This window comes from Ichthyophthirius multifiliis (genome assembly GCF_000220395.1).
Source record: "Ichthyophthirius multifiliis unplaced genomic scaffold scaff_1120509250844, whole genome shotgun sequence".
NCBI lineage: Eukaryota > Ciliophora > Oligohymenophorea > Hymenostomatida > Ichthyophthirius > Ichthyophthirius multifiliis.
Window position 1 is genome coordinate 1 of NW_004086445.1, and position 71,398 is coordinate 71,398.

General features: G+C 15.1%; 8 protein-coding genes across 8 annotated transcripts, besides 111 other annotated features; 3 read left to right on the forward strand and 5 right to left on the reverse strand. All coding sequences in view use genetic code 6, as the record gives it.

Annotated features, from left to right (window-relative positions):
- Nucleotides 1-125: 125 nt before the first annotated feature.
- Nucleotides 126-161: a microsatellite.
- Nucleotides 162-163: 2 nt separating this feature from the next.
- Nucleotides 164-235: a microsatellite.
- Nucleotides 230-267: a microsatellite.
- A 1,481-nt stretch (nucleotides 268-1,748) lies between these two features.
- Nucleotides 1,749-1,822: a microsatellite.
- Nucleotides 1,765-1,839: a microsatellite.
- A 135-nt stretch (nucleotides 1,840-1,974) lies between these two features.
- Nucleotides 1,975-2,038: a microsatellite.
- Nucleotides 1,975-2,063: a microsatellite.
- Nucleotides 2,064-4,104: 2,041 nt separating this feature from the next.
- Nucleotides 4,105-4,144: a microsatellite.
- A 126-nt stretch (nucleotides 4,145-4,270) lies between these two features.
- Nucleotides 4,271-4,371: a microsatellite.
- Nucleotides 4,372-5,122: 751 nt separating this feature from the next.
- Nucleotides 5,123-5,180: a microsatellite.
- Nucleotides 5,181-5,771: 591 nt separating this feature from the next.
- Nucleotides 5,772-5,830: a microsatellite.
- Nucleotides 5,776-5,819: a microsatellite.
- Nucleotides 5,791-5,831: a microsatellite.
- Nucleotides 5,832-7,188: 1,357 nt separating this feature from the next.
- Nucleotides 7,189-7,275: a microsatellite.
- Nucleotides 7,190-7,279: a microsatellite.
- Nucleotides 7,280-7,675: 396 nt separating this feature from the next.
- Nucleotides 7,676-7,715: a microsatellite.
- Nucleotides 7,677-7,716: a microsatellite.
- A 908-nt stretch (nucleotides 7,717-8,624) lies between these two features.
- Nucleotides 8,625-8,686: a microsatellite.
- Nucleotides 8,630-8,686: a microsatellite.
- Nucleotides 8,687-8,701: 15 nt separating this feature from the next.
- Nucleotides 8,702-8,812: a microsatellite.
- A 3,608-nt stretch (nucleotides 8,813-12,420) lies between these two features.
- Nucleotides 12,421-12,506: a microsatellite.
- A 474-nt stretch (nucleotides 12,507-12,980) lies between these two features.
- Nucleotides 12,981-13,033: a microsatellite.
- A 409-nt stretch (nucleotides 13,034-13,442) lies between these two features.
- Nucleotides 13,443-13,482: a microsatellite.
- Nucleotides 13,483-13,499: 17 nt separating this feature from the next.
- Nucleotides 13,500-13,542: a microsatellite.
- A 111-nt stretch (nucleotides 13,543-13,653) lies between these two features.
- IMG5_099900 (zinc finger lsd1 subclass family protein, putative) lies at nucleotides 13,654-15,275 on the forward strand (the record flags this gene model as incomplete). The annotated part of the gene is made up of 1 exon (XM_004035348.1): nucleotides 13,654-15,275. A coding segment is annotated over one exon (1,596 nt), but the record flags the coding sequence as incomplete, so codon positions are not given.
- A 270-nt stretch (nucleotides 15,276-15,545) lies between these two features.
- Nucleotides 15,546-15,594: a microsatellite.
- Nucleotides 15,595-15,763: 169 nt separating this feature from the next.
- Nucleotides 15,764-15,807: a microsatellite.
- Nucleotides 15,808-15,886: 79 nt separating this feature from the next.
- Nucleotides 15,887-15,929: a microsatellite.
- Nucleotides 15,930-16,372: 443 nt separating this feature from the next.
- Nucleotides 16,373-16,423: a microsatellite.
- Nucleotides 16,373-16,434: a microsatellite.
- A 926-nt stretch (nucleotides 16,435-17,360) lies between these two features.
- Nucleotides 17,361-17,395: a microsatellite.
- Nucleotides 17,396-19,072: 1,677 nt separating this feature from the next.
- Nucleotides 19,073-19,099: a microsatellite.
- An 892-nt stretch (nucleotides 19,100-19,991) lies between these two features.
- Nucleotides 19,992-20,080: a microsatellite.
- Nucleotides 20,009-20,094: a microsatellite.
- Nucleotides 20,095-21,596: 1,502 nt separating this feature from the next.
- On the reverse strand, nucleotides 21,597-22,191 carry IMG5_099910 (hypothetical protein; the record flags this gene model as incomplete). Its single annotated transcript, XM_004035349.1, has 2 exons — nucleotides 21,597-21,924; nucleotides 21,998-22,191. 2 exons carry the CDS (start codon nucleotides 22,189-22,191, stop codon nucleotides 21,597-21,599), a joined length of 522 nt encoding a protein of 173 aa, XP_004035397.1.
- Nucleotides 21,947-21,996: a microsatellite.
- A 648-nt stretch (nucleotides 22,192-22,839) lies between the features above and the next one.
- Nucleotides 22,840-22,954: a microsatellite.
- Nucleotides 22,840-22,971: a microsatellite.
- Nucleotides 22,847-22,946: a microsatellite.
- Nucleotides 22,972-25,041: 2,070 nt separating the features above from the next.
- Nucleotides 25,042-25,099: a microsatellite.
- Nucleotides 25,100-25,318: 219 nt separating this feature from the next.
- Nucleotides 25,319-25,406: a microsatellite.
- Nucleotides 25,407-25,918: 512 nt separating this feature from the next.
- Nucleotides 25,919-25,993: a microsatellite.
- Nucleotides 25,994-27,294: 1,301 nt separating this feature from the next.
- Nucleotides 27,295-27,380: a microsatellite.
- Nucleotides 27,295-27,396: a microsatellite.
- Nucleotides 27,297-27,349: a microsatellite.
- Nucleotides 27,297-27,384: a microsatellite.
- Nucleotides 27,397-30,600: 3,204 nt separating the features above from the next.
- Nucleotides 30,601-30,646: a microsatellite.
- A 360-nt stretch (nucleotides 30,647-31,006) lies between these two features.
- Nucleotides 31,007-31,064: a microsatellite.
- A 72-nt stretch (nucleotides 31,065-31,136) lies between these two features.
- Nucleotides 31,137-31,171: a microsatellite.
- A 228-nt stretch (nucleotides 31,172-31,399) lies between these two features.
- Nucleotides 31,400-31,445: a microsatellite.
- Nucleotides 31,446-32,594: 1,149 nt separating this feature from the next.
- Nucleotides 32,595-32,643: a microsatellite.
- Nucleotides 32,644-33,703: 1,060 nt separating this feature from the next.
- Nucleotides 33,704-33,762: a microsatellite.
- Nucleotides 33,705-33,759: a microsatellite.
- Nucleotides 33,763-35,066: 1,304 nt separating the features above from the next.
- Nucleotides 35,067-35,128: a microsatellite.
- Nucleotides 35,129-35,736: 608 nt separating this feature from the next.
- Nucleotides 35,737-35,813: a microsatellite.
- Nucleotides 35,814-36,788: 975 nt separating this feature from the next.
- Nucleotides 36,789-36,830: a microsatellite.
- A 597-nt stretch (nucleotides 36,831-37,427) lies between these two features.
- Nucleotides 37,428-37,475: a microsatellite.
- A 37-nt stretch (nucleotides 37,476-37,512) lies between these two features.
- Nucleotides 37,513-37,577: a microsatellite.
- Nucleotides 37,529-37,579: a microsatellite.
- Nucleotides 37,532-37,571: a microsatellite.
- Nucleotides 37,533-37,577: a microsatellite.
- Nucleotides 37,580-37,795: 216 nt separating the features above from the next.
- Nucleotides 37,796-37,859: a microsatellite.
- Nucleotides 37,797-37,874: a microsatellite.
- Nucleotides 37,803-37,858: a microsatellite.
- A 7-nt stretch (nucleotides 37,875-37,881) lies between the features above and the next one.
- Nucleotides 37,882-37,921: a microsatellite.
- Nucleotides 37,922-39,572: 1,651 nt separating this feature from the next.
- Nucleotides 39,573-39,605: a microsatellite.
- Nucleotides 39,606-39,675: 70 nt separating this feature from the next.
- Nucleotides 39,676-39,713: a microsatellite.
- Nucleotides 39,714-39,923: 210 nt separating this feature from the next.
- Nucleotides 39,924-39,967: a microsatellite.
- Nucleotides 39,968-40,706: 739 nt separating this feature from the next.
- Nucleotides 40,707-40,740: a microsatellite.
- Nucleotides 40,741-40,853: 113 nt separating this feature from the next.
- Nucleotides 40,854-40,885: a microsatellite.
- A 164-nt stretch (nucleotides 40,886-41,049) lies between these two features.
- Nucleotides 41,050-41,092: a microsatellite.
- A 155-nt stretch (nucleotides 41,093-41,247) lies between these two features.
- Nucleotides 41,248-41,309: a microsatellite.
- Nucleotides 41,259-41,309: a microsatellite.
- Nucleotides 41,310-41,413: 104 nt separating this feature from the next.
- Nucleotides 41,414-41,466: a microsatellite.
- Nucleotides 41,467-42,284: 818 nt separating this feature from the next.
- IMG5_099920 (rh-associated glycoprotein, putative) lies at nucleotides 42,285-42,971 on the forward strand (the record flags this gene model as incomplete). Its single annotated transcript, XM_004035350.1, has 1 exon — nucleotides 42,285-42,971. The coding sequence occupies one exon, from the start codon at nucleotides 42,285-42,287 to the stop codon at nucleotides 42,969-42,971; it is 687 nt and encodes a 228-aa protein (XP_004035398.1).
- Nucleotides 42,972-43,008: 37 nt separating this feature from the next.
- Nucleotides 43,009-43,045: a microsatellite.
- Nucleotides 43,046-44,604: 1,559 nt separating this feature from the next.
- Nucleotides 44,605-44,670: a microsatellite.
- Nucleotides 44,671-44,852: 182 nt separating this feature from the next.
- Nucleotides 44,853-44,906: a microsatellite.
- Nucleotides 44,907-45,656: 750 nt separating this feature from the next.
- Nucleotides 45,657-45,700: a microsatellite.
- Nucleotides 45,659-45,701: a microsatellite.
- Nucleotides 45,702-45,730: 29 nt separating this feature from the next.
- Nucleotides 45,731-45,913: a microsatellite.
- Nucleotides 45,744-45,912: a microsatellite.
- Nucleotides 45,747-45,861: a microsatellite.
- Nucleotides 45,754-45,921: a microsatellite.
- Nucleotides 45,776-45,913: a microsatellite.
- Nucleotides 45,784-45,913: a microsatellite.
- Nucleotides 45,877-45,921: a microsatellite.
- Nucleotides 45,922-46,096: 175 nt separating this feature from the next.
- Nucleotides 46,097-47,673, reverse strand: IMG5_099930 (hypothetical protein; the record flags this gene model as incomplete). The annotated part of the gene is made up of 2 exons (XM_004035351.1): nucleotides 46,097-47,045; nucleotides 47,090-47,673. The coding sequence occupies 2 exons, from the start codon at nucleotides 47,671-47,673 to the stop codon at nucleotides 46,097-46,099; spliced, it is 1,533 nt and encodes a 510-aa protein (XP_004035399.1).
- Nucleotides 46,260-46,322: a microsatellite.
- Nucleotides 46,422-46,463: a microsatellite.
- Nucleotides 47,056-47,088: a microsatellite.
- A 62-nt stretch (nucleotides 47,674-47,735) lies between the features above and the next one.
- Nucleotides 47,736-47,773: a microsatellite.
- A 2,615-nt stretch (nucleotides 47,774-50,388) lies between these two features.
- Nucleotides 50,389-52,787, reverse strand: IMG5_099940 (hypothetical protein; the record flags this gene model as incomplete). Its single annotated transcript, XM_004035352.1, has 8 exons — nucleotides 50,389-50,432; nucleotides 50,480-50,552; nucleotides 50,616-50,764; nucleotides 50,820-50,958; nucleotides 51,003-51,401; nucleotides 51,448-51,539; nucleotides 51,600-52,129; nucleotides 52,300-52,787. The coding sequence occupies 8 exons, from the start codon at nucleotides 52,785-52,787 to the stop codon at nucleotides 50,389-50,391; spliced, it is 1,914 nt and encodes a 637-aa protein (XP_004035400.1).
- A 189-nt stretch (nucleotides 52,788-52,976) lies between these two features.
- Nucleotides 52,977-54,206, reverse strand: IMG5_099950 (hypothetical protein; the record flags this gene model as incomplete). The annotated part of the gene is made up of 1 exon (XM_004035353.1): nucleotides 52,977-54,206. One exon carries the CDS (start codon nucleotides 54,204-54,206, stop codon nucleotides 52,977-52,979), a length of 1,230 nt encoding a protein of 409 aa, XP_004035401.1.
- Nucleotides 54,207-54,221: 15 nt separating this feature from the next.
- Nucleotides 54,222-54,255: a microsatellite.
- Nucleotides 54,256-54,419: 164 nt separating this feature from the next.
- Nucleotides 54,420-54,491: a microsatellite.
- Nucleotides 54,420-54,494: a microsatellite.
- Nucleotides 54,422-54,491: a microsatellite.
- Nucleotides 54,454-54,509: a microsatellite.
- Nucleotides 54,474-54,518: a microsatellite.
- Nucleotides 54,519-54,630: 112 nt separating this feature from the next.
- Nucleotides 54,631-54,708: a microsatellite.
- Nucleotides 54,709-55,157: 449 nt separating this feature from the next.
- Nucleotides 55,158-55,190: a microsatellite.
- A 730-nt stretch (nucleotides 55,191-55,920) lies between these two features.
- Nucleotides 55,921-55,971: a microsatellite.
- Nucleotides 55,972-55,986: 15 nt separating this feature from the next.
- Nucleotides 55,987-56,032: a microsatellite.
- A 584-nt stretch (nucleotides 56,033-56,616) lies between these two features.
- Nucleotides 56,617-56,651: a microsatellite.
- Nucleotides 56,652-57,344: 693 nt separating this feature from the next.
- Nucleotides 57,345-59,034, forward strand: IMG5_099960 (ku70 ku80 beta-barrel domain protein; the record flags this gene model as incomplete). The annotated part of the gene is made up of 3 exons (XM_004035354.1): nucleotides 57,345-57,668; nucleotides 57,735-58,255; nucleotides 58,525-59,034. 3 exons carry the CDS (start codon nucleotides 57,345-57,347, stop codon nucleotides 58,586-58,588), a joined length of 909 nt encoding a protein of 302 aa, XP_004035402.1. The 3' UTR covers nucleotides 58,589-59,034.
- Nucleotides 58,940-58,970: a microsatellite.
- A 1,111-nt stretch (nucleotides 59,035-60,145) lies between the features above and the next one.
- Nucleotides 60,146-60,194: a microsatellite.
- Nucleotides 60,177-60,277: a microsatellite.
- Nucleotides 60,232-60,336: a microsatellite.
- Nucleotides 60,326-60,394: a microsatellite.
- Nucleotides 60,326-60,417: a microsatellite.
- Nucleotides 60,355-60,417: a microsatellite.
- Nucleotides 60,356-60,431: a microsatellite.
- A 2,131-nt stretch (nucleotides 60,432-62,562) lies between these two features.
- IMG5_099970 (protein kinase domain protein) lies at nucleotides 62,563-63,855 on the reverse strand (the record flags this gene model as incomplete). The annotated part of the gene is made up of 3 exons (XM_004035355.1): nucleotides 62,563-63,066; nucleotides 63,203-63,298; nucleotides 63,362-63,855. Coding segments are annotated over 3 exons (1,092 nt in total), but the record flags the coding sequence as incomplete, so codon positions are not given.
- Nucleotides 63,089-63,171: a microsatellite.
- A 1,669-nt stretch (nucleotides 63,856-65,524) lies between the features above and the next one.
- Nucleotides 65,525-65,591: a microsatellite.
- A 3,152-nt stretch (nucleotides 65,592-68,743) lies between these two features.
- Nucleotides 68,744-68,778: a microsatellite.
- A 1,994-nt stretch (nucleotides 68,779-70,772) lies between these two features.
- Nucleotides 70,773-70,806: a microsatellite.
- The last annotated feature ends 592 nt before the right edge of the window (nucleotides 70,807-71,398 follow it).

The window sequence follows — 71,398 nt, forward strand, 5'->3', positions numbered from 1 at the left end:
GAATATTTTTTTTTTTATTTAATTTTAAAAACATTAAGTAATTTAAATTGTTTACTTAAATTTTTATACATTAATATGATATTTTAGAAAATAATGTTTTAAGAATAAAACAAATATATTATAATTAAATATAAATATAAATATATATATATATATAAATAAATAATTATTTAATAAAAAAATATAATTATATTAATTTTTAATAAAAAAAATATCAATTATACTAAATTTTAATTTAATTTAATTTATTTAATTTTTTAATTATTTTTAATAAAATTCAAAGTAATTAATTAAATGAATATTAAAAAAAGTTATTAGATTTAAAATTTAATTTAACCACCTAAAAATTTAACATACTATTCTGTGAATAAAGATTAGATTTTTTAATAAAACTAAATTTAATAAATTTTCCTTAAAAAAAATTGCATTTAAATAAAAAAATATCCAATAAAAGTTTATATTCGAGTTCGTCCTCTTACAATAAAATAATAAAATGAAAAGTAAAAAATGTTAATAAATACAATAGAGAATACTTTATAAATTTATCATTATAATTTAATAAGAGTTATAAATTTAATGGTGTTTTTTCCCATGAAGATTCCACTTAAACAATATATAACTAAGTTTTAAAATTAAGCATTTAAACAAATTTATTTAATAGATATAATTGCACATGTTTTGTATATGGAATGACTGGTTCAGGTAAAACTTATACCATGTTTGGAAATATGTAATAAAATATGGAAGGAGGTTTAATATTTTATTCATTATAGGAAATAATGAATCACAAGGCTTAAAAATTTAATTTAAAATTCAGATATGTTGAAATATATAACGAATAAATTATAGATTTATTATTTAAAAATCAATATGAACCTTCTTTAAATATTCTTTTAATCGAAGACTTTCAAAAAGAAGGCGTAGAAATACTTGATTTAATTGAAAAAGAAGTTTAATCAAAGTAAGAGGTCTTGGAATTAATAAAATAAGCAAATTAAAAAAGACAAACAGCTTAAACAATCTAAATATATAATCATCCCGATCTCACGTTATGATAACATTCACTTTATAGCAAAAGATTTCATAATAAATTATAATTTAGAGTAAGCTTTCTTTGATTGATTTAACAGGTTCAGAAAGATTCACCGAAAATAAATAAAATTTAAGGATTTAAGAAGGTTATAATATTAATAAATCATTACTTGCCTTAGGTAATTGCATAAATATTCTTTCAAATAAATAAAAAAAAGCATTTGCTCCATATCGTTATTCAAAATTAACACCCATTCTTAAAGATTCCCTTGGAGGAAATATATTTGCACGCATTATCTCATGTATAAGTCATGACTTTTACTGTATAGAAAAAAGCTTAAATACTTTGAAATACTCTTAAAGAGCTATGTAAATAGAAAAGGTATTTTTAAATAATTAGAAATAAAATTAATAATAAGAAATCTTATAATAATAATAATTAATAAATTTTTTTTTTAAAAAAAATAAAATAATTAACCTTTATCAGAAAAAAATGAATTAACATAAAAAAATAAAGAATTTTAAATTTTTTCTTTTATTGAAAATTAGAGTTTTTAAGTATTAAAATATTAGAACTTTTTTACATTTTAGTAGTTTTTTTATAAAAATAAATTAATATAATATAAAAATTTAGAGGAAAGAATAATTAATAATGATATTAAAAAGTATAAATTTAAAAAAAAAAAAAATATATATAAAATATAAATTTATAGGATAAATAACTAGTAAATTAAAAAATAAAAAAATAATATAATATAAAAAAATTAAAAAAAAAATGTAATATTAAAAATAATAGAAAAAAATATAGGTTAAAAATAATTTAAACTAATAATAAATAAAATAAAATTTATATAAAAGTAAAGAATAAAAATTTTATTAAAAAAAAAAAAATATAAAAATATTTTTTTTTAAAAAAATAAGATATAATTTATATAAAAAATTATAATAAAAATAATAAATAATAATAATAATAATAATAATAATAATAATAATAAAAATAATAAAATTATAATAATAAAAATTATAATAATTACATTAATATTATCCTAATTATATTTTAAAATAGATATATTGTTAAAATATTATTTCTAGACTTTAAAGTTTAAATTAAGTTAGAATAATAAGATGATAAATAAACAAAGAAAGTTTTAAAATTAATCATTATCACCAATATCAAAATTAAATAATTTATCTGAGTTTTTATTAAATAAAAATTTTTATAACAATCTGTTTTCTGAAAAAAAGAAACCTTTTAATTAAAATAAGATATCTCCATTAAGAAGACCATTTATTTAAAATTATTTTAATTTATAAAAAATTTATAAAATTAATTTTGAATTTAAAGATAAAAAAAATCAATATTAATTTTTAAATAATTTATTATTAAAAATTATCAAATTTCTTAATAATTGTGTAATTATAATAAATTTTAACTTATATAATGTAAATTACTTATTATATTTAAAATTATAATAAAGAAAATATTTTTAATTAAATGAATTTTAAATATATTTTTGAAAATGTAAAATAATAGAATAAATTATTTTTTTATAAATACTTTTAATAAAATTAAATATAACAAGAGTAAATAATAATTAATATAGTAAAAAAATTATTTATTTTAGATATATTGAAGATTTATATTTTAAATAAATATATTCTTTATCTAATTGATTAATATTCATCTTTATTTTTATACTTTTATATCTTTTTTTATTTAAAAAAAAATCGCTATTTAAATGCCTATATTTAACTTCTCAATGACCTTAATTAATTTTTTTTGTACTGGTTTTAGTTATTTTAGAATAATAGTTATTTTTTGTAATTTTATAATTTTTTTAATTTTTGAAATAAATATTCTATAATTCGATATTTTAGTTATTATTTTTTCTATTAGCCATATTTTATATTTTAACCTTAATTTTTTTTTTTAATATAATTAAAAATATATATAAAAAAGTAGAGCTTTATATTTTTAGATATTATAGAAATATTATATTAGTTTTTTTAGTATAAAATAAAAATTTATACAAAGCCAATTGAAAATTCAACCATTAATTTTTTTTGTAAGGATGAAATATTTTTCAAACTTAAGATAAAGTGGAGATATTTTTTTTATATTTAATCTTAGATTTTTTTTTTTAATTTTAAAAGGATATTTAATCCATCCATAACTTTTTTTAAAACATTAAAATGATTTTATCTCATTCTGTATATTCGAATTCAAACTTGAGACAAAAATTCTTGTAGTCTTTATTATTTTGCGTTTATTATATTTTTATCTATTTCAATACAAAACTTTAATTAAAAAAACGAAAAATGTTTTAAAAAATTTGCGATAAAAATAAATACATATTTTGTATTGATAAGTATTTTTTAATTATAATTTTTTTTTTTCATAGAAAATCTTATTCACTAAAATTTTATCTATCATAATGCAATTTAGTAAATAAAATTTAAATGCTTAAAAATTTTCAACAACATATTATGAATTAATTTATTAAATCCTTTATAATTCTCCATGATATAACTATTTCTTCTTTGATATTTTATATATATATATTTTAATATAAACTAAATATTTTCAATCCTATTTAACTACTTGAGATTATTCTTTTAAAAATGCATAGTATTTAACTAAAAATTATATCCTTAAATAATGGCTAGAATATTAAGTAACTTGATCATAATTAATTATTTGTTTTTTTTGCCAGTTAAAACTTTAAATAATTTTATTAAAAAATTAGTTATTAATTTATCTATAGATTTGTATTAATATACCTAATCTTTAAAAAAAATATTTAATTTTACCATCTAGAAATAAATGATTTGTCTAATTAAAATTACATAAATTTAAATACAGAAATTTATTAAATAGGAAAATTTACAATATAATAATTGCGCACAAATATAAAAAATGTAAAAATAAATAATTTATTTTGTTTTTAAATTAAAAAAAATATAATGCTCCTAGAATAGAAGGGATTATTTATTATGTGAATTTTTAAATTTTCTAAAATAAAGTTAATAATCATTTTTTCATAAATACTTGACTTAAAGATAAATTCAAAGTAATAATAAATAATAAATAAAAATTATTAATAAAAATTATGGTTTTCATTCACATATTATACCTATAATTAATTAATCATTATAGAAAAAAAACGATTAAAATAAACCTTTTACTTTAATAATATAAGAAAATTTAGTGACATAATATTAAACTAATATCAGAAAAAAATATAAATATAAATATAAATATAAATATAAATATAAATATAAATATAAATATATATATATATATATATATATATATATATAGATACAAATATATATATATATTTTTTATTATTATATATTTGCTTTTTTTTAATCTAGTATATTTGCTGAATTCTATAAATATTCTTTTTCTGTTTTAAATAATAAATATTATTATTATAATCTATAGTATTTTTTTATAATAATATTTTTTCTTTTTTTTAAGATCTATTGACAATAAATATATTAAATATTTCTAATATTTTAATAGTATAATATTTTACTTTATAGTAAAATTTTTTTATTTTTATTTATAAATATTATTTAAATATTGTTTTTTATTTAATATTATATGATTTTATATTATTTTTTTTTAAAAAAAAATATTAAATACATTTTATATATAACTATTTAAATTTAAATAAATTATCTGTTTTTACTTATTTCATTTTTTTTTTTTATAAATTTAAAAATAAGATAAACAATATATTAAATTTTAAATTTATATATATAACTTTTTTCACAAACATTAAATACATTAAATAATAAATCAAATCATCCGTATAACAAAAAATAAATATATTTTCTAATAAATTATATCATTTATATAATATTAATTATTTTTAAATTTGAATTGATGTATTAATTCTTTAAATTCATTTAATATAAGTGATATAAATATTATTTAATTTATTTAAAATGTTGTAAATTTTAATTTATATTAGATATTATTAAAATAAATTTTTAATATACCATGATTATATATAATATTGTATTTTTTAATTAAAAAAAGTATATCTTAAAAAATACACAAGAAATTAAAAAAAAAATGATTATAAAATTAATTTATTTTATTATTAATTAAAAAAATAATTTAATTTTCATATTAAAATAGTTTTGATTCGTAAAAAGTAGTCTATATTGCGTAATGCTGCTATAAAATTTAAAAATAGATTTTAGTTAAGCATTTAATATTTATATAAAACCAAAAATTAACTAATTTCTTTAAATTTATATAAAAAAATGATTAAATTCCAACCAAATTACTATTTAATAACTTTGATTATAGTTATAATTTATTTTTTAATAATAAATTAAATATTAAAAATATAATGATATTTATTTTTAAAATAATGTTTGAAAATTTTATAATAGATAATTACTCAATTTTTAATTCTTAAAATTTATAATATTTATTTGATATAATTTTGTTTTAAAAATATTTAATTTAATATAAAAATTACATAAAAATATATATTCTTAATTCTTAGCCTTACTTCAAAAATTAAAAAAATTCAACATTTGAATTTACCTTCGTTTTTTTTTTATTAAACAAATCCAAAAAATCTTATAGAAAAATTAAAATTTTAACTAGTTAACAAATTTTTTTTTTTTTTCAAGTAAGTTTTTAAAATATTCTACCTTTTAAAAAAAACTAAATTTTTAGAATTTTTGTTTGTTTTCACAACTTTTACAATATTTTTTTTTAAATTTAATTGTTATTTAAATTTTATTAATATTTAAATTTTTACTTATATTTATAAAATATGCATAATCTAAAATTATAGTTGCAATTATTTGTTTGTTTTATATAATGATTAAAACTGTTTAGAAAATTATTAATATCATAAATCGTATATATTCGATGTATAAAACATTATATTTTTATTATGCGAATATTTTTTAATTTTAACTATATTTTTTTTATAATTATCTTAAAATACTTATTAATTTTTAGATTATGCCTTAATTAATTAAGTTCTGAAATTTTTTAATATAATTTTTTTTTGAACTTAAAAAAAATATTACTAATTTCAGATAATAATAAAATTTTGATAATATTTTTACAAAATTAAAATATAAATAAACTTATTTTGAAATATTATGTATTTTAAATTAAGATATTGGCAACAATTAAAATTAAAAATAATTTGAAATGTTTAAAAACAACTAATTTAATATTTGCATATTAGAATTAAAAAATCTACGATATTGTATATTTTATTATATTATAAAATAAATAATATTAATAATGTTTATTATAAAATAATTAAACGACAATTTACAAAAAAAAAATATTAAATAAATAAATGAAAAAATCTCATTAAAAAAATCAAAATATATAAACAACAATTAGTTCAAACCTTTTATATTAGAAATTTAAACCTCAAGATGAGACAATTATGGAAATTTCAAAGGATGACTTTTCTCAATATTATGAAAATTTTTATTCATAAAAATTTGTTTAGTCGTTTGCGATTTAAGAATCACAAAAAAATATAAAAGAGTTAAGTCGAGTATTTTAATTTAGTTCTAATTAAATTTAATTATCTTAGCGTTAATTAGATAATTTTAATATAAATTCATTAGAAAAGAGTAATAATATTAACTAATAATCAAATAATTTATAAGAAATAAATTGCTATAAAATAATGTATATTCTAAAAGTAATCATTAATAAATAAATTAATAATTTTTACTTACAAAATATAGGTACTCAAATAGCAAGACATTAAGTACTAATTCTGATTCTTATTAAGGATTCTATTTATATTAAAATAATTCTTAAGATCTAAAAAAAATAAAATATTATCTTCAAAAGCCAATAATATATTTAATAGTTCAACTAGATTATTAGCCAATACGAAATCGTAAAAATTAATGTGTAAAAAATGCAAGAAAGTTGTTGATTCAGTAATTTAAAAATAATTTTATAAACCATTATGTGATAATAAATTTCATTAGATATTTGCTTCATGTTTTCCTTGTAGTTGCTATAATTATCTTTAATAGATTGTTTATATTTGTCCATAATGTAAAAATCAACTTCAAATAATATAAATTTGAATATGAAATAAAATAAAATATAAAATAATAAAATAAAATTAATTTAATTTAATAAAAAATTATATTAATCATATATATAAATTATTATTAAAAAAATTATTATTCATATATAAATTTTTATAAAAAATAATTAATTATATATTTTATTTATTATTTAATACTATCTTTGATAATAGAAATTAAGAAAACAAATAATTTTTTTATAAAACTAAATTTCTTATTACCGATTTTTTTTTTTTTTTATGAATAATTGTAAAATACAATCAAAGAAGTTGATAATTTATAATCTTATTTTTTTATAAATTTAATTTATTATTTTAAACAATCTTTTATAACATATAATCCTATATTTTTTATAATACATACAATTTTTCTGTAAAAAAAAAAGGAAATACTTTACAAATTATTTAAAATAAAAATATATTAATTTTTTGGAAAAGTGTTAATTTTTTTTATTTTGATAAATAATAATTAAAGACTATAGAATATATTAGTGTCTTAATATATATGTAATAAAATCTTCTTCCTTAATTAATTTTTATATTTATATTATATTATATATATATTAAATATATATTACTTTATTACTCATACTTTATTTTAATATATATAAAATTTTACTTCGGTATTTCTTTTTTAATGATTTTTGTAAGAGTCTTTAATAATTTATAAAACTCAAATTATGAAAAGCTAATTTTTAGTTTAACTTAATTAAAACCTATAAATTTATTTTCATAAAATTTAAACAGTTTAAATATATAAACATAAATTAATTTTAATAGATTGTACTAAAAGGCAGAAAAAGGAATTAGTACTATATTTTTTTATGAAATATTTCTTTAAAAACTTAATTAATAAAAAAAAGTGAAAAAAAAATATATAATTGATTTTTTTATTTAAACAATTTTTCTTTTTATGAAAAATGAACAAATAATATATTTTAATATCATCTATATATATCTTAAATTAATAAAGTATTTCTCTTTTTTTTTAAAAAAAAATAAATATTTTACTTAATTAATGAAAATTAAGTTTTAATAGAAATATCAATATTATTCTTATTTTAAATAAAAAAATAAAAAAATACCTCATTTATCAGTTTAATAAAACTATTATAACCTATTTTCTGATAACTATATATTTTTATTTTATGCTTTAGTCAAATATAATAATATACTTTAACATTAAATATTTAGTTTTATGTAGATTTTTAAATTATTATTATTTATAACTCATTCATATAGTTTTTTATGTTTGTAAATTAATTTTAAAAATCTATCAAAAAAAAAGACATTTAATTATTTTTTCTCTAATCATTATATATTAATTGAGTTTGAAAAAAAATAGTAAAAACAGTATAAAAAAATAATAAAATGACACTAATTGTTTATTTTCTTGATAAATATATATAAATAAACACATAAATTTTATTTTAAATTTATTTAAATTAATTATAATATTTTAAAGAAAATGACATATTTAATTATAAAAAAAATTAAGATAATAAATTAAAATATAAATTAAAATATCTAAATAAAAAATAAATTAATTTAAATTTATTTATTATAATATATATATATATATATATATATTTATATTTATTTATATATGTTTATATATATATTTAATTATTATTTTTATATATATGTATGTTTATATATACTGATATATATATGTATCTTAAAAATATTAACAATGTGTGATATTTTTTTTGAAAAAGAATTATTAGTTAAATTTATAATAAATTTTTGTAAAGTATAATATGAATTTTTAATGGAATATAGTGATTTTTATAATATTTAACTAATTTTAGTGTTGCAAATATTTTTTCTTTACTTGTATATATTCAGAAAATAAAAAAAGATATTAAAATAAAAATACTTCTTTAATTTAAGTATATTAAAAAAAAATTTAAAAATATTTAATTATACTATTTTTGTTCATTTTTTTTTTATATTTTAAATTAATACACAAAAAATCAATCATAATTATAGACTTTTTGTGTCATAAAAAAAAACATTTATTAAAACACTTATTAATTTCATAAAAATATTTTAAATTTTTGTTTCATTTTAAAATTTTTAAATTTAAACATCTTATTTTGCTTATATTTTTATGATTATTAGAGGATAAGAGCTTATATTAAATAATAAAAATATTAAAAAGCAATAAATTTTTATGTTTGAGTTTTTTTTGAATTATTTTAATGTATTATTCATTTGTTTTATAAACAATAATAAAAAATAAATATAGCAAACAAATGGGAAAACATAAAGTATATGTAATAAGTTTTAAATATTTTTTAAAAGTACTTATTAAAAAAATATAAAGAAATATCTATTCCTAAATGAAAAATATAAATATTTCTCAAATTAATTAAATGATAAAGATATCTTTTAAATAAATAATTAAATAATATAAACTAAAACATAAAAAAATTGCTTATAAAACAATAATAGTTAGTTAATACTAAATTATATTATATATATTTAAAAATAATAATAATGAATCATGAGAAATAAAGCATTTCATTTCATTTAGTTTAATTTTAATAAAAATATTATGAATGGATAAGAATTGTTTTTTATAAAACTCATTTTTCTTTTTCTTTTTTTTATATATAGTTTTTTTTTTAAATTATATATGTGTTTTATAATTTTTATTTTAAATTAATTAATAAAAATAAATATCTTTTATAAAATTTACAAATAAGAAAAAAAATGTCTTTTATATAAACCTAAAAAGAAATAAATCCTTTTAATTAATCATTTTTAATAATGGTAAAAAAAGTTATATATTATAACTTGAAATATAAAAATTTAAAATAAATTAAAAAAAGAATACACTCTCATCTGGTGAAGTAGGGAGATTGGTTATTGATTAACTAATAAATAATAATCATATATAAAAAATAGGTAAAATATTAAAAATCTAACTTACAATAATATTTTTTTTTTTTTTAAAGGTTACTATTAAACCTAACTTTTATAATAAGAAATAGAAATAAATGATTTGTCTAATTAAAATTACTTAAATTTAAATGCAGAAATTTATTAAATAGGAAAATACACAATATTATAATTGCGCACAAATATAAAAAATGTAAAAATAAATAATTTGTTTTGTTTTCAAATTAAAAAAAATATAATGTTCCTAGAATAGAAGGGATTAATTTTTATGTGAATTTTTAAATTTTCTAAAATAAAGTTAATTCAAAGCTATTTTATTTTTATCTTCAATCATTTTTTCATAGAGACCTGACTTAGAAATAAATTCAAAGTAATAATAAATAATACATAAAAATTATTAATAAAATATTAGGTTTCCATTCACATATTATACCTATAATTAATCATTTTAAAAATATAATGATTAAAATCAAACTTTTTCTTTTAATAATATGAGAAAAGTTAATGACCTAATATTAAACTAAGACCAAAAAGAAACTGATGTTATCGATGGATCAGGATTAGCGTATTTCATTTTAAAGAAAAAATAATTTTAATAGTTTAATATTTGCATGCTTTTTGTTTTTGCTGGAGCATTAAAAGATATATAAGCAAGTAATATAATGTTAAACTCATTAATTAATTATCTGTTAGCTTCAGATTCTGCTTTTAAAAAAATAAATTTAAATGATAAATTATAATCATCTAATTATAATGTTCCTGATTATTGGATAAAATATTGAATATAATTAAGTTTGTGTTAATTTAAATGAAAAACATATTGAAAAAACATAAAATTATAATTTTTATTTTTTATATTTTTTATATAATTAAACAAAACTTTAATTAATTTTTATTTTTTTTTTAAAAAAAATAAATATTTAGTTTAAATCAAATATTTTATCTTATAAAATCAATATTAAAAATATTTCTTAAAATCAATATCTTTTAATTTTTTTTTTTTTTTATAATAATAATGCTTTTGTAGAGTCATAATTTTCTCTTTGTATTTTTATCTCAATAAACGAATGGTAGGATAAGGAAGAAAAATATAATATAAAAAAAAATGCTATAAAATTCTATATATGTTTATACCAATATATAGATAATAAATATACGATAGCCAGGAATATATAATATAATTTTAAATTATCTGAAATAGTTATTTTTATTTATTTAATCTAAATATATATTGGAAAAAATATTAGATATTAACTTATAAATTTATTAATCAATTTTATTTTTAATTTCTAATATTAACAAAAAATTATTATTAATATATAAGCTCAAATATTATTTAAATTAATTAAATTATCATATTATAATTTATTTTTACTTGTACATCTCTTATGTCTATTTTTAATTTTCTTAAACTAAAATTTACAATTTTTAAAAAATCTATTTTTTTAATTTCTATTTTATTTTATTATGTGTTTAATATAATAATTAAATTTCTCAACACTTATTGTTTTGGTTTTTCATAAAAAACATTTAATATTTATTAATTTATTTTCATTTTTTATGTTACTTTCATATATTAAATGAATACTCTAAAGTATTTAATTATTTTGGATTGTATATAAATATTTATTTATTTTTTAATTAATTTCTAAAAAAATGCGCTAAAATGAATTTTAAAATTATCAAAAAAAAAAAAATATATATTTTAATATTTAATTTTTAAAACAAATAAAGTCTATAAAAAACTAACGAAGTCTTTAGGTTCAATAGAGGCTTAAAACGCCATATACCCCAAGAAATCAATTTGATTAAACGCTATTATAATTGAATAATTTGTGCTTTATTTTATGTTGATAAGGCAAAACATTTTCTTTTTTATTTATATCCAAGCAAACTTCTAATGTATAAATTGGTTGAAGTTTCAAAATACTATATATTTTTTTAATAATAATAAATTTAATTACTTTTTAAAAATAATACATTTTTATTTATTGGTTCAGTATTAGTTTATGTGAATTAAGTAAATATTTTTTAATGATTATAATTCTTTTTATTTAGAATATTCTAAATAATACTTTTAACTTTAAATTTATATCATAAATTAAATTATATATGTAAATTTTATAGTAGTTAATAAATAGTAATTTTTATTTATAAAGATATTTGTAATATTATTAAAAAAAATTAAATGATTAAAAATAAAGCTATAATAATTTTTTTTTTTTTTTAAATAATATTTAAATTGTATATATAATTTATATATCTTTTTTAATTTATATAAAAAATTAAATTATTATGATTTACTTTTTTACTCCATTTTGTTATAAATTGATTATTAAAAAAAGTTTTTTAAAAAAAAAGTTTAAAATAGATAATATATTATATATATATATATATATAAATATATATATATATATATATATATATATATATATATATGTATATATATATATATATATAATAAACAGTTATTATTCTTTAAATTATAATTTTTTTTTTTAATTATAATATTAAAGAATTTTTTTTTTTCAATTTAAATATATTTAATACGTCAATTTAAATTTAATTATTAAATTAAAAATTTTTCACAGTTTTTAAATATTATAGTTTATATTTAATATTTTCTATTTTAGATTATTTATTTTTTAGCGTTTTAATTCTATTTTTTTTATTATTATAAAGTATCATAATCATTAATTTACTTTATTTAATTAAATTATCTAAAATAATTATGTATATATTTTAATAATTTTATTTTTAAAGAATTTTTTTTACTTTTCCCTATAATAATACTTTACTTTATTATTATATAAAATACTAATTATGTTTATATATTTTTTAAACTTATAAATTTTTATTCTATTTTCTTATTAAATGTCTAAATCATATATAATTTAACAATTCAAGAAAAATAACATTAATATAATATTTATAATTTTAAAAATATTATTTATTTGTATTTCAAAAATTTTATTTATTGCATTTCATACCAAAACGTATATTTTAAACCTTTAAAAAAACTTTTATTTTAAAATTAAAAGGATTTTAATAATAAAAAAGAAAAAATTAGAAGTGTGTATATTACTCAAAGATGTTATATATTTTGTAAAAATTTTCAAGTATATCATTATATAAACTATAATTTTTGTAAATCTAATTTATTTAATAAATCTATGTAATATAAAAAAAAATTTAATTATATATTAATTATTTTCTTAATATAAATTTATGTAGTTATTTTTTAATAAATGTTTATTATAATTTTTTTTTCTATTATATTTTTTTATATTTATAAACATAGATTTATTATTAATCAATATTATTTACATAAAATATATTTATTTTTTTATAAAAATGATATAAATTTTTAATTTATAAAAAATAAAGAAAATAAATATTTTTAAATTTAAGTTAAATTTTTAATTTAATGTTAAATGAATTTACTTTTTATTTATTATTTAAAAAAAATAATTATTAAAAAAAAACTATTTAAAAATGCTAATTATGTTTATAATTTTTAATTTATTTACAATTATTATATATTCATATGAACTATTAGTATTTTAAGAATTCCATACTTCAACTTTTGAAGAAATTTAATATCCTAACTGGACTAAATTTAGATAATTTTAATGTTTTGATTAATCATAATTAATAGAATATAGATAGAAAAATGTATTTGGAATTTTTGGAAGCGATTCCCCTATTGTTTATAAAAAATACTAAAATCTTCCTCCTCATTATTCATTAGCAATATAATTAGATATATTATTATACAAAAATACAGATGATAAAAAATCCAAATTTGATTATGTTTAGATATATTTTGATAGTACACTTGATTCTACTTTTTAAATTTATAATTAAAAAGGATTTTAGATATGCCAAGCTGATAAAATTTTCACATATGATAAGAAATTTATACACTTTGGGGATTCAATAAAGAGAATTCATTCAAATTTTACACATACAAATGAAAATTTTGTTTTATAATTTCGTTCTAAGGTTGCTAATGAAAAGATTGGTAATGGTTTTGGAATCAAAAATATCTATATATCGATCGATACATGCCACGAATCATGTCTTTCGTGTAATGGCCCCACTGAGACTGATTGTTTGACTTGTCCTTAGGGTCTTCCATTATTGTAAATATTGAAAGATAAAATTATTGGAAATGCTTGTAATTGTGATGGGTATGTTAAAAATAACTAATGCCTAACTGAGTGTGATCTAACTAAAGAGGTCATTGTTTAAAATGGTAATTATAAAATTTGTGTAGAAAATAAATGCGCAGATGCGAATTGTATTAATTGTGAAAATAATTAATGCATTTTATGTGAAGAACCTTATTTTATTAGTCTAGGGAAATGCGTAAAGGAATGCCCCTATAATTCTTTGGTTGATAATAAATTATGTATAGATAGTGCTAAAATACCAAAACACGGGGAATATTTACTTTAAGCTTTATTTGGATAGTATTTCGCGTCAGGAGAATTAGGAAGGGCAGAAATTGTTTTGGAAGGATTTAATCAATAATAATTTAAAATGTGTAATGATGTTTGGCTTCTTGGGGGACCTTTTGTGGGGGTTGGGAATAGAAATAAGGATATTTTTATTAGAAAAAAATTAAAGGCGAAAAGAGCATTTTATTAGATTAATGTTGGGTATAAGTATTATGTTATTGATGATACAAAACTATTAATTAAAACATGTTTAGGAAATGAAAATTGTGATTTTAATAATAATATTCAATTTACCGAAAAAGCTTAACAGAGTTGCGCACATTATGGTAAATAGGCTGAATTGTTTAACTATTACAAAGAATTTGATTTTAGAGGAAAATTAGCTGAAAGTTTGAATGAGTTTTTTATATAAGTAGTTGTAGAGAGCTAGATTATTAAGTCAATTCCAGAAGCTAATACTTAGTTTTTTGGATTTAGAGAATTGTATGTTGTGATTGAATATTGTGATGATAATTGTAAAACATGCAGTAATGCAGATAAATGTGATGATTGTTAAAATGGATACTATTTGCTTGGGAATTAATGTGTAGATAAATGTCCTGAAAATTATATTGAGTAAAATTAATAGTGTGTTAGTTGCGATGAAAGTTTTAAATGTAAAAGATGTATTACTGAAGGATATAAATAATGTTCTAAATGCAATAAAATGTTAAATATTTTATCTAATTTTTGCCCAAAGTGAATATTATTTAATTTTTTTTTTTTTTTTAATAATTTTTTTGGTTCTATAAAATAATATTATAATTTTAAAATAAGCATAACTTAAAAAAAAAAAATTTTAAATATTTTTTTTAAAAAAATGATAAAAATATATATAATAAATTAAAATTAGTATATCTAATAATTATTTAACTTTTTTTAATTTTATAATAATATAAACTTTAGAATTATTAATACTATAACTAATAGTTAGTAAATCAGCTTAGTTTAAATATTTAATAAAAATTAATATATAAAATATTTTTTGTGTTATAATTAATATTATATATTAAATTATAGTAATATTTTATTTAATTAAAATAATAATAATAAATTAATTTTTAAAGAAAATTTATATAAAATATTAAGTATTAATTTTTTTAAAATTTATAAATAACATGTCTAAATTTAAATAAAAAAATGAAAAATAAGTAAATATATATTAAAATTTATATTAAAAAAAAATATAAAATGTTTTTAGTTTATTAAAAAATAAAAATAAAATATTTATTTAATAATTAAATTTTATTATAAAATTATTTAAAGAATTTATATTAAATATACATGCTTTTAAATTAATAAAATATATAAAATAAAAAAAAAAATTAAATATAAAATTATATATATATATATATATATATATATATATATATATATATATTTTCAAACAATGTATTTTTTTTATTTAATTTTTATCTACATATTATTATTTTTTTATAATAATCTCAAGTAGTATTTATTTTGTATGATTATTTTATATTAATTATACTAATATTTTATATTTATTTTTTTTAATTAAAAATTAATATATATATATATATATTATAATTTTTTTAATAGTTTCTTATTTATTGCCTTATTTTATAATTTAAAATAACATTATTTAATATATTTCTATATTTTTATTACTTCATATTTTTTTTGAAAAAATTAAAAAATTTTCTTTGTATTAATATAATTTATATAATTTTTTATTATAAATTTATATAAATAAATAATATCTTTTAAATATTTTTTTTTAAGAAAAAGATTATATATAATAATTATTTATTTGTTTTGATTTATTAAATATTAATAATAATAGGATTTCTAAGAATATATAATATTTTATATAAAAAATTAATTAATAAATTAATTTTATATAAAAAATTAATTAATAAATTAATATATATTATATTATATTATATTTAAAATTATATTTTACTTTTAATGCTTTCGGAAAAATATTTTAGTTATTTTAATAATTTTATTCAAATATCAAAGATTTCTTTTTGTTATATGAAATATATTTTTTCTTTTTTTTATTATTTATTATTTAATTTTTAAAATATAAACAAAACAATATATTTATTATTTTAATAAAATATTTCTTTTTTCTTAATAAAAAATTTCTTTTGTTTTTATTAATATTAATATAAAAATAACAATTTTCACAAAATAATTGGAATATAATATTAAATTTTCTCAAAACCCAATTAAATAGTATATTAGATTACTTGATAATGAAAAAAGAGAATTTTAAAAAGATGAATTTATTTACAAATTAAAATTTCGAATACTTATAATTTAAGAAATATTCTTATCTTTTTTATAAATTTTTAATTTAAATGTGTTTTTTTATATATAATTAGTAAAATAATAATTAATTATTTGCATATAGCATTCAATACAAATCAAAAAATACTTTACTATTTATTTTTTTAAATAATTGTAACCGAAAAAAAGAATAGGCTTATTAAAAATTGCAAATATTAATCATTATTTAAGAATATACAAATTTTAATTTATTATTTAAATGATTTCAGTTATATTTTGATAAAAATTGGATAAACAGCTTAGAATTGATTATTATTAATTAAAAATAATTATTATTAATCAATTAAGTTAACTATTAACAGTATTAATTAAAATATAATAAATAATCGTAGATAATTTAGAATAAAATATTTATTTAATTATTTCAATGTCTGATTTAAAAAAAATTAATGATTAAAAATTTAATTCATTTAATTAAAAAATTATTATATAAAATCTTTAGTGAGTTTATAAAAAACATTACAAAATAAAAACTTAAATCTATTTTATGAATACTATAAATAAATATAAATAGATAAATAAATATTAATAAATTAATCTAAAATAATAAAGTAAAAAAATTATGATAATTTAATAAATATAAAATTAAAATGAATCAATATATATACCTAATTATTTTAAATATATATATAAATTATGTCAGATAATTTTTAAAACTTATTATATAAATTTATTTAATCTAAAAATTCATTAAAGCATATATTTTTTCATTAATGAAATTTTATTTATGTTTTCCTATATTATCTTTTCAATAGATTATCGTTTTTTATTAACTATTATATACTAATTTCATTTTTTTCCTATTCAATAACATATCATTGTATTATAGATTATATAATTTTAACGCTGCTTTATTTCATTTAGATAATTTATTTCGTCATTAGCCTATTTAATTATTATGATAACGATAAGTTAAAGATTAAAACAACAAAATAACAAAAAAATTAAAAATAATAATGCTTATTCAGTATTTTTAGAAAAAAATATAAAAATAATTTTATTTAGCTTTTATAATTTTTAAAAGTTAATCAAATATTATTAATATTTTAAATTTTTTATTTTCATTTAAATAATTTTATTATTCTAAATATTTAAAATAAAAAAATTATCTTCCTTTTTTAACTCGAGATAAAATAAAAATGATTGAAAAAGAACTTAAATGTTTATTTTGTGATTAATTATTTGACGATTAATAATAAAATGTACCTCGAATGTTACCTAAGTGTGGACACTCTATATGTACTAAATGCATATAAGAAAAAATTAGTTTATAAGAAGATTTCCAATGTCCAGAAGATGGGTTTTATATATAAAAAAATAATTAAGTAATTTTTGTCAATTTTTTAGGTAATTTTATTAAAATTTTAATGGTATTGAGGCATTTCCAAAAAACTACTCATTAATTAAGTTCTTACAAATATAAAAAACTTAAAATTAACACATAGGTAAAATTAATTCTTAGAATGAAATAAATATAGTTTATTTATATATAAAATTAAAAAATAAATTAATTAAATAAATCATTCGATAAAAAAATATTAACGATTTATTTTTTTAAAAAACATATATCAGTTTATCCATTTAATCATTTTATAAATAAAAAAATTATTTCAATTTATAAAAATATATTAATGAATAGATAATTAGAATTAAAATAATTGCTAATAATGTCTAAATCATAAAAAGAAAAAGGATATAAGTAAAAAAAATAATGATTTATTTATAAAATAAGGAAATAATTAGTTTGTATTAATTGTAAACAAAAAATATGTACAGATTGTGCTTTATTTAGTTCTCATTAAAATCATAATGTTAAGAGTGAAAAAGATGTACTTAATGAAATAACATAAAAAGCAGAATCAATATTATAAATATTAGAAACAATTTAAAAAAACCAAACTTTTTTATCAGATTAAAATAATCATTTTGATATGATAAATAAGTATATGTAGAATAATTTGAAAAATGCAAAACAAGAAGTTCAAAATAAATTTTCAGTAAAAAAAAAATTGTAAACAAAAAAAACTAAACATAATAAAGTATTATGAAAATAAACTTTAGAGTGTGAAGTAATAATGCTTTAATGAAATAATGAATAAATTCGAAGAAATGCAATAAAAAATATTTTTATAAATAAAAGAAAAATTTGATGATTTAATAAAATAAATAAGCAAATGGAAAAAAACGTATTTATTTTTTTTTTTCATCAAAAAAAAAAAAAAAAAAAAAAAAAAAGTGCTTAAAATAAATTATATTTAATTTGTGAACAAAATTCTTAATAAGATTATAATATAGATTTGATAATAGATAATTAATAAGTAGATATTATTAAATAAGGCTAGGATTTATTAGAGTAAATAGATTTATCTTCAAGTTCTTTTTAAGAAAAAATTGATGAAATAAGCTCTTAATCAGTTCTTGTTCATATAAATTAAATTGATTTTGAAGATTTATATACAATATAATACATAAATCAAAAAGAAAATATATTAATAAATAAAAAAATATTGACTGATGAAGATAATTTGTTAAATCATGATGATATATCTGAGTAATTGAATAATTCTTTAAATTAAAATTAAAAGCTAGAATCAGATTTTGTAATATTTAGAAAAAATACTGACTAAGTAAATTTTTTTGCTGATTATTCCGACATATATTCACATGGTAAAAAATATTCAGGTAGTTTATCAACTTCGGCTAATCATTCTTTTACAAATAACTCTTATATTTTTTCTGATAAATATACTTAAATTATTTAATAAATATAAGAAGATAATATACAAGCAGCAGATTTTACATATGCAGGTATAATTTTATATGAAAAGATAACAAAATAAAAAAAAAAAGATATGTGTGATGACGGATTAATAAGTATTTGCAAATATTTTTAAAATAATAAATAATTAAAATCGATTAAATTGTAAAGGAATAAAATTTCAGATAAAGGTGCAATGTATTTGATTGATTATATAAAAGACACTAATATACATACTTTGTATTTGTAAGATAATATGATAAGTGAAAAGTTTCTTGAATATTTGATTGTTTAGAAAAAAATAAATAAATTAGAAAAAATTTATCTAAAGAATAATTTAGTTAATCAAAGCAAATCAAATAAAATTGTAAATTAGTTAAAAAAAATATAATTAAATGTTTATTTTTGAAAATTAGTTAAAAAAATTATAATTAAATGTTTATTTTTGAAATTTAGTTGATTATAATTAAATAATTTTTTTTTATAACTTCTCATAGTATTTTTTTAAAGATTTTATTATATGAATAGTACTTTAAGCAACTATTATAATTTTAATTGTTTTAGTTTGTATTTATATCTTATTATATATAATATCCATCATAATAGTTAATTAAATTAATAATAATTTGATAAAATAATTAAAAAAAAAAGTAAAAATTTGAGAAGTTAAAATATATATATATAAATCATATTAAATTAAATATTTCATATTCCAATAGCTCAAAAGATGCTAAATCTAAAACTTTTTCATTTTTTAACTCGTTTTCATAAGAGTTAGACCCTAAAAATAATGTGCTAATAAAAGGCAATTGGTCATAATGTACATATTCATAAAAAAGATATGCTCTTACCTTTTCATTTATACTTTTAACAATAATATGTGGATTTTTTCCATTATAAACTTTAGAAGTTATTATTTTATCATCACAAGAATTTATAAATTTTCCTTCTTAAATTCTGTTTTTTAAACTTTCTAATCTTCCCCACATATAAGTTATAGTATTTTCTACATTCCTAAAATTAATAAATTCATCATATTTGTACATTTCACATTTATTCCATCCTCCATTATTAGTATAAACTCCATTCCAACAAGATCCATTTGTATTTGTCTTTTTTTAAAAAATAATTTATATGAAAAAAAAATAAAAAAATTAGTACTTATATAAAAAATAATTAATTATTATATTAATAAAGCTTTATTTAAGCTTAAGACCCATAAGCAATTGTTTTATTAGTATAAACTAAATTATAACTATAAGGACTTTCTGTTTTTATATCAAAATAAATAAAATTTATAATTTAATTTTATTCAGTAGAAGCAAAAACAGTATAGCAAATTTTATTAAAATAAATACTTGAAAGACTAACATTATTATTTATACTTATTTAAACATTTTTAGAAAAAATAATTTATTTTTTAATAACTTCAATAAGTTAAATATTTAATTAATTAAATATTTTTAAAAATAATTCGATAACAGGAACATTTTAATCTAAAATTAAAAGATCACAGCCAATAAAAAAATAGTTTTTTTGAAAAATTTATATTTGATGTAAACTTATAATATTGTTATAATTTTTTATTTCATAAATAACTATTTAAGTTTAAAATTCTATTAATAAAAATTCATTTTTGGAGCTTATTTTATTTATTTTTTCTTTAAAGTAATATAAATTTTATTCTTAATTAAATGAATAAACTATGTAACTCTATATTGTATGATTATAATAGCTTAACCAAATTATATCAAGATTTTGATTATATTCAATATAATTATCACTTGCATTAAAAAATCTATGTTTTTATTAAGTATAATTAAAGTAATTTTTATTGCTTTTTTAAAGATATAACTCTAGATTTTCTCTATTTACATTTGAAGTTATTGTATATAATTGTTCTTTTTTTTTTTTTTTTAGTTTTTATTATATAATTAAACTTTTATACATATATATATATATATAAATATTTACTCAAATCAATATTTTTTATAGCTTTTGAACAATTTTTTGAATAAATTTAATCAGTATATTATAAAACCATATCTTAATGTGTAGGTTCCCATATATTAAAGGGCATTTTATTATCTTATAGATAATCAGGAAATCCTATTTAACAGTATCTTTATATATTAACGGCATCAGTATTAAATTATAGTTATCTTTTTTTAGGACCTTCATACTAATCTTCTTATAAAATAATGTTTGAATCAGATATATATTATTCCATAAAACTGCATGTTTTATCAATTAAACATTTTTTATCATAGAAAGGAATTACCCCATCATTTCCACCTGTTATCTTTGTATATTTAAATAAAGTTTATATATTTTTATTTATATATATATATATATATATATATATATATATATACTAAAATTATATTTAAATTATTTTAATCAATTGCTTTTATAATTTTATAGAAAAAATTTGATGTTAAATAATTATCATAATTATTGTATTATAAATTTAATGCTAAATATTTAGTTTTTTAATATTTTTCATATTAAGTATTTTTTCCGAAAATAAATCTTAGTTTAGGATCTATAATTAAATTAATTAAATCATCAGTAGTATTAAAAAAGTAATTAAAATTAGGTTATGCACTTGTATCTCCTCTCATCGCTAAACAGCATGTCTTTTTTATATAATATTTTTTTTATATTATTTAATACTTTTATTCCATATTAATGAAAATCACAAGAAGTTATATTTTTATCCCAATTAGAATATTATAAACAACTTTTATATGAAGCTAAAGATACATCAAACTTAAAAGAATTAGTTCCTTATAAATTTAAAATAAAATATATTATTTGAATTTTATCTGAAACATTTTTATAAAAAAAAAAAATTAAATTACCTTTTAATAATTCCTAAACAATTATTTTCAAGTCATTCATACTATGAGATTAATACGGAATAAAACATTAAGAAAATTATAAGAATAAAAAAATTAAAAAAATATTCATTTATTTATAAGGTAATAATAATTCAAATATTTATTTTATAAAAAGTTAATAAAAAAAAACCAATATAATGAAACATTATATTTAAAAAGTTAAAATTATAAATTGATATTTAAAATTTAAATGTTATTATATATATTTCATGTAAAAAAATTCATAATTATATTTAAGAAAAATTTTTGTTTAATATAAAAATTTTTTTATAATAAAATAATTAAACATAAACTATTAGATAATAAAAAATTAAATATAATTATATATATAAATAATATATATATATATATATATATATATATATATAAATATATTTATATGTTTATTTATATATTGATATATATATATTTTTATATATATTAGTATATTTGTATTTTTATATATTATAATAATAAATATAAATAATAATTTTTTTTTTTTTATTTTTATAGAAAAATTTTTTTCTTTTAAAAATAATTATTTTATCTATTTTTATTTTAAAATAAAAAATATTATTTAATTTATAAATGTACTTTTAACCAGGGACTTCATTCATACAGAAAAGTGTATAATAATAATAATCTTAATAATCAAATACTATATAAAATTAAAAGTAAACTTAGAAAATTTTAAATAAATAAAAAAATTGTTTTAATAAAATAAAATAGTTAATTATAATCAACATAAATTGATAATTTTAATGAAAGATTATATAGAATACGCTAAGAATATTTAAATGAATTTAATTAATTCAGTTAATATAGTGATTAAAGCTTTAATTTATAAACCTTAAATAAAGATAATTATAAATAAATGTCAGAATAGGAAATAGAAAATCAATATAATGAAAAATTAAAAAAAATCCTTTTATAAAATAAAGATTCTTATATTCAAATGATAATGAAAATTTAAGATTATTTATATAATTTAATACAAAACCGAGTTTGAATTACAAGTTAAAGAAATACTTATATCATACTAATTTTTTAAATTTTAGTATTGATTTATATAATTACAATAAATTTTATTTCTAAAAAGATGATTATAAATTAGAAAATTATATGAAGTTTAATTTAAAATAACCTTACAATGTTTTATTTAGAAAATCGAAATTTAACTTAGAATATTCTAATTTGTTTAAAAATTAAAATGAAATAAACAGTTCGGATATTATAAGTACAAAATAATATAGAGGATTTTATTCAAATTAATATGATTATTAATTCTTTAAATTATAAATGAATTTAGAAAAAAGAAATCATAACTAATGATATTTTTCTAATTATAAATTAATTTATAATCGAAATAAATTATTTAATTTTTATTAAAATTTAATATATTAATTAATAGATATTTAAATATATATTTTTAAACAATTATTAAATTCATATTATGAAATTAAAGTTATAAAATTATTGTTTAGTCAAATTTTTAAATAAATACAAACTTTCCAAATATAATTAATAGTATATGATTTTTTTTTTAAATATTTTTATATTTAATTAAAAATATTATTTTTTCAATCTTTTTTTTAATATTTATTTATAAGCAATTTTTTCTTCTAAATTATAATTGAAATTTTTTAAACTACTAATGAATTTTTTCTCAAAAAAATAAAAATCTTATCTAAAATAGAAATTATAGCTATTCTACTATATTAATCAAGTATAAATTTTATATAAAGAAAATAAATATAAATTGCGATTTAAAAGAAATTTTCATATCCAAAAATAAATTAAATAAAAAATACTATTAAAAATAACAATTCGATATTAGTTTTATAATGATATTATCTTTATTTGTTTGAATTAAGTATTACGAATAATGGTTAGAGCATTTAATATATAATACTATTTGTAATAGTGAAAAAATCACATAAACCTATAAAAAAATATAATAATAAAGGTAAGTAAAAAAATAAATTCAAATCATATAATTTCGTTAAAAGTGATAAAAGATATAATAATGCATAAAAGTTTTAATTATCTAATAATTATATTAGATATGATTCATTATATTTTGGAATTCCTAATTATCTTAAAATGGAAATAAAACAAATAATTAAACATAACTAAAATAAATATATTTAAAAAAGCAAAAAGTTTAAAAAAATACAATCTTTAAATAATTTTCTAAGTTATATATATTTATTTTAATAAATTATGATTTCAATTATTTCTTCCTTTAGTTTACTATAGTTTATAATATATTATCATAATCAATATTAAATGTATTATCTATATAGTATTTGTACCAAAGTCTTTTTATGAGTTCTAAAATATTTTGATTCATAGGAACAGGATTCAATTCCATAAAGAATAATTAAAATTATTTGTTTTCAAATTTGAATTATTAATAAGTTTGAATCGACATATTTAATATGAATTATATAACCTTATATTAAATTTTTTTAATAAAATTTAAAAATAAAAAATTCAAATAATTTAATTAATATTTTAAGAAATATTTTAATTACATTAAATATGATAATAAATATTAAAATAAAAAATTAATATTAAATTTAATAAAAAATAAAGATATTTATTTAAAAAAGATAAATTAAAATATAATAAAAATGCTTATGAAGATATATAATTCATATTATTTATTTATAAAAAATAAAAAAAATTTAATATGTAATAATTTTTGAAAATTTTGTATTTTAAAAATAAATTTATATCTATTATTTATAATTGATATATATAATTAGAATTAAAATAAAAAAAATAAAAAATAATTAGTATAAGTATAAGTATAAATATATATATATATATATATATATATATATATATATTTATATATATATATATAATATTTATATATGTATATATCTATATATATTTTTGTTAATTTTATATGTTAAAATCTTAAATTTTTTTTTAAATTCATTTTTATTTATTATATAATACTATTGTACTTTAAATTTTTATTCAAATTATAATATTTTTTTTTTAATTAAATTAATTTTATTTTTAAACTTAGAAAATTTATAATTTATTCATTTTTTTTAAAAGTATTCATTTTTTTTAAATTTAATTATATTATAAAAATCTCTGTAACAAAGGCCTAAACCAAACAAAGGTGTACTAATTATTGGAAATACAAATAATCTACTTGGCTTTTATTTAACTAAACAAGTTAAAATACCCGGAAGAACTCCGAATGCAAAGCCATATTTAAATGTAGCCGGCATTTTATATGATAATTTTCTGATTATGTTATCCCATTCTTATTAATTGTCTATTTTTTATTAATTAACTAACTCTGGATGAAATTCTATCCTTTATTCATTATATTCTTCTAATTTATGGATTGTATTATCATTCATTTTTTTAAATTAAAATATGTTATACTTTTTTTAATATTTTTTATATTATTTTTTTACTAAAATTATTTTTATTTTTTTATTAATATATTATATTATATTTATATTTAATAATTAAAAAAATTTATTTTAATTAAATTTTATTTATTAAAAATACTATATCGATTTTTTTTTTTTTATTAAGTTTTTAAAAATAATTATACGAAAAATAAAAAAATTCTATACAAGTGGCATATAAATAACTAAATAAACTATTAAAAGCTTTATCATAAACAAATTAACGACTTAATATATAGTTTTTAAAATTTTGCGATTATAATTTGTCAAAGGAACTTACATAATTAAAAATATGTGTTAAATACCACAAATTAATTAAGATATTAGATAATTTAAATTAGCCTTTAAATATTATTCTCAGATTTAAAAAGAAATTTTAATCTTAATATTTTAATTTAAAATAATATTCCTTCTTTAAAACAATAAAAACAATAAATAAAAAAGGGTCTTAATTCTTTCTAATAAAATTAAAATTTTACATGATATTATTTTTTTATTTTTTTGATTTTTTTTTTTCTACTTTAAACATTAATTTCGTTTATTTCCTTTACATTTCAAATGGTTTTCTTAAACATTTTTTAATTTAATTTGTTGTTTTATTTAGGAAGAATGGAATATGACAAATTTTTGAAAATTAGTTTATCATATTTATATTTAGAAAACCCTTTTTTTCTAACAAAAAATAAAATTTAAATATTTAAATTTCATTTACAAATATATTATGTAAAATAAAATTATTTATATTTTAAAAAATCTATAATTAAATGATCTTATACATTGCATTTTTTTAAAAGTTCTAAATTTAACAAAGTTTTTCCTTAAAAGCAGGCTAGATATGATTTTTCAGAAAAAAATCTAAGCATTCTTTTCATAAAAGATTAAATTCAATATATTGATTAAATCTAACTTTGACTTCTTATATTTATTTTAAACATTTTATTATAGATTTTTCTAATTTAGTTTGAAATTTTACATTTGGAAATTATTAATTAAATGAGAGAAAAAGAAATTGTTTAAGATTTCTAAATGAATTTCATTAGTTTTATTCTTATTCTACACATCTTCTAATACTAAGTAATATAAATATTATTTTTTTAATCTATTTAAAAATACACGAAAAAATTTAATTTTTTTTAGATTTTATTAAACTCGGACGGAGATAATTAGTTTTCAAAATATAATTTTATACAAATTAAATATTAATAAAATACTTATCTGTTAGAATTATGATAAAAAGTAAAAAATATTTTAATAAAATGAAATACTACTTAATTTTTATTTTATTTTTTGGAAAAAAGTTGGTTCAAAAATTACATAACTAATTGAAATTAAAAAAATAAAATAAAAAAATATATATATACATAGATATATATATATATATATATAAATATATATATATATAAAAAGATAAAAATTTAATATATATAAATATAATATTTCAAATATATAATTAAATTATGTTTAAAATTAAAAATAAAGTAAATTTTTTTTAATATATATATTTGATATTAATATTTTATATATTTTTATAAAGAAATTTATTTATTACATAGATTATAAATTAATTAAAATAAATAATTATTTCTATTTTTTAAACAATCTTCTTAGTCTATTTATATTTGTTTAACTTTTATATTCTTTAAATAATAATAACATCAAATAAATATATTATAAATTCACTACTCATTAATATTTTAAACAAAATCAGGTTTTTATTATTAATCTAATTATAAAACAAAATTTAATTAATCTAAAAATTATTATTTATGTTAGGATTTATTTTTTATAATTTATCCTTAAAGAATTATTAGATTTACTATATTTAAAAATATTATCATTTATATCGTTTTACATATTTTTCTTTATTATATTAATATTCCTTTTATTTTTTTATTATGAATTATTATTAGGATATAATTTATTAAAAAATAAAAAAGATTATTATTAAAGAAAATCAAAATAACATTATTAATTCAACTAATTAAAATATTAACTTTAATAATAATTTTATTTTAATAATTCGAATTAATCTAAATAATTATTCATTTAATAATTATCTTGATGATTAATATTTTAATCTAATTACTTTTAATTATTAGTAATGTAATCTTATAAAATTTATATTATTATATTCATTTAAATATTTAATCTTGCTTAGTCTTCATTAACTAGTAAAAGTTAAATAATATATGTTTAATAATAAGTATTTTTGTTACTGAAATTATTTGATGAAACCTCAAGTATTATTTAAGAATTTTAATCAGTATTTGAATATATAGTTATATTCTCATTTTATTATTGACTTGTTCCTTCATTATATATTATAGAAAAGTTAACAAATTATTCAAACATTTATTCGAATTTTTTTATTTATTTGGAAAATAAATTATTTTTATAATTTCTTTTATGTAATTCAGATTAGACATGCTTTTAATTATTTTTTAAAAATATATTATTATATTTTCTTTATTTTTATTATTATTACAAAATTATAATCTGTAAACTTTTAATTACATAAACTACAATAGTTATTTTCACTTTCTGGAATTATTCCTATCTATATATTATAAAAGTTAAAGTTAATTAATAGTTTAATATTAGTAGCCAAAAATAAATTATTTTATATAATTAAAAAATAAATTATATTTTTTTTTTCTTTTTATATAATTATAATTATTAATTACTATTGTAGCTTTATTTTTGAATTCTTTAATTTTTTCAAATGATCATTTAAGTACCTTTATTCGTTTTTTTGATAATCTGCCTTTAACATTTTTTAAATTTTAATATTAAATTTATAGAAATTAAATTGTTAACATAATCGATTTAAAGCATAAAGCCAGGCATATAAGGTTTAAAATCAATATTTATTTTAGGAATAATGCTTATGTATCTTATTTTTATGTTAATAATAAATTATAATTAAATGAAAAATGTACCCTTATATAGTTTAAATAGGTTCATAGTTAACTGTAATTTATTACTTATAGTAACATTTAGTACTATCTGATTTGATTATAAAAAAATATTAATTATTAGCATTTATATCTTCATTTTGTCTTTATTTTATTAGTAATAAAATTATATTCATTTTTAATATTTTTTTTTTTTTGTGAAGTTAATTACATTGATTTTTGTAAATTTAGAAAACTTTTTTTATTTTTAGAACCTTTTGGTCTTCCTTTTCTTTTTTAACAAGATTAATTTATTAATTATTTCATTTTATTTTATTATAACTATTTTTTATAAAAAAAAAAAAAATTAATAATGTCAAGCTTATTTTTAAAATATATTTGATATTTGTTTTATTTTATTATTATGATTAATTTCAATTTACATTATAAATGTCTTTGTTATTTGAAGTTTTTTAAAGTTTTAATTATTAATTTTTTTTTTTTTTGATTAAATTTATTTTTTATTTTTTTTAGTTTTAAGAAATAAGGATAAGTAAAAAATAAATAAAAATATAATGATAATAAAATTATATATACTAATTTTTTGAAATGAAGAAAATATTTTAAATTAATATATTTTGTAATAGAAAAGATATTGATATTAATATAATTCTTAATTTCTTTATCTTTTTTTATTTTGGGTTTATTTATTTAAATTATTTGTATTATAACTTGCTTGAAATAATAATATCTTTATTAGACCTTTTAAAAATTTAAATATATAACTTTTATAATCTCATTTATAATAATAGTAATAAATATTTTTTTGTTTTATATAAAATTATATAAAAAATTAATTATAAACATTTTTTTATTTACTTGATAACTGAAAAAAGCACCAAAAATTGCCAAATTAATTATATTTTAAAACATTATGTTTAAAATTTATTTTGATTTTTAAATTCTTAAAGAGTTAATAAAATAAATTTATAAATATTTTTTTAGTTAGATTTATATACAAAAATGAAAATAATTTTTTTTATTTTTTTAAAAATATAAATTTGAAAAAAAATAATTGTTAATAATAATTTTATGTTTTAACTTTTTGACATTTAAAATTAAAAAATTTAGAAATAATTATATATTGTTTGCTTATATTTTTTTATTTTTTTAAAAAACTCAATCAAAATAAAAAAAGGCGAAAAAATATGGATATTAGTCTTTTTTTTTTTGATTGAGTTTTTTTAAAAAAAAATAAAGAAAAAATAGAAAAATTCTTTAAAAAAAATAAAATTACCTAGTATAATATATGTGAATGTTTTGATTAAATATAATTTATGTATAAGGATTAATATTTCTTTTATATATTTAATTGATAAATTTAGATATTAAAATTATAATAAATAATTTAATTCTTTATTAATATTAACTTATTGAAATATGCAAAATATATTCGCGCTAAATTTATAGAAAAAGAATTTATCTTATGTTAATTTATAATTATTTTATAATTATTATAGTTTTAAATTAATAAATATAATCAATTACTTAAATTTGCATATTAAATATTTTTATTAAAAAAAATTGATATAAAATATTAAAAAAGTTTACCTCTTTTTATAAATAAATCTATATAAAAATTATAATAATAAGGTAAGTAAATATTCAAGATTTTTTTATTTTTATTTTTAGAAATAATTATTAAATTTTAAAACGATAATAAAGAAAAATTTTATTAAAGATAATTAATTAAAATTTATTTTATATATAAATATTTTTTTTATTTAAATTACTTTTTATATATATATAATACATATTTTTTATTTTCAAGATACATTTTTATTTTATAATGGTTAAAATACTGAAATTATCAGTTTTTTATTACTAACATTATCATAAATATTTGTTTAACTTATTAGTTTTAAATTTGTATTTTAAGAAGAACTTCTTTTTTCAATTTCAACTTCTTATTATATTTAATTATTTTAGCATTTTTTATCTATTTAATATTTTAAATATTTGTTTGATATATTTTAATTTATCTCGCTTTCTAGATAACCCATAATAGATTATTTACTTATTTATAATAAATTCTAATATTTTTATTTATTATGATAAACAATTTAATATATATATTTTATTTTTTTTATATATATATGAAAAAAATATATATTTATAAATATATATATATATATATATATATATATATTAATATATATATATTTAAATTTGATACTTAATTTTTTGAATTTAAATAATGATTATCCCTACTGTTTAGACTTTAATAATTGTTTTATATTTTTTTCATAATATTTTATTCTTAATATTTTCCTTATTGTTTATATTATTAGATTTTATATACTTAATTTAATTATTTTTGTATTTAAGGGTTTCTTCTTTTTGTATATTTTTAAATTTATAAAAAAAAATTATATTTTTTATACTTTAAAGTTGGTCCTATTTCTTTAATCTAATTATTTATTATATTATAATTATTTAAAGATTAAAAAGATTAATTTTGACTTAATTTTTTTTATTTTTTATCAGGATTATTTCGCTATATAATTATATATAATTATTAATATATAATTAAAGTTAACTATTTTTACATTTGAAATTTTAATTTATGAGATATTGTCATTTGTTTAAAAATTAATTGATTTATTAATATTATCGAAATTGTTTATACTTAATTATTAAATACTTTAGATTTAAGTTAAATTATCTTATTTACTAAATATATAAATATTTTAATACATATTTATTTATTTTAAAAAAAGTATAAAATATATTATATATTACATTTTTTTATTAGATATTTCATTAAATGTACTTGGTTTTTATAAAAAATTAACTTTTTGCTAAGGATTTTTTTGTTTATTTTTATATTTTATTTAATTTTCAATTAATTTGCTTTGTTATTATTTATTTTTATTTAAACTTATAGAACTTGCTATATTATAATAATTTTTTTAATCTTTTTAATCATTTTCAGGTTTATTTTTATTAGATTAGACATTACTTTAAATAATATTTGTTTATGTTTATAAATATTAAGGATTAGAAATGCATTAATTAAATTAGATTTATAAGTTTTATTATTTATCTAAATGGAATTTTAGTTAAATTTCAGAATTATTTTAATTTTAAAATAACTGTTATTTTTTGTCTAAATCAGGAATTTGAATTTCAGATAATTTTTATTAGTCAGTATTTTTAAAATTAATTTAAAAACCTATTTCTTATTTCGAATCGTTTGTTTAATTAAAATAATTTTAATTTGAAATAAGATCGTGGGTTTTTGCCTTTTTATATGAAAATGAAATATTTGGATTTTTATTAGTGATATAATTATATTCTTCTTCCTATTAATTTTAAACTATTTAATTATTTTCTATAAAATTTATTTCTAATTTTTCAATATTAGATCGGCTTGTTTTATACATAAAGCTTTCTTATTCTTAATTAATTGTATTTATTAGTAAACTTTCTTATGTATTATTATTTATATTTTTTATTATTAATGATTCGCTTTTACTTTTTTCGTTTGTTTATGTATATATTTTAGACATTTTAGATAATCCCATAAAGCGTTTATTATTTGATTTGAAAGGATTTTCAATATATTACTACTTTTTTTATATATATTTATAAAAAAATTATTACATTTTCTAAAAAAATCTATTTTTTCATTATTTTTATTTTTATTTTTTTTAGTAAAATATTTGTAAAATCTATTAATTGTTATTTTATATATTAAAATTTATAAAAATAAATGATTAATATATAAAAATAAATATTATTCTTTTTTTTCATTAATATTAGTTCAGGTTTTTTAGTTTTGCTTTAAATATATTTTCAATAATTTTAATCATATCTACATAATCTTATTCCCTACTAATATCCAAATCTATTATTTTTAATTTTTTTTGTATATTAAGTATAATAAAAGATGTTCATGTTCCAAAACTAAATTAAAGTAAACAATAACTGATGAATATTTTATTTAGAAAATGTCCTATTAAGACAGCATTTATTTGTGTTCTTATCTAAAGCTTTCCATATAATTCAATCTAATTCAGTTTATTAAATTAATTAAATTTTCAAAAGAAATATATTTCAACTTTACATAGTTTTTGGATTTATTCTTTAAAAAAAAAAATTAATTACTTCAATTTAAAAATCGAAATGTAAAGAATTTATACTTAAACCTTTTTCCAATAAATATAAAGACTTTCATATTAAAACATTACTGTATTAATAAAAGTGTGATAATTTTCGATTCACCTTTTACATTTATATAATCAATAAAATTTACTAATAATTTCAAACTTTATGTGTTTATTCTTCATTAGATTATGTAACTGAAGGGTATTTGCTTGGAATTTTCTCAATAAATTTAGTTTATTTAGTAAGATCTTTAAAATTAACTTTATATATTTCTATTATTGTTTACTAATCTTTGGTTACTACTTTCCTGAAATTTTATAATTATATTATTTTTATTAATTAGTGTTTTCTTGCATCTAAATCATCATTAATTTTAAAAAGTCTAATTACTTTTTAGTCTTTAGCTAAATTTTTAATAGTATTTTTTATTTTTTATATATCTAAATGTTTTTGGCTTTTATGATTAATTTGTTATGAGTTAGTTATTTATTAGTTTTTATGATTTAATAAACTACAAAACATATATTAGATTTGAAAATTTACAAATATTAATTTTAGGAAGAATTCTAAATATAAGAATTTCTTTAACATTTGAATTTCATTAATGTGTTTATATATTATTGTGGTTTTTTTTACATTTTTTGTTTATATTATTAACTTATAGATTGTTTGATTTTTTCAATTAATTTTGTTAATAATAAAATAAATATTAAAAATAATAACAAAAATCATATAAAAAATAAAAAAAATACAATCTTATTTTTTATTCACAAAAATAATTTTGTTATTTGATTTATTTAAATTTTATGAAGAATCTTAAGAAAATAGAATATCTGAAAAATTTAGAGTTTAAGGATTTTTTTTCGAAAGCCATTTACTTAAACTATCAATATTTACTAAATTATTTTAATATATAACTTCTTTTTTATTTAATACTATATTTTAAATTGCAAAAATACTATTATTTGAATATTAGCTTTATGTTTAAGAAAATTTAGATTTTTCTTCCTAAATTTATTTTTGTATGATTATTTATGAGGATATTTTTTTTTTTTCTAAAATATTTTCTTATTAAAACACATAATCTATTTATTCTTTTAAAATTATAAAATCTGGTCTAAAAAAAGGGTCTTTTTTAAGCATAAATTTTAATATTTTAAAAATTTTATTATCATATTTTTATTTTATTTTTTTAAGAATTTTTTATAATTCTTTTTCGAATTTTTTATTTTTGGTTAAAAAAATTCTCTTTTCAATTAAATTTTCGTCTTATATACACATTTTAAAGGCACATAAACCAATGCTATAAACATCACTTTTATATTTATTAAAATGGATATTATTTTCATGTTTTAGCAAATACTTTAGGATTTCAGGAGATTTAAAATTTAAGTCCGCTTCTTCTGGGTTTATCTGTGATTCTATGGTCTTGTTATCAATATTTGATATGCTTTAGAAATTGCCAAGGATGAATTAGTCATCTTTTATGTATATATTTCGTAAATTTATATTTCCATGACATATATGTTGCGTTTTTTGTAGATATTCTAATATTTAAGACATTTGCTATAACATTTATTTTATTTAATCAGAAGATATATCTGTTTAATGTTTATAATTTATGTATGTTTCTAAGTTTTCTTCTAAAAATTCTGATATTATTGCTATTTGAAATTCTTAGTATGGTATTTCAGTTAGTATTAATGATGAAAATCCTAGTATTTTTTAAATGTTTGGGTGATTAAATTACTTTAAATATTATAATAATTAAAGTTTCCTGAAAATTTCTGATTTTTGGAAATTTTAGGGCATTTTCAATAATTTTAATGTTATTACAATTTTCGATTATAAAAAGTTTTGTTATAAAATAAATGTTGATTTTTCTTTTATAAATTATATGATTTATATGTTTGATGATTTTAAACTATAAAAATCCAAATTTTCTAAAGGAGATTCTTTGTATATTTATTCATAAAAATTAAACATGTTTTTTTTTTATTGTATTATTAATATATTAAATTTTTTATTTTTTAGGTAAATTTATGTAATATAAACATATATATATATATATATATATATATATATATATATATATATATATATAAATAGATTATATAATAATAAAATAAAAATTATAAGTTATTGATGATATCTTCGTAATTTTTTATTTTTAATATATAAAACAAATCTTTATTGGAAAAATACGAATTTAATTGATTTATTTTTAAAAAAGGGAAGAAAATAAAATTAAATTAACAAATTAAGAGGCTCTACTTGTATTAGAAAATGCATTAAATATTTAAAATAAAGATAATTTTGTATCATAATAAAATATAGAAAAATAGAAAATGGTTTTTATTTTTTATAAATTTAATTAAATATAAAAATATTAGTTATTGGAATTTCTGTAATAATATCCAAAATATGATAATGAAAAAGTTAAAATCTACAAAAAAAATTATAAAATTTTTAGCTATTAAATAATTTTGATATTATACAATTAATAAATAATATTCCAACAAAAGAAATTGATGTTTACATAGTTTAACAATTTTATATAAAAAAAAAAAAAAAATTATATATAATATTATTTTAGCTTGTTGATAATTGTGAATAAAAGTTAAACGAAAAAGATATTTAAGAAATAATTGAAATGGGGAAAAAAATTAATATTTAATGAAATAAGACAAAAAAAATGTATTGAGAAAAAAAAAAAAAAAGATATAATAAAATAATTTTTTTTTATTAAAAACTTAATAATAAATTTTTTATAAAAATAAAATAAAAAGTATTTGTAAAAATCGTTTATATTTTTTTTTTTTTTTATTTTTAATAAGTTTTTGTTTATATAATTTATAAAATTAATTATTTTTAATGGTTAAAGTCTTTTTTATATTTAAAATAATATACAGAAGTTTAGCTTTAAAATAAACAATTAGAATAATACCAACAGTAATAAATTATTATTAACAAAATGAGAGATCAAAACAGGGAATTTTTAATTTTTTTGGTATTCCGGTAAAACATAGTTGCCATTATAATCCATATAAATTTCCTTGGGCAAATATAAGGATATATAATTATAAAGATAAAGGATTAAAAGGATTTTGTAAATATAATTTAAATTAATTTCTAAAAAAAATATTTACTATTATTTAAGAATACGATGGATATTTATATGTAGTGAAAAGTAGTGATGATTAAAATTATAATGGAGTTGTAGTAAATAAAAAGAATATACATTTTTTAAATAAATAAATTATAAAATAATTTATCCAAGAATTCTATTTAAGTTGCTATAGATAATAAACTAATTAATAATATTGACTGGAATGATATTGTCTCTGTTGTAAGTTAATATGAACCTGATAATGATGATAGTTCATCAAATTTGTAACTAAATATAAGAAAATATAGTTTATATTAAGTTTATTTAAATTTTAAAGTTCTGAAAGCGTGGCATTAGAATGGGAAAACGATTCTGAATTTTGTGAAAATTGACTTTAATATTCATAAGAGAATAAAAATAACATTAAAATTTAATAAATCAGATATTTTGAATATTTTTTATATAAAAATATAGTAATTTTAAATGATTGTAAAAGTATTATATATAATATTATTATTATTTTATTATTAAATATTTTAGAAAAACTGTAAATTTATTTATTTTGTTCAAGTTTTATATAATTGAAATATCATATTATTTATAAAGCTTTGTATTTAATTTGTAATAAAATATATATTTTTAAAAAATAAAAAAATTAATTTTGTATTATATAATTATTATAATTAATTAATATAAATATATTTATTATATATTGTAATATAAACTTATTTTTTATTGATTTTTTTATATTATTCAATTTATTATATAATATAATATTTTATTTTTAATTTATTTTATATATATATGTTTTAAATAATTTTTTTTTTTATAAATATAATTAATTTAAAATTAATTATTATTCTATGTATTATTTATCAATTATTAATAATACATAATATTTAATTAAAATATATATATTCATATCAATTTAATATATGATATAAATAAAATAGAAATTCGTCGAATTATGTTTATATATAAAAATAAAAAAATTATAAATATATTTAGTAAATAATTTATGTTTTTTTTTACTTAAATTAAAAATTAAATATATTCAATTATATTATTATTGTTTTATAAATTTTATTATTTTGGTAATTTTTATTTGACATTTATTATTTTATAAATTACTATATAAAATTATTTGAGAATATATATATATAAAAATTATTTAAATATTATGATATTTTATTATTTATTTTAAAAATTAAATTTATTTATAACTTTATATTAAAAATAATTTGTTTTTTAATAAATTTATTAAAATAAATAAAAATTAATATATTGTTTATTTATTCAATTTATGTAAAAAATAATTTAAAATATATAATTAAAAAAAATCATTTAAAACAAAAAAAAATATACTGTAATTATTAAATATGAATTATTCCGAATAAGAATAAAAGGTAAAAAAAATGAAAAATTAAAATAAAAATAAAAATAAAAATAAATAAAAAAAGGAATTATTAATGTATCTAAATAATAAATAAAATGAAAGGCTTGAAACTGAATTATTATAAATAAAAAAGCTGACATAAAAAATTCCTTTTTTTTAACAATTAAATAACGATTTATAAGTAGATGCACATTTAGAATTATGCAAAAAATTAAGTTTTAAAATATACAAAGAAGACGAAATGATAAAAAGCATAGGTAAATAATAAAAACAATAAACTAAAAAATTAAAAAATAAAATAATAAAAAATTTTAATAAAATATAATAAAAAAAATTTAAAAATTGTATATAAAAAAAAATAATAATAAAAAAAAAATCTAAATTTTAAAAAATAAATATATAAATATTTTATAATAGGTTAAAATTTCGACTTATTTCATATTATAATTAGTGGTAATGTAGGGTTATACGTAAAATAAAAAAATCAATATCAATAATAAAAAAATGAAAATTTACATTTAGTTAGAGTTTTAAAATGTGGAAATTATTTTGGTGAAGTTTCATTAATTTATAAATAATTAAGTTTAGTTTATTTTTTGGCTCTAAATGAAGTATTTTGTCTTATAATCAATTAAAAGTAATTTAGTATGATTATTGAAAAGCAAATGCTTGTTAAAATGAGTTTTGAAATTAATTATTTATAAAGCATACCTGTATTTTGGAATTGGGATTAAGATGAATTAAGGATATTATATTAGGTTTATTTTATTAAAAAATACAAATAAGGAGATCATGTTTTTTTAGAAGGAGATAAATCATAATATATGTATATTATAAGAGAAGGAATATTTAAAGTTTTTTTTTTTTTAAAAAAAAAAAATTAATTATTTTAAAGAAATTGAAAAAATATATATAACTAAGAAACAGAAAATTTTTAGATAAAAAATTCCTAAATATAAAGGATAAATAAACTGATTTACCAAAACAAAATAAATATGAGGATGAGAAGAATTTACAAGTTCTTTTTTTTTAAAAAAAATAAATAAATAAATAAATAATAAATAGATTTAAACTTTAGAAAAAAATTCTATTTTTGGAGAAGAAGATATATTAAGTAATAGCAATAGAAAATTTTCAGTTTTATGTGAATCCTAATATGGAGAAGTACTTACTTTTACAAATAATGCAATAAATGTTTTAATATTAAGTAAAAATATGACTAAATAATATATAAAAGCCTTAAATTAAAACAAATATACCTAATTTACTAAAACTTTAGACAATCTTTCGTAATTTGTATCAGCTGCTAAAGTAGATTTAATAGAAAAAAATTAAGATTAAATTAAAGAAACACAAAATTATGTACATTTAAGATAATAATTAAATTATTTCGATACTTCGTCAAAATTATAAAGTATTAATTCAAAAAATTTAAATTCTTATGTAAATAATGGAGGAAAAAAAAGCTCGCCTAATTCCAGTAATTATGTTTAATTACCAACTTTAAAAAGAATAAATAATTCTTAAAGTTAATAAATGAGCATTTAAAATATAGAAATTCCGGATAGTATTGCAGAAAAGAATAAAATTTTGACTAAAACTCATATTAATTTTAAATCTTTAAGTAATTTAAATATGGATTAGCCTGTATTTGATTTTGATTATTATACTAATAATAGCAAATTAGCTAATAGTATATCTTCAAAGAAAAAGTTCAATGAAGTAAAAATAATCAAAAACGAAAAATTTTTATAGACTTATTGGGGAAAACATAAATTTAATTTAGCTGATTAAAATCATATTTTAAAAATTATGAATTAAAGTTAAGATATGAAAGTTGACTATTCTTAGAATGATTTGTATCTAAAGGGATAATTTAATAATATAGAAGGATAAAGAGGATATAGACATTTAGGATTGGAACCAGAAAAAAATCATATGGAAGAATATAATAGTATAAAGTTTAAAATTTTATAAGATATTAAAAAATAATATTAAAATAGACATAATTTTTTAAAATGATTATTAATATATATTTTTTAGTTTTTTTCATATAATTTTCTATTATTTATTTTCTTTATTTGATTTTTAATTTTTTTTTTAAAAAAATAATGATAAAGTATTTATTCATTAACAAAAATTAATATTTTTTTTTTCACTTTTTAATTTTTTTATAATTTTTTTTATTTTTTAATAAACATGAATTGGGATTCATTTAAAAAATAATATTATGCTCATGAAAATAATCTAAAATATCAAATGGATTTATTAAATAAAACATCGTTTAAAATCTCTTAATAAATAAATAGTTTAGAGTAAAACTTAAATAAATAGTATTTTTTCTAATTATTTTTAAAATAGTAAAATAGATTATGATAACAACTAGTTTGATAATTAATAACAAAAATAATAAAGTATTTTAAAATAGTTAATGAATGAATTTTAATAATAAGATATAAAATTAAAAGAAATCTTATAATAAGTGAATATAAACATAAATTTTAATCTTTTATAAAAATAAAAAAATAGATTGATGAATTATTAAATAACACTAATATAAGATAAGATGAAAAATAAGCATTTTTATAATAAAATATGTATAAAAGATTTAAAGAAATATAAAACGATCATGTAAAAGAACATAAAAGGTTATAAGTAAGTAATAAATATAAACAAAATATTAAATTAATAAGTTTTTATATTTATTTTTTATTAAAATATTTTATTAGTAATCATTTGAATTCAATAAAAAAAAATAAAAAATATTTTCTGAAGCATGCAATATTAAATACTAAAGTATGAAAGATGGTTAAAAAAATATAATTGAAAATGGAGATAAATTAATAAAGAACTCTTAAGCAATTAATTAATCAATTTACTAGACAAATGAAATTATTCAGTAATTTTAATTTAAATGTATAGTTTTCATTTAAAAAATATAAAAAAGAACTGCTCATCATATTAAAAGTTCTCTTTTTAATTAAAACTCTAATTTAAAAAATATAAATTCAAAAGTGGTTAATATATCAGGTATTAAAATTAAAAAAAATCTAAACAATTTTTTAAAATATGATTTTTTTAATAGGTACTATTCCATAACTTGAATAACTAATAGACAAAATTTAATTTGCTTAATTTAAAAGATAAATAATTATTGCTTTTGTAATAGCTCTGTGTTTCGTGATTTGTGTTTATAAAATATTTTTTTTATGAAATTTTTTTTTGTTATTAAAAAAAAATAAAAAAAAAATTATATTTTAAAATAAATTATGTCTTAAATATATTAAAATTAAGTAAAAAAAATTATTAGAATTATTCATAAAATTATATGTTATTTTATTAAATTTTTAATGTATTAATATTTTTAATAAAAAATATGCACAATTTATTAATTATTTTAAATATCTAACTAATATAAATAATTTTTAATTAAAAAATTAAAGATATTATTAAAGATATTTTATTTATAAATTTACTAAAATATTTAGATATTTTCTATATTTTTTTTTTTATATAATTGTATTGTTATAAATTATATTATTTTATCTATTTATATACTTATTATATATATTTATAATAACTATAAATCATTAATACTAAAATAAATAATTTTAATTAAAATTTTGAATAAATGATATATTATTATAATATTTTTTTTTTCAATATAAATATATTTAAATATAATTATTATATTTTATTAAAATACTATTATTAATAAACAAAAAATAATCAAAAAAAAATTAAAAAGAAAAAAAGAAAAAAAGAAAAAAAGAAAAAAAGAAAAAAAGAAAAATAAATAATAAAATATAGTATTTATTAAGAAAAATATATAATTTATATTTAATAATCTATAAATAATTTATCAAATAAAAATCTTATAAAATAAAATAAAAATAAATAAAATAATTAATTTAATTAATACAATATAAAAAATAAATATAATTAAACAAATATGATTCCACCAGATAATACATAAGTTATAAGTACACCTTTCGAATTATAAAAGTTTGGTATTCTCCTAGCTGTTGTGGAATTTTTTTGTTTATTTTTTTATGGTTTTACAGCTAATTATGATTCTTCAACAAACGACAATTTTCGCTACCATCTATGGGCTGATGTTAATATTATGGCCTTTATAGGATTTGGTTTATTAATGACATTCCATAAATAATATTTTTACAGTGCAGTTGGTTACACATTAATGATAGGTGCAGTATCATTTCAATACTATCCTATATGGCAATTAATATGGAATTATGCATGGCATTTTAATACTATATAATTTCAAATGAAATTAAATGTAGCAACATTAATATCAGCGTCTTTTTGCACGGATTCAATATTAATAAGTTTCGGGGCTATAATAGGAAAAGTAACTCCTTTTTAATTGTTATTACTAACAGTAACGTAGACTATAGGTTTTTCTTTAAATGAAAGAATCGGTTTAGAAATGGGAATCACAGATATAGGAGGCTCAATGTATATTCATTTATTTGGAGCAATATGTGGGCTTGTAATTTCGAAAATAATAACTAGGCCAGATGCTTTTAACCATCCGCATGCTAAATCAAATTATATTTCTGATTTAACTTCAGTTGTGGGGACTCTTTTTTTATGGATGTACTGGCCTTCGTTTAACGCGGCTAGTACACCTAATAATAGCGTGTCTTAAAATAGGTCTTATATAAATACTGTACTGTCGTTAACTGGAAGTGTGTTTGCAACATTCCTTGTATCTTTTTTGATGAGAAAAGAAAAGAAAATTAATATGATTGATATATAAAATGCCACACTTGCAGGAGGGGTGGCAATGGGAACTTGTGCAAATATTCATATTTTACCGGTTTATTCGATTGCTATTGGGGTAATTTCTGGGTGTGTTTCGATTTATTGCTATGCAAAATTATAGGGAATTCTTGAAAGGAAAATTAGGCTACATGATAGTTGTGGAGTTCTTAATTTGCATGGATTGCCTGGATTCCTTGGAGCTGTTTTTGGAGTTATTGCTTGTTTAGGAATACATTAGGGTTTTGATAAAAATAATTAAAAGGAAATGTCTTTACTTTTAGAAGTTTTTTTGAAAGCAAACGAATCATGGTGGAATTTAAGGCAATAAGCGCTTATTTAATGTGAATACATATTTATTTCTTTAGGAATTAGTATTATTACTGGTATTTTTAGTGGGATTATTATCAATTATTTGGGAAAATCACCTAAATTATTGTTTGATGATAATGAAAATTTCAGAATTCCTTCAGTACATTATGAAGAAGCTGATAAGTTTTATACTAAAATTTAAATGCTTATGAAATAATAAAATTTTGGAGATAATCAAATTGGAAATGATGAAAATTTCAAAAAACAATTGCTCTAAAATTTACTTAATAGTGAAGATAAATAAACTTAAAATAGTATTAATAATAAAAAAAATTAAGTACAGAATGATGATAATTGATTAAAAGTGTAAAAAATATTTATTATTCATATAATTTTTATATTATATTATATTATATCATATTATATTATATTTTTGTGAATATCTTATTAATTTTTATTTTTTTTCATAAAATATTAATATTACATAATTTCTTATATCTTTATTTATTTTATTTCTAAATTTTAAGCATTTTATTTTCTTTCTTTTCTTATCTTCGTTTTTTATAGTCCAAAAATTAAAAATAAAAAGAAATTTTGCCAAAATATTAAAAAGTAATGAATTTGTATTTTATATAGTGTATGTTTAATTTAAAAAGAAAAAATTCATTATATAGATAATTTTCTATAAAAATAAAAATAATTAGAAACAAGAAGTATTTCATTTTAATAAGGATATATGACTAAAGTATTTATATATAATAAATCATTTTTTTATAGGTTTTTAATTTTTTTAGAGAGAAATAATTTTACAGAAAGTATCATTACTTTTATATTTGGTTATTGATTTAAATTGTATATAAAAAGTTTTTTCTTAATAAAAAATAAGTGGCTTTCCTTCTATTTTAAAATATTAATCGTTGGTAAAAATGTTATTTTAATAAATTAATCTATTTATGAATAAATTTTATTCATAAATAATAAGAAGGAAGTAAATATGCATTTTAAATTGAAAAAATTTTATATTTTTAGTCTTTTATTATTTACATTATGACTATTTTTGTTAAGTTCTAGAAATATTATTTAATGAAATTAAAATTGTAAAATATTAATTTTATATGTATGTTAATATTATATTATCTATAAAGTATTTATAGTTTAATTTTTTTTTATATTTATATTAGATCTTAGTTAAATATAATTTTTTTATTATTTTAAAGTTAAAAATTTAAAAGATATAATATATTTATATAATATAATAGTAAATGTGTATTATCTTATTCATTTAAATAAAATTCTAATTTTTAAACATTTAAATCCTCAATGCTTACATATTTTTCTTATTTTAAAAGTTATTTATATTAATTTGATTTAATATTTTTAATAATTATTAATCTTATTTTTTAATAATTAAAATAATAAATATATAATATATCATTTAAATTCTTTTTTTTATATATATACGATAAATATTATATAATTTTTATCAGAAAAAACTATTATTTTTTTATTTTATTCAATTTTTTATTTTCTTATAATATTATAAATTTAATAGATCATGAAATTTTAGTATTTTTTATAGACTGTATAAAATATATATAAGTGTTTCTTAGGTTATATATAATCCCTTATAAAATAGCTTAGATAAAAAAATTTTTGATCCATATTTTTATGAGAAATTATTTAATTAAATTGATTATAACATTTTCAACATAATCATTTTATATTAATATTTTTGAATGGTACTTTAGAATTCTATAACTAGGCATTTATCATTATCATTTATAGACATGATATTTAAAGTATTATAAATTAAATTATAAAAAAGAAAATAATTAATTACCCCATAGGCAAGAAGTTGTTATTATAATATAATTAAATTTAATATTAATAGTAATTATTATAATAAATAAAACTATGCTTTTCGTATTAGAAATTACATAATTATATCGATTAAAATACTTTCTAATTTATACTTTTCATCTTCTATATAATAATATTTTTCAAATTTATTTAATAATTTTTTTTTTATATTTAATAATTATTCATATTTTTTAATATAATTATATAATTATATTAACTGTTATTGAATTACACACAAATATAATGAGGTTTGCAATTTAAAGTATTTATCGCATTATTTTTGTTTTTTTTTTATCCAAATATAGTTTATATAGGATATTATAAAATATATAATAAATTCATTTATTAATTAAAATAATTTGAATTTGAGGCTGTATATAAAATAAATTTTTAAAAAATTATACAAAAATAATTATAAAAATTTGATACAAAATAGTAGTATTTAAAATATTTATTATACAAAGATATTATATTAAGAAAAAAATAAATTCAACTTGTAAAATATTAGAGTTTTTAAACAAATATTTATCAAAAAGAATAAATTTCTTTAAAAATAGAAAATAAATAAATTAATATTTTATTAAAGAAATATTTATTAATAAATACATGCTTTTTTGATAATATTTTAATTATACTTATTAATTATTATATTTACTTAACCGATTTTTAATTAAAGAATATTTAATATTAAATATATAATATATATATAGCTTATCAAAATAAAAAAAAAATATATTAAATATAGATTTAAATATAAATTTTCATATATTTACAAAATTAAAATATAATTAATTTAATATTAATATATTATAAAAATTTTGGTATATTAATATTTTTAGTAATACTAATATAAAAATATAAAAAGGATAATAATAACAATCATTAAAAATAAATATAAGTATATAATATTTAAAATATGATAAAAATATTGTTAATATATAGAATTTTTTAAAAATATTATTTAATTTAGTGAATTAATATGAAAATAATATCTTATAAAAAATTAATATGTATTAATTATTAATAATACGTATCTGAAACTTTTATATATCTTTTTTAATATGTTATTTCATTCAAAATAAGATTAAAATTAAATATAAATAAATATTATAATAAATTAATATTTAGAAAATTTATTTAATAAACAAAAAAATTATATACGAAATAAAAATGTATAAAATATATAAAAAAATACAAAATAAAAAAATTAAAAAAAAAAACACAAAAATATGTTATAATAATATATAATAATTATAAAAATATCTATGAAAAAATATTAAAAATAAATATATAATTAATATTATATATGATATATAAAATATAGAAAATTTATATAAAATTAAATATATTTATAAAATATAAAAATTAAAATATAAATAAATATATATTATAAAATTCATAAAATATTATATATATATATATATAAATATATATATAAATCTATATATTTAATTTTTTATATACATATTTATTTATATATATTTTTTTTATTTATATATACAAATTAGAAACTTTAAAATATATTTATAGAAATATTTATAACTATAAAAAGATAATAATATGTTTTTTTTCTTTTTCAAAAATTATTATATTTTATTTACATATATCTATATTTATATTAATTCAAATATGAAATTATCTTTATACTCTAGAATAATTGTTATTATCAATTTGTCCAAAATATTCTTAATTGCTATTATACAAAATATTCGAAAAATTATAATTATTATTTTAAGATTTATTAATTCCTTTTTTTTCATTAAAATTTTTATTTTAATTATTTTTAAATATTTTTTTTTTATCAATTAAATAATTATTAATATTTTCTATTTTATCTTAAAAATTATTACAATTTTAAAAAGTGTGTTAACTTTAATTTTCAAATCTTTTGTTTTTATTAAAATCTTAAGTCAATATTCTTTATAATCGATTATAATTTTAATCCTTGTTTTCTTAATAATTTTCATTTTCTTATATTTTATTTTTTAATTGAAAATTTTTTTAAAAACTTTCAACATTAATACTACTTTCTTTTATACTAAAACTATTATAGTTTTTATTCCAAAATTATTTGCTTATATTTTAATCATCATTAAATGATGCTTATTCATAAATAGAAATACTTTTTTCCTTCTTTACATCACCTAAAATACTGGAAATCCAATAAATTAACTTTTTAAAAATTTAAGGATTCCTTTTGGCATTATGATTACCTTCTGCATATAAAAGCCATTTTTATCCATTATATCTTGCATGTAATTCCTCTATATGTAAAGATTTGACAAAAGTATCCTCTTTAGAACAAATAAAATAGCAAGGGATATATATATCATGTATAATTTTAGTTAAATCTAAAGAATTAAAATCAAGGTTAGACTTCTATTTAATTTAATTTTTGACAAATGAAAGGGCTGTATCAATTAAAAAAGAAGGAATTTTAGTCTTTTGTTTAGCAAGATCAAGTACTAGTTAATTTAAATTTGCAAATCCACTATCGAAAATTAAACATTTAATAAATTTCTTAAAAGAATTATTTTTTGACAAATAAATAAAGTTTGTAACTGCGCCCATACTTTATTTTAAAAATAATATAAATAAAAAATAAAAATAAAATACCTTCTTCCCCATAAAATTATATTTTATATTTTCTCGTTTTTTTTCAAATAATATATTATACATTCCAAATCTTCACTCTCGTTTATTCCCAATGTTACGTATTCGCCTTCTGATTAGCCACATCCTGTAAAATCAAACGAAAATAAAGCCAATCCTTATTCAATTAAATATGGAAGTAGATCTAATGATTCTATACGAGATCCTGTATTACAATGAGTGTATATTATACATGAATATTTTAGGTTTTGTTTTTCATTTATAGAGATCGGCTCATATAATGAAGCTTGGATTTTTAGTCCTTTCTTGTTTTTTATTTATATATCTGTTCTTTTACTTATGTAATTTCCTATTATTTAGGTTGGCATGCCTAAATCTTATATATTGTATTCTTATCGGGTAGGACGTATAAATATTTTCCATAAGGAATTAAATTATGTAAACATTAATTAAAATATTGTTTTTTTAATTTATTTTTTAATAAAATTTTATTAAAAATTTATTATTTATTTTTATAATTAAAATAATTTAAAATTAACACTTTTTCTTAGAGATGTTTATTAAGAAAAAAATAGCAGAATATACATAATAAAAAAAGCTTTATTTAAATTTAATTTTATTATTTAATAAAGTTAAAAATTATTATTAAATATATATATATATATATATATATATAATATATATATAAGGGTTATATAATTATGAGATTTAATTATAATCAATAAAATTCATAATTAAAACACTTGCCAATCTTACTCTTCCAACTTTATTCTTTATAAAACCTAAAAGTTTTTTATATTTTTTTTTTTATGATTATAATTTTTTCAAATAAATTATTATTAGTATACTAATAATTATTTTTGTTTATATTTTTTTATTTAAATAAAATAAATAAAAAAGAAGACATTAAAATTTCGAATTATGTCCTTTATTTTTTTTTTAAAAAAAAAATAAAAAATCGAATAAGGACAATTAATAAATTATTTAAATATATATATAATTTATGAGTAATTTTTTCAATACTTATAATATGTCATTTATAACAGAATTTTTTCCAAGACTCTTTTTAACCAGTTTTATATTTATTATTTGATAAATTCTTCAATTTATTTTTCATTTTAAATTCAAAAAAAAATTCATCTTTTTCTATTTTTTTTTATATTTTTATCATATTTTTAATATTTTAATTTTTTATTACTTTCGTCATTTAAATAATTCATTTAGATTTTCTGATAGTTAAAAGCTTTTAAGATTCTTAATGTAATTTTTCATACTGGTATAAATTCTCAAAAAAAATACATCAAAAGATAATCCTAGGCCCAGACTAGCTGTTTTTCATGGTCTATTAAACTGGAAAGTACAAAATAGAATTAAGATTCGGGAAAATCTTGATTATAAGATTAGCTTTTATTGCTAATGTTAATAAATCATCAACATTCTGCCAAATTAATTTTAAAAAATGTATTTAAAATTCCTTTTAGGCCCAAAATTGATTAAGATTTGAAATTTAACTGCCCAAAACAAACTAATGGAGGTTAAAAAGTCTTTTTTTTTGATATTAGCGTTAAAAAAAATATCTAAAGATTATTTCCTACCCTTTTAAAATTTAATTTGTACTTTAGGCTAAATATAAAATTCTATTAGCAAATCAGATTTTCCCCCATAAGAAGCAATATTTAATTACTTATGAAAAAATACTCATCTGATTCGAAAAATATTTGGCATTTAAATTGACTTTAAATTTTGATGATATATTTTGATTTTTTAGTATATAGTTTTGTTTAATAATAATGTGTTTGAAGGTGTTTTATATAAAATTTAATTTTAAATAAACCATATTATATATTCTACTTGAGTTATTTTTTTTTTTTTTTAAATAATAATAAAAGACAATCTGATATACCTATTAATAAAAAATTAACTTTTATATATCTTTTTGTTTTTATATAAGATTTTTTTATTTTTTTATATATAATTTTTTACAATTATTTTAATAAATTTATTTAAATATATTAATGATAAAGGATTAATCTTTCTTTATATTAGAAAATGAAAATAAAGATAATTTATTATTTGATGAATTGCTTTAAACCGATAGTAATTAGATAAATAGTTTTCAAACAAATACTTTAGATGAAGAAATCTAAATAAATTTTTAAAAAAGATAACGTTTAGAAAAAAAAAATAACATGTAATAACAAATTTAAACATAATAATAAAAAATAAATCCATAAGAACATATGGAATTAAATAAAGAAGAATAATTATAATATATAAATTCAAATGTATAAAAAATATAAAATATGACATAAATATAATAATTTAATGTTTTAGTAGAATAATTAAACGAAATATTCTAAAAAATAAATAAAAATGATTAAATGTTAAAAGTTTTGCCAGTTTCAATTTTATATGATTTGATATATAAATTAATATATAAATTTAAGATATTAAGTGTATTTTTATTTTTAATTTTGGCAGGAATAAATTTTATAGTTTTATTATTGCATATATATACTTGCTTTTTGATTTAAAAATATTTATATATTTAATAATCTAATATAAGGTAGTTAAAAGATATTTTAATTAAAATACAACAAGATAATAATGAATTTTTTAATTATTTCAAAGGAAATATTGATTTTTTGAACAATTAAAGTGAAGGACTCTTATTTTAACATTTTTCGATATTGAATTATATTAAAAAGTAAGATGATTAATCTAATTATAATAAATTAACTATTTAAAATAATGCATAGTAATAATATTGTTAAAATAATCTCAATTTTAAATAGATTAATATTACTTTTCAAAGATATTTAATATTTTATTTTATCCTTACTATTTTTAATACGTTTGCAATATATTTTATTATTATTAATATTTATTTAATTTATTTTTGAATATAAAAACAAAATAATTAAATATAGAATATATATTTTATATTAATAATAAAAAAAAAAAATTATTTTTTAATTAATAAAAATTGTATACATATAAATAAAATTAAAAATAATTATATATTTATTTAAAAATAGTTATATAAAAATATAACATAATTTATATATTTATAATTATTAATTTTTTTTAAAAATTAATTATCGAAAAAAATAAATTTTTTTTGATATATATCATATAAATATATATATATAAATATATATTAAGTTTTATTATTATAATTTTATTTATAATTTAATAAATTTTTACTTTAATTATAATGATTTATTTTCTAATTTATATAAATAAAAAATATATATATTTTTATATAAATTTAATCATATTATTTCTTTTTTTTACTTTGTTCATACACTACTGTTATAAATATTTACATATCCATCAGCACCACCTATTTTAAATTAAAATAATTAACAAATTTAAAAATATAAAAATTACATGAAGCAATATAATTATAATTTTAGTTAATAATGATACTATGGACTGCTTCATCATATTTATTTTAATGAGCCTAATTTTGAAAAAAAAAGTTTATAAAAATAAATGATAATAAATATAAAATAATAATATATACTTTTATTTCACTAACACATTTATATTATCTTAAATCCCAAGTTTTAATAAATCCATCATGTCCTGTAGAACTAACATAATTTTTATCTTAATGAAAAGCAAGGGAAGTAACAGCATCATTATGAGCTTAAATATGATTAATAGGCATTTCTGTAAAAAAAAAAATATATATAAATATATATATATAAAAAAAAAATATAAATACTTTAATTTATATCGAAAAATCTAATATATTTATCTTCATGAGCTGAAAGTAAAATTTTCATATTTGGATGGGCAATAAATCTAAATATTTAATCATCTTTAAAATCAGAATTATATCTAAGTACGTTTACACCTTTACCCTTTATTTATTTATTATATAATATATATATATATATATTTTTACAGTCTCTTTATCAAAAATAGTTATATTGTTAAAAGTTAAATATGAAACAGCTAATAAATTCAAATTTGTATAAATCCATGAAGCAGAAGTAGGTATTCCATATTTATTATCTTATTTATATACATATGTTTATCGACAATTTCCAACGTATTCTTTATTAAACTCCTCCATTATTTCCCATAATTTAACTGTTCCATCTGCACTTACTACTAAAATTTATTTCTTTTATTTTTTTTTATATTAAATTTTTCTATTTTTTACCTCAAAAGGATGTCCTAATATTTACCATATGGGCTCTTCGTTTGAACTCCAAGAACCTACACAATAATTTTTGTTTTCTGTAGGACCATATGTATCTACGTCTTCACTTTAAGGAATATCCCATACTTTTATTATACCCTTTTTATTTCATTGCTAATATTATATAAGCGTATATATATTTTACTTCAGATCCTGAGGTAAATACTATTTAACTTTATTTCTCAGAACATATTTCTTAGGATAATCCTGATATTGCATATAAATGTCCTGTATGCTCTTTTTATTTTATTTTTTTCTTAAAAAAAAAAAAATAGATTTAATTTAAATAATATACACCTCTTAGTGTATAAAAGGGTTCTAAATGAGTTTCTTCATTTGAACTCTAAAATTATCGAGTATCCCATAATTTAACCATACAATCTTCTGAAACTGTTACTAATGTATTATTTTTTGTGAAATAGCAATCTCTAACTCCATCAAAATGACTTCTCAATTAACTTTATAAATAATAAAATAAATATTAATTATTTTCAACTAATAAAAATAAAAAAATACCATCTATATAAAAGTATATTTGATTTACTTTTTTAATAATTCTTTTATTGTTAAAAATAGTTAAATAAAATAAAATAATAAATTTTATTTTATTATTTTTTAAAAAATATACTTCTATATTCTCGTCATATTTTTCTAAACTTTTGTTTATAATTTTCGAATTATTGATTTGCTATTTTTATGTATTGTTGTTTTTTTAAGTTTCATTATTTTTATTTTAATTCGTAATACTTTTGTTGAATTCTACAAAAGAATTGTCTAAATTGCTTCCATTATTATTATTATTATTAAAATTAGGTATGTCATTTTCTCTATTTTTTGTCGAAAATAAATTTAATATATATTTATTTATATATGAAGAAGAAAAAAAAAAACTTCAATAATGTATTTGAATTTTTATATTAAAATTCCAATTCTTATTAAAGTAATTCTAAATTATTTTTATTTGCATCATTTTCTTATTCAAAAATATCATCAATACCTATATCTTATAAAATTCTTTAAATAATTATAAATTATTAAATATTTTCTTTTCTTTTATATTATATATATTAACTTTAATAATAAAGGTCTATGTGATTTTGCTTTTCTTTAAGGTATTTAAGGAATATTAAGGTTATTTTATATCAACTACATATTATTTTCATCTTACATAGCAGACTTTATAATATCTTAGGGTATATTTTATCCTTATAAAAGTTTTGAATATCGAATACGTTCTTATCTTAATGCAAATTCTAGCATTTTAATTCTTTTTAATAAATCTTTATTAATATTTTCTTATGCTTTTAATTCACCTTCTAATTGACTTATTTTTTCTAAATTTTATTGCTTCTCCAATGTTTATTCAGTTTCTTTATAGTTCATTTCCTTATATTAATCTTGTAAAAACTTCAGGACTCCTAACCAATTATAAGAAGTGGTTTATGGAACATTTATTTATTATGAATCTTCAAAACTTTATGACATACTTAATTTTTATTCGGAAAATAATAATTTTTTTTTTTTAAAAAAAAAAAAAAAATAGAAATTTAAATTTTATATTAATTTTTTATTTTAAAAAAAAAAAAATTAAAAAACAAAATTTTTTTTTTTTTTCAAAAAAATTAAATAAAAATATATTAATTAATTAATACATTTAATAAAAAAATAAATATATCATTTAGTTTTAAAAGCAGAAATACCAGTCAACTCTCTTCCGGCAACCAAAGCATTAATATCATATGTTCCTTCATAAGTATACAAAGCTTCAGTATCAACTAAAGCTTTCATCACATAATTATCAAAAATAATCCCATTTCCACCAAAAATTTCTCTCCCTAATCTGGTTATTTCCCTCGTTCTTTCTGTCGCAAAGGCTTTTCCTAAAGCAACTTGTCCTATAGTGATATTTCCTTAATCGTATAATACTGATAGTCTCCAACATAGGAATAATATGGCCTGTACATTGCTCATTATTCTTTGTATTTTCTCCTATTAGATTTAAAAGGAGGAAATCTTCACACCGAATTGTTTCCTTTCGTTCATGTATTTTATTGTGTGGTCGTAGACTCCCATTGCGACTCCGAAGGTAATCCAACAAACTATTAATCTGGAATGAAGGAGAATTTTAGATGTTCCTTTTTGGAAATCAGTGGCTTTAGGGAGGAAATTTTCCTCTGGAATATGCACATTATTGAACTATATTTAGCAGTTCTAGACCATTCTGAGTGCTAGTTTGTTCTTTATGACGACTGAATTGACACCAGGACTCTTTAAATCCACTATGAAACCTTAGACCTTATTATTTTCAACGTTTCGGGCCCATACAATCATTATATCCTTATTTCCATTTCCAATCCATCTTTTATTGCCGTTTAATATCCAGCCTTTTCCGCTTGGGTCTCTTTTTACGCTTGTTTAAAGGGAAGAGGCGTCAGAACCGACTTTTTCTTCAGTTAAACCCCATCCTCCTACCAGTTCTAGGTCTCTTAATTTTGGAAGGTATTTGTTTTTTTATTCCTCACTACCTAAAATTTCGATTGTGGACATCAGTAAAGAACTCTAAACCGCTGAAAACGTTGCCAAACTAGCATCTACTCTTGAAATTTCGGCAAATAAAATTCCCTAAGATAAAATACTGGAAGATAGTCCATATGGGGCATTTAATAAATGATTAAATAGACCAAATTGGCGAAATTTTGGAAGAACGAAGTCGGGAAATTGGGCTTTTTCAATATATTCGTTTATATAGGGAGCTATTTCTTTATGAAGAAATTCACGAAAGGCCTTTCTTGTTGTATTTTATTCAGATGTTAATAATGAAGGGAAGTCAAAATAGTCTATTGATGATTCGACGATAGGAAATTATGTTATTTGATTTTTGTAATTATTTAATCTATCAGACATTTTTTTTTTTTCCGCTTTTTTATTTTAATTTTTTTTATCTTTATATTTTAATTATATGTTATTAATATGCTTTGTTTTGTTTTTAATTGATATAATTTTTTGTAAATATGAAATAAATTTGGTTGATTTATTTGTTTCTTAAATGAAAATAATAGTTTTTTATATTTGTTTTTTTTTAGAAAATAAATTAGTGATTGATAAACACACTTTAAGTGTATATAATAATATTAAAAATTTTGTTATAATAATAATAATTAAAAAATATGTATATATAAATATTAAAAATATTAAATTTAAAAATTATTTAAATATGTTGCATTTATTTATAATAATAAGATTATAATTTTTTTTTTATTCCTTTTTTCTAAACATATTTGTTTTAATTTTATTTTTTTATAAATATATTAATATCTTTTTCTTTTTATAATTATTATAAGATATTTAAATTATTTGTTTCTAAAGTTAATTATTATAAGATATCTAAATTATTTTTTTCTAAAGTAAGAAAAATTATTAAAACTTAAAAACTATATTTAAATTAAGTAATTTTATTACTTAATTTTAAAGAATAAATTACTATAGTTAAATTATTTAGAATAAAAATACATTATTATTATTTTTAAGTTATTTTAAACAAATTAAATTAGTACTATAAGTAAAATAAATATATAAAATTATTATATACTTTAATATTTTATATTACAAAAATAATTTATTAAATTCCTATTTAATATATAACCTAAATTAAAAATTATAAATACATATAATTATTTTCTTTATATTTAATATATAATTAATAATTTAAAATGTTTTATATTTTAATTTATATAATTATTTTTAGAAAACAATTTATATATATCATTTTATCATGTTTTATTTTAAAAATCTATTAAGAATAAAAAAATACTATAATTTTTTTTTTTAAATATCTAATAAAATTAATAAATAATAAATAAATTTTTTATAATAATATTTTATAATAAAAAAAAAAAAATTTTTATTTTTTATATAAAAAGTGATATATATATATATATATATAATAAAAAAAAATTGTAAATTATATACTTATTAAATTACATTAATTATCTTTAAATAATTTGAAAATTAATAAAATACCAATATTAATTATACTGAAAACTATTTTTTACTTATACTTAATTGACTAAAAGTATTATTTGAAATCCTAGTCTTACTAGTGCAATAGCTTCATATGTTGCAAATGCAGTTTAGATGGAATCAATACAGTTATATTAATTAGGGAGACTTCTTACGTATTTATCCCGTTAATATAGTTTATATTATGCCTAATATATCTAAATAAGAAATAAGCAAAAAATCGTTATAATAATTTAGGTACTTTTTAGGCTAGAACTATTTTTTTATTATATATTTTTAAAAAAATAAAAATTTTATAATAAAATTTATGCATCTGAATCTGTAGTAATTATAGATATTTAAATTTATGCAAATACATGATATGACTTGGTATATTTTTAGATATAGACCTAAATATTAGATATTGTGAAATTGTTTTATGGTATTAATAAACTTACTTAGTACGCTATCTCATTATAATTAAATTGGAGAATAGGGAGGAGGGGATCTATTATTAAAAAAAGTTTCGAAGAAAAACAATATCTATATGAATTATGTTAGTTTTGTAATATTACTTTAATTTATATATTTAATAGATTTCTTTTTTTTTTTTTTTTAATAAAATTAATTTTATATATTCTAAAATATTATTTTATTTATTAAAAATTAAGTTATATTTATTATTTAATTTCATTTATATATAAAAATAATTTTAATTAATAAAAAAATAAGATATTTTGTTTTGGACAAAAAGAAATGAACAATAATAAATAAATGTAAGAAAACAACCTTATATTTTAAAAAATTGCTCAATTAAAAATGTAATTTAAAGAATTACCTTCTTTAGTTTAATAAATAGAGGCTTAAAAAAGACATGAAAATAAAGAAAAATGCTTTAAATAAAACACCAAAAATGCTAAATTATATGCTTAATGTGTTTTAAATTTAAATTAGAATTATTTTTCATATGGAAGTTCAAATGAAATATAGAATTAACAAAATATTTTTAGAGTTAACTTTTTTTAAAATTTAATGGAATAATGTTTTTAAAATTAAAATGTTAAAGTTTTAAATGAATGTTCTTAAAGATTAAATTAAATTTATTTAAAAATTATTGAATCTGTTTAATGATTTTTTTGTTTGTTTTTTTTTTTTAAAAAAAAATATATTATTTCTAGTTAGTTATTCTAAATTATATTTATTTATTTATTTTTTAAACAAAAAATTAGAAATATTTATTTATTTTCGTTGTATATTTTTGGAATTACTACTTATAAATATTTATATGTTTCTTGCTTTTCATTTTTAAAATATAACTTATTTGTATTTTTTTACTTATATTTATTTTTTATTGAATTAAATTGTAATACTTTAGTTTAAATTATAAAAATTCAACTTTATGTAGAAATTACTAATAAATTATTTCTTTTTTTTTAAAGTATAGAGTATTTTTATATAATAAATACAAATTATAAATATATAATTAATATTTGATTTCTTAAATTAAAAAAAAATAAAAGTTATTATTTGTATGTATATTTAAATAAAAAATAAAAGTAAATCATTAAAAAAAAAAAAAAAACTTATTAAAATAAAATAAAAAGAGGAAATATATAAAATCTAAATAATATTTTTTTTGTTATATAAAAATATTTAAATATAATAAAATTTTATTATATTGTTTTACATTTAAGAAAATTTATCAAGCTCAAAATTTAATAAATCATATAAAAAAAACAAGAAAATAATACTAATAATTTCTTACTAAATAAAAATTCTATAATAATAACCCGCTTAAAAAAATAAATAAAAAAATTAAAATAAAATAAAAATTTATAAAAATAATAATAATATCAATTAAAAATATAAATAATAATTTATTATTTTAACAAATACAAAATGTCAAATAAAGAAGCCATATTTTTAGTTCTTGACATGGGATATTCAATGTTTAAAGAACTCTCTACAAGAAAAAATTAAACTGAATCATAAAAAAGATCTTAAATAGCAATTTAATGCATAAAACTTCTATTACAATAAAAAATGTTCAATTTTAAATAACATGAAGTCGGTTTAATTCTTTTTGGTTTAGATTAAAGTTTATAATAAGGAAATACCATGTATATAAGATAAATGGGAAAACCCGATATGGATTTTTTAAAAAACGTAATGGAACTAGAAAGTTATTCAGAAAATAAATCTGAAGGTGGAGATATATTTGATGCCTTGGAACAATCATTAATTACAATCGACGAATATGTAAAGAAGAAAAAATATGAGAAAAAAATATATGTTTTTACTGCTGGATGTGGAAAAACAGATTACAATAGTTAATAATTAGAAGACTTAGTTAGTAAAATTTAATAAGTAAATACACACACACATATATATATATAACATACATAAATATACATGTATTTAAAATTAAAAAAGGTAAATGCAAAAATTAATATTATAGCATTTGATTTTTTGAAAAAATATAACCCAGAAAATGAGGATTTAGACTTAGAATTGACAAAACTAAATGAAGATGACGATACATAAACTAAAGTACAAAATTTAAACCAAAAATTGCTTTTAGCAATTAAAAGAGAAATACCTTCTCAAGTATAGTTTTACCCATCTTCTATTGCCCTTTTAATTTAGAAATAATTCCGTTCGAAAGGTTATGCTCCTAGAGTTAAATATAGAGGCACCTTCGAAATTTCAAACTTTTTAAAATTCGATATTTAGATGTATACGAAAACTTCAGAAGATAAACTTCCTGGTTTGAAGTAATATTCATAGACTGTAGAATTTGATAAAAATGAAAAATCAGGCCTGATAGAAAAAGAAGTTCTTAGGTATGTATAAGAAGACCCTAATATGTAGCCTGTAGATAAGGAAAATGTAGGAAAGGCTTATCATTATGGGAAATAATTAGTACCTTTGTCGAATATTATGGAATAGGAAATGTAACTTTAAACAGAAAAAGAAATAAAGCTTTTAGGTTTTGTGGAAAGCAAACAAATACCCAGACAGGCTTTCATGTCTAGTGTCGATTTGATAAAATGCTTAGAATAAAATGAGAAGTCAAAAAAAGGGTTAGCCGCATTAATTAAGGCGATGAAAATATAAGGAAAATATGCGTTAATAAGATATGTTTAAAGAAAAAATGGAAATCCGAAACTTTGTGTACTTATTCCTTAAGTAGGGGAAAATTATGAATGTTTTTTTATGGTAGAATTACCAACAGGGGAAAGCGTGAGGGATTTTCAGTTTAATTCTTTGAAAGAAAGTACTGTTGAACAATAAGAGGTGGTTTCTGAGTTGATTGAGAAGATGGATTTGTGTAAAAATGATTAAGAAGAGATCTTAGATATAAGAAATATATATAATCCAACTAAATAGTATTTCTATTAGTGTGTTTTTCATAGAGTTTTTGATCCAGAAGGGGAGTTGCCGGTTATGGATGAGAATATAAAGGAATATATGAGTCCAGAAGTGGAATTAGAGGAGGATATTTTAAAGAAAATTAAGGATAGTTTTAAACTAGAGATCTTGAAAAAAAAGAAAGAAGGGGAATAATTTCAGGAAGATGAAAATGGGAAGAAAGTTTTCTGGAAAGACCTTTTAGAAGGAGAAAAAAACTAAAAAATAGAAGATATTTAAGAAAATATTTAAGAAAATGAAGAAATTTTGGTTTAGAAAAAGTTCACATTTGATGATGGAAATGATTATGTGAAAAAAATATCGACAGTAAATCCTATTGATGACTTTAAATAAATGATTACGAATAAAAAAGTGGATTTAGTAAAGTCAGCGATTGAATAAATGAGTGAAATTATATTCTCATTTATTTAAAACAGTATTAAGGGAAGTTATTATGAAAAATCTTTTGAGTGTATTAAAGTCTTTAGATAAGGGTGCATTTAGGAAGATGAAGCAGGAGCTTTTAATTAGTTTTTGGTTGATTTGAAAAAAAAAGTAGTCTATTCTTAATAATAATAATTCTGGAAAATGATTATTCATTAGGGAATTACACTTATTTCGTAAAATGAAAATAGAACATCTTAAGTTAGTAGCAAAGAGGCTAGTTAAGTAATTTTTTTTTTTTTTTTTTTGGTTTATATTATATTTTAGTTCCTTTAAGAAGAATTTGATTAAGTTCTTAATATTGAAGATTTCAAATAAGTTAAATAAGAAGATGATATTATGGATGAACTAGATTGAATTTAATTAAAAACATTACATATATAAATACAAATATCAATTTTTTATTAAATATAATATTTTTTTTTATATTGTATTAAATATACTAATTATATTATTTATTAATGATAGAACCTCAAAAAAATTGCTTTTTTAAATTAATAATTTATGTATTTATGAAATAAATATAATTTAAAATACATTTATTATAATTAAAAATTATAAATAAGTGAATATAGATAACTTATTATAAAAATTAAAGATATTCATATTTGTAAATAAAAAAAATTATGTAGATTCTTTTTAAAATAAATAAACAAATATTTTACAGATATTCAATAAGTTATGATATATATCAAAAACATATATAAAAAATTTTAATTAATAATATATATAAGATAATTAAATATAATTTTAATTGTAAAAAGAAAATATTTTAAAAATATTAACATTTAATAATAAGATTTAAATTAAAAATATTTTAATTAATTAATTCATTTAAAAAACGAATATATATATCTATAAATAATAAAAATAAAATATAATAATAAAATATTTATAAATAATAAGTATAAAATTTCTTTATATATATATAGTTAAATATTTTATATTAAAAATATTAATTATTATAAATAGTAATGTTAATATATATAAATATATATAAATAATAAGAATATAATGAAAATAAAAGAATTAATAAATTTAATATATAAATTAAAAGATATAAAAAAATTAGATTAAAATATTAATATAAAAAAAAATATAATAGAAATAATTTAATATTATAAAAAGTAAAAAAAAAAATATCAATATAACAAAAATTAAAAAACAAAATATATATATATATAAATATATATATATAATATATATATTTATATATTTATATATTTATATATTTATATTTTATATCTTTATTTATATTTATTACAATTTATTTATTTTTTATGTAAAAATATATAAAATATATTTTTATAATTTTAGTTTAACTACTTATTTTTATAAAATATTAATATATATAAATAATGTCATAACATAGAATATTTATATATTTTAAAATAAAAAAATTTTAAGAAAAAATTATAATACTTTTTTTTGTTAAATATTATTTTAAAATATGTATTATTTAATAATTTAATAAAAGAAATATATAAAATATGCAAAAAATAAATTAATTAAATTAATTATTTTAATTATTTTACAATAGTTCTTATATTATTAATTTTACTTTATTTATTATTATTCAAAAACTCCATTTTTAAATATAATTTTTTTGTTAATAATAGTCTCAGAGACCATACATTTGGCAAATCAATTAAAATCCATTTTAAATTATTTATTATTTTAATTACTTTACATGAAATTCCAGATTAAATCTAGAATATTCTATAAATTATAATATTTTTCTACAAAAGGCTAACATAAGTATATAGTAAATATTTTTAATAATTTTTGTGAAACAAATATATTAAATAATTCCATTATATTTTTGAATAACTAGAAATAATTTTTATTATACAAAAAATTTAAAGATTAAAAATATGTCCATAAATAAGTTTTCAATTAATTTTGTGGATAAAAATTAACTTAATTGGTAAAAATATTCTATTTTTTCTAATATTGCATATTTTTATGGGATTTTTAATCCAATATAATAATTATGTATAAATCTTATTATATGAAACAGTGAATATTTAAATTAAAATATGTTTAACATTAATATAATATAAAATATTTTTTTATAAATATATATATAATTTAGTATTATTAAAGCTGTCATTGAAACTTAAATAATACATACTATTATTAATATTAAGTATATGTCTATAATTTTTTTTTTTTTAATTATAATTATGTTTATAATATTAGATATTTTATAAAAAAATATTTTTTTATTTGTATTATATATATTTAATATTTTTTAAATATTCTAGATTTTTCTCTAAAATATGTATAAATAAATAAATTACATATAAACAAATATATATATATATATATATTTATAAAATATTTTTTTAAAATAAATTAAATTTATATTATTAATATATAGTTTATTTTATTTTTAAAAATATTATATATATGTATTTTTAATTATTATTATTCTTTAATTTAAATATATTTTTCTCAATATATATAATTTCGTTATAAAAACTAATTTTTTAAAGTATTTATATTTTATTAATGATAATTATTTGTATTTTTTGAATTTTATTTTATGAAATTATTATATTAGAAATATTATTATTATTAATTATTATATCTTTTATTTTTATTAACACTTACTGATATTTTTATATTTTAATTTTTTTTTTGACTATTTTTTCTAGAATTTGTTTAGTTAAAAGATTAATTTAAACTGCTTTATTTGATTATTGAATTATTAAAAATTTAATTTAATTTATTGCTTTTATTATTATTATTTTTGTTTAAGTATATATAATAAATATTATTATAAGCATTATCCACTGGATCAGTTGATTTTCCCCTCAAATTGGTTGATTTTTTAGTTTTATTATTAATTTTAAGTCTTTTTTTATATATTTAAATATATAATAAATAAAAAAAATCACATTTAAGGCGAAACATTGTTTGAATAACCTGACTACTTTTTTTTTGGAACTTTATTTTATTCTTAATATATTTTATTTTCTACTAATAAGGTATTCTATTTTTTGCTATTATTTTTTGTTTAAGAGTATTTTTTTTATACAAAAGAATTATTTAAGGAAGAATTGTTTACTAAAGAATAATCATAAATGATGTTTTTGGTGAAGTTTATATTATTTTTATATTTTTCTAATAAACTGTATTCTTATTTATTACTTAAAGGTTATGTATTTTCTAAATTAAAATTAACTGTATTTGTTTAAATGGAATTTCTCTTACTATTTTTATAATTGATAAATTTTGTATTATTATTATTATTTGATTTTTCGCCTATAATAGAATTATTATTCGATTTATCTTTTTTTTTTTAATAATTATTAATTTATAAAAAAAAAATTACAATTTAAAGATTAATTTAATTATTAAGAATTTAATAAAAATTATTAATTATTTTTTTAAACTGAATTCATGACAGAGTTCCGAAAACTACTTTTATTTTCTTTATTTTCATAATTCGATACACCTTTTTTTTTGGAGTCCTCGAAGGTCTTTTATTTGGTAAAATAATATTTGGATCAAATTCATCTGATGTGATATCTGCAATCGATTTCCCACCATTTTGTATATGTTTTTTTAATAATAAATAGTAACTTGTAGTTATATGGTTATGTTTATTAGCATCTATACATTTTTAGGCATAATCTAGATTAAAATTAAACTTTTCAAGTTACTAGATAATTTATGGATCTATAGGTATTTTATTATATCCAATTATAATTCCTTCAGAGATTTTATTATATTTATAATTTGAGCACCATGGATGATCTCTTATATTTTATACATTATAACGTTTTTCAGGATCAGTATTAAGGATTTTTTTTAATAAATCTCGTGCTTCATTTGATACAAACTTTGGAATATTGAAATTTCCTGCTAAAATTTTCTTATATAATTCAGAAGTATTAGGATCCTAATAAAAAAAAAAAAAATTGTATAAATATATATATATATATTTATATATAAATATATATATATATATATAAAATTATATTTAATAATATATATATATATATATTTTTTTTATATGAAGAATGATTTAAATTTACTTCAAAAGGTAAATATCCACAAATTAATGCATATAAAATAACTCCACAACTCCATATATCAACTCCTAGTCCATTATATTTTTTCCCTGAAATCATCTATATTATATATATTTGTGTTAGTTTTTTATTTTAAAAAAAAATTAATATAATTTAAAATACTTCAGGTGCTGCATAACAAGGTGATCCGCAAGCTGTTTTTAAAAGCTCGTTTTTCTTATATGTATTTGAGAGTCCGAAATCTACTATTTTTATTGATTTATCGTGATATAAGAGTAGATTTTCTGGCTTTAAATCTCTATGCACTATATTTAATTTATGTATATATTCTATTCCAGATATTATTTATTGAAATATTTTGGATGCTTCAGGTTCTTTTATTCTTGTGTTTTATACTATGTAATCAAATAATTCACCTCCTGAAGCATATTCCATCACTAAAAATAATTGCTTTGGAGTTTCTATTATTTCATATAGTTATATTATATTTGAATGTCTTAGTAATTAGAGTATATGCATTTCTCGGGATACTCTTTCTACATCAGATACGTCTATTATCCGGTCTTTTTGTAATATTTTTATTGCTACTTTTTCGTTTGTTAAAATTTGGGTGGCTAATTTTACTTTTCCAAAAGTTCCTTCTCCTAATGTTTTTTCTTTTTTATTTATTTTTTGATTTAATCTATATTTTATTACCTAATATATAATGGCCTATTTATTTTGTATTTTTTATTTAATCTTTTTAATTTTAATTATTATTGTTTTATATATTATCCATTTATATATGTTTGTATTTGTATTTTTTTTTTTTTTTCTCGTTAATTTTTTTTTTTTTTTTAATATTAAAAAATTCAAATAAGATTATTAAAAAAAAATTAGTTGTTAATTTATACAAATAAAATATATATAAATAAGAAAAATTATATATATATGTTTATATATAAATTTTTTAATAATAAATAATAAGAAAAATTCAATTACAAATTTTGTCATATCTTTACATAATACTTTATTTAATAATAATTCCTTTAAATATTTTCCTCCAAAATCCCAAAAGTTCTTTTTTTAGATTTACCTTCGCCAAATATTTCATTTCTTCTAAATTTTATTAATATAACTACAAAATTTATTCTTCATCTTTTTTAAGTGCAAGTACCCCAAATTTTATAGGATGTGAAAATCCATTTGAATGTTCGAATCCTGTCACAGCTTCTACAAATTAAATATTATATTTTTTCAAAATTTTCGGTAAATTCTACAATTTAATATGTACTGTCCCTTCAGGAGGTTCTCCACAAAAGCTCTATAAATACATAAATATAAAGTATATATATATATATATGTACCTCCCAATTATTAAATTCGTTAAATGGTAAAGTACCATCTTCATTTAATTTATAAGTAAAGGTTTCTGTTTACCATTCTCCATATACGTCAACCATTTTTTTATTACTTAATTTAATTTCTATTTATTTTATTGGCTATTCTCCTACTTTTACCTATCTAAGTTTTCTTCTCCACATTAATTTTGAACCTAAAGCTTAAATATCGGATTTATAAAAGACCTTTTTATAAAATATATATTTTATTTTTATTTATTTTTATATACTTATTCATCTTTATACATTAAATCAGGAATTGGTTATGCTTAAGGAGGTAAGTATTAATATTTATTTAATTAAGTTTTTAAAACAAAAATATCACTACATTTGAATTCTTGATATTCTTTTGGAATTTAATTCATTTGAATTTTTTTATCCTCCTCTTTTTTGCATAAATAAGATTTTTACTTTTATTTTATAAATAAAATTTATATGAATATAATAATATTTTTTCAATACATATTTATCATCTAATAAATCTTCACTTCCAAGAAAAGAAAGCTAAGATAAAGTCTATTTCCACCAATTTGTTAACATTAATTATCTTCTAGCTAATTGAACTCTTGGAAATCTTTCACAATTAGCACAAGTATCATCAAAAAGAAAAAAACCATCAGAATTGAATTTATTTTTTAAATAATTATTCAAAAAGAAGTTCTTAAATTTCAATTTTTAAATTGAATAGATAAAGAAAATAGGCATTTTGTCTTATTTTGCTAATATTTAATTTCTATTTAAAATTTCATCTTAAACAGGATCAAATAAGATCCAAGAATTAGATTTTTCATCGTAAATTTCAAGCCAATATTTAATTTCTTTTTAATCTTTAAAATCGTTTATTTTTGAAAAAAGATTAGTTTTTTATATTTTTTATTCTTCTTCGAAATAATTACTTTTGAAATTAAAATTATTAATATTTGAAAAATTGAAAGTTTTATCATCTTTTTTTTATGTAGTTATTTCAGTATTTTTTTCTGTTTTTTTTTCAGTATTTTTTTCTGTAGTTTTTTAATTATTTATTAATGGCGATTTTTTAGGAATTTTTTAGAATTTAAATTATTCTAAAAGATCGTCGAATTCTTATCTTAATTTTGACATTTCTGTATTGTCTTAATGTTTATCGACTTGTTATTCTACTTCTGTAATTTATTATTTACTTCTATCTTCCTTTTTTAACATATGATCTAATATACTACTGCCAAAGAATGGATTTTTTTTTGTTCTTTTATTTTCATTATTTTGATAAGAATTAGAATTTTCTGTAGATTTTCTTTTATTATTTTATTTAGTTTCTTGATAAAAAGAGAAGTTATGTTTTTTATTAATATTAAAATAATGCTAGAAATCTATAATTTTGACAAATCTTATATTTTTTTATCCTAGAAAATACTTAAGAAAAATATAGGAAATCAAGAAGATTTAAAAATAACTAAATTCATTTTTTTATATATTTTCTTCAAAATTAAAAAGTTCTCGATTTTCTTTATAAATGAAATATTTTTAAATGTAAAAATTTGAAGTTTTTATTATTTTTTCGGTATTTATTTCCTTGTTTTTTAATTTTTAGATTAAAAAAATATCCTCTAAGCTTATTTTAGATAAAATTTTTGCCTGAAAAATCTTGTTTTAAACAAAATTTTTAAAAGATGAAAATTATTGAGAAATTATACATAAAATATACGAGCGGATAAAATTCATATATTCTTATGGATTTTAGCGTATTTTTCTTGTTTTTTTAAGTATTTCTTGCTTATTTTTCTCTATATTATCTTGTTGGGCTTTTTTACGCTCGATTATGTAATTTAACACGTTTTGTTCTTTTTATAATATAACCTTTTCTTCTTTTGTTTGCTTTTTATTATTGTTTTTTTCCTCTATAAGATTATTTATAGTCTCGTTTTGGGTTGATATTGCATTTATTAATATTTCACGGTTTATTTGATTATATTCGTTATTTATTTAGTCAAGAAAGTTTATGTTCTAAAATGAATCTTCGTATATATTTGATTAAGAATCATCAGATTAAAATATTTAATGTTTTTCGAAATTTTATTCTTGTTCACTTTTTGAAAAATCGAGTTCTTAAGAACTCATTATAATATATATTTTTTTATTTATTTATTATTATTTTTTTTTAATATATAAAATAATTAAGAAAATAAAAGAATTTTCTAAATTTTTATATTTATGTTCAATAAAAATATTATTAAAAAGGATTATTTGTAAAGACAAACTTTGATTAAGGTTGAAATCTATTTTTTAAAATATAAATATAATTTTCTATTTCTTAGTTTAATTCTGGATAAGCTTATTTAATAACTATAAATAATTTTTCACTTAATAGAGTTATAGTTTAATCGATTTCATTTTAAATTATATATGTAAGACTTTAAAGTAAAAATTAGGAAATTTTTTAAGCACTTTTATTTAATATAAATTATTTGTATAATATATTATATAATAATAATAATATATATGATATTTTTAAAAAATAACTATAGTTTACTATTTATATAAAAATTATAATAATATAAATATTAAAATTACTTTTTAGATTTATATTTGCAAGCTAAATATGTAATAATTTAAATGTTAAAATATTAATTATTTTTATCTGATAATAATATTTGTGATTTTTCTAAAGCAAATTAAAACCAATGAATATTTTCGACTACTTTTTTAATAAACTTATGTTTAAATCCCTTTTTTTAATTAAATTTATTAAATACTATAAAAATATTTACAAGAATATTAAAATTACATTAGAAATTATATAATCAATAATATTATTATCTTATAAACCTAAATAATTAATAAAGTTACATATTTAAATATCACATTTAGTTGATTATTCATATTTTTCATTTATACATTCAATAAGGAAATAAATAATTTATAAATTCTTTTTTTTTTTTTTATAAAAAATATATAATAAAAAAAAACTTATATTTTTACTAAATTGAAAATATAATCTTCTTATTTTTCTTAATTTTTTTAAGGCTAATTATTTATAATAGAAATCCAATTTTTGTTTAAAATATCAATACAAATTAGAATTTATTAAATACTTTTTTCATCTTAAAAAAACTTCTTTTAAATAAACAAAATACTCAAAATATCATTGCAATTATTTTAATTTAGAATATTTTTAATTAATACACTTTCCTAAATAAAATAATTAATTGTTTAACATGCTATATATGTATAGTTTTAAGCAAAAAACTTCATCCATAAATCTTTATTATATATAAACTATTTAATATCAAGTTTTTTATAATCAATTATTTATTATGGAATGCTTTTTTATTTAAGTTAAAATATTATGTTTGGTTAGAAATAAACAGGAGCATATTTATTTAAAAGACATAATAAATTCTAATAAAAATTCTTAAATTTATTCCTATTTTTAATTATATATTTAATCAAAAAAGTTAATGGTATTTTATGTAAAAAAGCGACATTAGGTTATATTTCTTATTTTTTTAAATTTAAATATAAAAAAAGAATTGCTTAAGAATATTTTTTTTCGGAAATTTTATTTGTTAAAATTTCATTTATTTATTAATATGAGAAATCATCTTTTTTTATTAATTAATTTTATACAGGATTCTGTATATTTTCGAAATTCTAAAAATACTCCAAATTTTATAAATTTAATTAATCATTTAAAATTATTAATATGGAAATTAAATTTTATTGTTTTTCTTCTTTTATATTATTTATTTTTTATAAACTTTATTCTTTTAATATTTGTATATTTATATATTCTTTTATGTTTTCGGGATTTTAGATTTACTTTAAAATTTATATTTTATATCTATCACATTCTAACTCACATATTTATAGATTTTGTTAATAAAAAGATATTAATAAAACTAGATTTTCAGTATCAGAAATAGAATATTCTAATTATTTTTTTAAATTGGTTTCGCTTATTATTTTTTCAGAAGGGGAAAAACTTTAGACTATAATTAAAAAAATAAATAAAAAAGGCGTAGTTAAATTTAAAAAAGAATCTATTTTTAAAAATTGTAAAATTTATTAAGGATCACATATTATAATTTATGCTAAAATTAATAATATTTGGTCTTGCTTTTTATGTTTTATAGTTTCAAATAATTCTTGAGTTAAAAATTAAAATATTTGAATATTTAATTGAGTGTTTTAATAAGTATAATTCTTTTAATAAATAAAATTTTGTAATTATGAGTTAATTTTGTTAAAATATTCGCTCAAAATTATATCTATTTTTTTATCTCCTTTATAAAATTTAGTTAAAACATATAAGAAATTTATATATTCTTGTTTGTTTTTCGAATTTTAATATTTAAAAAGAAGTTATCTTATTTATAATTGATTTTCTTAAATATTATCCATAATTATATAAAATAAAATATAAAAAAGTAAAGAAATTTATATTAAATATTTTTTTATAAATAATAATATATATTATTTATTAATAATAGAAAACAAAATAAAAAATGCATATATAAGTTTTAGAAAATTAATAATATGTAAATTAAGAAAAAATAGTAGAAAACATATAAAATAATGTAATCCCTGATTTTATATTTGGTAGTTCATATCCGACATTTTTAGTATAATTATCCCCTTCATATATTGTAAAAGGAACTTTTAAATTAGTTTTATGTTCTATTCCATCTATATTGTAGATTTTTTTAATATTTTTTTAGTTTTTTATAAATGCATATTATATTTCATAAACTAATAATATTAAATAAATTATATCATTTGTTTATGGTTAAAATAACTTAAAAAAATAATAATTTAAAATAATTTTTTATATATAAAAAATAGGTATCACATTTGTAAATACATTAGGATATAATATAATATTTTCATTCAATGCGAATTTAATAACTTTAATATCACATTCTTATGGCGAACGAAATTTCAAGAAAATATCTAATTTATACTAGTAAGCATTTATAGTTTAAATACTATTAATAAGCCCATTAATAATATCTTGTTTTTTATTGAAAAAATATTTATTTTTATTGGAATAAATGATTATGAAATAATATAATTATCCTCTTCTTTTATATAATATATATCTATAGGGATTATATTTACTGCTTTTTTTGATATTACTCGTATTTTTTTATGCGGATAAAATTTGTTTTTTTAACCTTTAAAAGCAAAGCTTTTTTCTGCAATTTTAAATGTGGTTTTTTGCTAATTTTTGGTTTAAAAATATTAATTAAAAGGACTTGCTTTTGCCTTTATTTTGAGTGAATTTTTAGGACTTTTTGCAATTTTTTTTATTGTATTTTAATTAAAATTAAATTCTTGGTTAAGCTTTTCAAAAGACGCTTTTTAAAATATTTTTTAGTATTTAAAGTTTGTTTTTCCAGGAGGTTTGGCTTTTTATTTACATTATGCATTTTTTGATGTTGTTACTATTTTTATTAGTCTTTTTATTTAGAATGAAGTGATTTTAAAAGCTCATATTTCTTTTGTTAATTTAAGGCCGCTTTTTTTTGCTATTCCTTTAGGAACATCGATTTCTGTGGCGAGCTTTATTGGATAATGTGTGGGTGAAAAAGCTAAAAAAAAATGCTAAACGGCTGCTTTAATGGGAATAATTGCTTGTAATGTATATTTTGGGATCTAAGTATTAGGAGGATATTTATTTTAAGGAAATATAAAGAAATTATTGGCAATTTAGAGTGATGAGGAATTAATTACATTTGATTTTATTTTTAATTTTTATATTTTTGTAGTAATCTATGTTGAAAGTCATTAATTTATGTTTACTGGAATTCTTAAAGGCCTTGGAAAACAAAAAATAATTTAAAGTTTTTTTGGTTGGATTTTATTTATTTGGGCAACCTTTGAATTTTTTGATTTGTAAATATAGCACTTTTGGTATTAAAGGATTGTGGATTTCTTACTTTTTTTCGAATTTAATAGTTTGTGGATTTTAAGGGTTGTATTTATTTAGAAGTAATTGGGATTTATTTATATAAGAGAAATTTGAGGAAGAAAATAAAAAAATAATTAAATTCCTCTTTTAAATATGTAAAATAGTTGATAAAAATAACATTTTATATATAAAAAATAATATTATTTATATTTTATTTACTTTTTTTTACTTTATTTTGTATTATTAAATAAAAAAAAAATTGTTTATTAATGTATTTTTATTTTTTTTTAAATAAATATTACATTTTAATATAATTTTTTGTTTATTATATATTTTTTTGTGAAATAAAAAACAATAAAATAATAGGCTAATACATATTTTTTTATATCTTTTTATTTTATTTATTAAAATTTTAATAACTAATTATAAATAATAATAAAAATAAATTAAAAAATAATTATATTATATTTTTTTATTTAAAATTATAATTTAATATATAAGATTAAATATGTTTTTAAAGTTTATATTTATTTTTGTTTTATTTAAAAAAAATTATTTATAATTTGATATTTAAAAATTAATCAAAATTTTAATTATTAGACAGTATATATAAATATATAAAAAAAAATAGGCAAATTTAAAAAGTGAGAAAACAAAAAATATAAAAAATATAAAATTATTATTTAATCAAATAATAATATATCATATATTAATAAATTAAAAAAAAGGAAATATTATGAAAGTGAAATATAAAAATATAAATATGTTTAGATTATAGATTTTAGAATAAAAATATATTTAAAATTTATTAATATTATAAAATAATAATGAAAAAATTTTTAAATAATAAATGATATGTTAATAGTTAATATTATTTTTTTAATTTAGTTAAATTTAATAAGAATAAGAAAAAATAATAAATATATATAG